Source organism: Octopus sinensis, linkage group LG4 (genome assembly GCF_006345805.1).
Source record: "Octopus sinensis linkage group LG4, ASM634580v1, whole genome shotgun sequence".
Lineage (NCBI taxonomy): Eukaryota > Metazoa > Mollusca > Cephalopoda > Octopoda > Octopodidae > Octopus > Octopus sinensis.
In genome coordinates, this window is record NC_043000.1 from 71,483,554 (window position 1) to 71,555,642 (window position 72,089).

The 72,089-nt window shown below is 37.7% G+C and overlaps 1 protein-coding gene and 1 long non-coding RNA gene across 2 annotated transcripts in view; both read right to left on the reverse strand.

Moving 5' to 3' along the window:
• Positions 1-12,833: 12,833 nt before the first annotated feature.
• On the reverse strand, positions 12,834-41,523 carry LOC115211038 (kelch-like protein 5). The gene is made up of 4 exons (XM_036502129.1): positions 41,503-41,523; positions 33,451-33,591; positions 14,885-15,077; positions 12,834-13,661 (listed from the first exon to the last, which is right to left on the reverse strand). The coding sequence occupies exons 3-4, from the start codon at positions 15,052-15,054 to the stop codon at positions 13,439-13,441; spliced, it is 393 nt and encodes a 130-aa protein (XP_036358022.1). The 5' UTR covers positions 15,055-15,077; positions 33,451-33,591; positions 41,503-41,523; the 3' UTR covers positions 12,834-13,438.
• Positions 41,524-60,677: 19,154 nt separating this feature from the next.
• LOC118763245 overlaps positions 60,678-72,089 on the reverse strand; it is a 12,166-nt gene continuing 754 nt past the window's right edge. The window contains exons 2-3 of the long non-coding RNA XR_004998995.1: positions 67,234-67,240; positions 60,678-60,687 (exon numbers count right to left, since the gene is read on the reverse strand). This is a non-coding gene — a long non-coding RNA (uncharacterized LOC118763245). The remainder of the gene's footprint in view (positions 60,688-67,233; positions 67,241-72,089) is intronic.

Here is a 72,089-nt window from a genome sequence, read left to right on the forward strand (position 1 = left end):
TATTTATATATTTTCGTAAAATAAACATTTGGGCACCTTACCAATTGTCACAGCAACCACTTGTGATTCAAGTGAATACAAGATATCAGGAAGTTCCAATAGCTATTCTAGTGCTACAATAAATATCAGACATATTGAAGAGAATAGTTTACACATTAAAAGGATTAATTGATCTGTTGCAAGAACCTTCAGTGATTGTGTACCAGAAAACTTACAGATCATAGTTGCTTTGGAAACATTCCTAGGGATTTCACTTTGCCTAATTTTATCTTCTCCATTCCATTTGATATAAAATATCATGTATACCTTCATTTCTCACAAGTGCTGTAAAGCAGTGGAAAGACAGAAAGATAACACAATACAAAATGTCTGTTTTATGGCTTTTAGCTACATTTTGAGTCTGAATCCCACCGAATTTCACTGTTTTCTTTATCCTCCCCAAGACAATAAAATCAATGAGATCAATTGAATTGACTATAAGCTTTTTTTTTATAAATTCATGGTTTTGTTACAGATCAATTTAAAGGGACATATCCTTAATGATTAATAAAAGTTTAACTATGGCTGTTCAGCAATATGAAAATCAATGTGACAACCAGAGCAAGTAGTGTTCATTTTACTAACCAGTTTGCTTCTGATGGTAACCAGGGCTGATATGGGTAAATAAACTTGATCAGTGTGTAAGTGGCATTGAGAATAATTATCTTCTTCATGGTGATAATCAACAGAAACAAAACATGACAGTGACTGCAAGAATATTGGACAAAAATTATTTTTGACAATGGTACTGATAATGAATTTAGTTATGGATGATGATGGAGATGAAAGAGGTGTGTGAAAGCTGAGAAGAATATACAATTATTTCTAGACTAGAAATAGTCTGTGATTTGATACACTTACATAAGTTCATGAATATTTGACAATTGGTTATAATGTACAAACTCATTGTGTTTTTCTCAATTTGTTGATGGTTATTTTATGTCTGAGCATGATAGTTTTATATTTTGATGTAAACATGGATTCATTAAATATACTCTTTCTTCAACCTATAGATATTTCTTTATAGCTATATAGATTAATGGTATGCCCTCAGTTAAACGTCAGAAGTTTAAATTTCTACAAATGACTTAGTCTAATTCCATTAAGTATTTAGGTTACATATTATAAAAGGAAATGTTCTTATTGTTACTACTTTTGATATATTTATAATAAACAACTCATTTTTCTGAAAACCAATTGAGCAACTGAAACTCATATGTCTTAATGAAAAGATATTTTTAGCTTACAGTTTTCATTCAAAGAAAATATTTTCAGTGCTAAGTTTGTCAATATTATAATTCCTCAGCATTTCATTCACAAAGCTAAGAAAATGATCAGAAAGTTTTGCATAATATAAGTATGTTTCTTGTTTAGACATCTCACAAGTGATTCCTTCACCACCTCCGTATAGCTGTCATATAAAACATACTTTTCATTTTGAAATCAAACTGACAGCGTCATGCAATTTTATGACAAAATTAGGGATACATTTGATTTGCTTGTTGTTTTCCTTTTATCACAACTGATATAGTTAGGAAAGAAGTAAAGCTTAGAAGTATAAATGTATTCTTCAAATATGAGATTTCCCATCACTAACAATTCTCTTATAAGGGAACTAATATCCAATCTTCAAGCACTCAAAGGGCAAATGGATGAAAGTATCTTTCACATGGAAACTGCAATGTTCATAAGGTGTCAAAGCATAATTTATAAGTATCAATTTGGTAACCTTTCCAATCAGTCACCTATCATTAATTCCTTTATGTTATCAAGTTAATTTCATAAGCAATTCCTCTTCAGAAGCAAATACCCTCACAAAGTGTATCTGAGACAAGTCTGCTTGATAAAACCCAACCCTCTTCAAGCCATCTTTTATTTTTTACTTGTTTAAGTCATTAAACTGCATCCATGCCAAGGCACAGTCTCAAGGAATTTTAGTCAATCTAATCCATTCCAGTACTTATTTTTTTAAAACCTAGTACTTATTCTATTGATTTTTTTTGCCAAACTGCTAAGTTACATGGATGTGAACACATGAACACCTGTTGTCAAGCAGTGGTGGACAAACACAGACAAAAAAGCACATAGGATACATATGACAGTCTTCTTTTAGTTTCCATCTACCAAATCCACTCAAAAGGCTTCAGGTGACCCGAGATTATAGAAGACACACTTGCCCAAAGTGCCTTGCAGTGGGAATGAACCTGGAACCATGTGGTTGGGAAACTCCTTACTACACAGCCACATTTTGATATTTGAGATTTAAGTGTCTTGTTTAGAGATAAGATGTAGTTCCATTGACAAAATACAGACTGCAGATTTCTAAACTGGTTGTTAACCTAATGACTCAATTTATTTCAGGAAGGAGTCAATGAAGGGTCTCTGTGTAATTTTTCAACTTGCTAAAAATAACAGACAAACTTTCCTCAAATCACACACTGTCATCTTGAAACTGGAAATATACATTAAATAAAATAGTCCCATATACACTACCTGAAATAAAATGCAAAAAGGTCAGCTCATTCAGGCCTCACCTAGCACAAAACAACATTAGCATCACTGACATATTTAATAGGATGTCTACCATTGCATGTGTTACAAATCCAAGTCATAAAACACCAGCCAATCTGTTATATAGTGCCTGTGTTACCTACTGTACATCTAAAGCAAGATTGATTGTGTCATTTCATCATCATCATTTAATGTCTTTGTTCCACACTGGCACGGCTTGGACAGTTTGATAAGATCATATGAGCTGGAGGACTGTGCTGAGCTCCAATGTCTGCTTTAGTATGGTTTCTATAGCTAGATGTCCTTAGAATACACTGGGTGCTTTTTTTTGTGACACTGGCACTAGTGAGATCAAGAAACTAGCAAGACAAGGCTCCTCAGCTGAGTGAGAGAGCAGGTGGTTTTGTGTCAGGTATTCAGAGGCTAAAGTGTGAGAGAGAATAGGAACAGGTATCTTGCTGTAGAGGAGATACATGGTTAGAACAGCTGAAAAGGGAGAAAGGATGATGGAGATAAGGAGTCAGGGCATACTCTTAATGTACAAGACAGTAAATATAAGATAAAATAAGGACAAAAAAGAAAATGAAGATGGTTGGAGGGTAGGTTTGCGAGGTAGAAGATAGTTAGAGATGGGGACAGAGCTGAGTGTACTGAATGGTGAACACAGGTGGAGAAATGGTCAACGGTGAATCTCATTTGGATGGGGGGTGTCAGGGAGGAGAAAGTAATAAGTAGCAGTACATAGGGGTAGGTGAGGGCAGTGGAAAACAACAGTATAATAAAACCATAGATGAAAAATATGGAGATGATGTGAAGTGGTGGGGAGAGAGAGAGAAGGATGCAGTGGCAGAGGTTAGAGGTACATAGGGATTGATATAGCAAGTGACAAATGAGTGGTTGGGATTGGAGATAAATATAAAAGGGCATTTAATGAAAAATAAAGTGGTAAGAGATGATATAGGGAATACAGGATGGGTAACAAGAAAAATGGTTCCAAGTGGAAAGAGAACTGGTTGCACAAAAGATGGGAATGAAATATGTGCAGTTCTGCTCTCATGTAAATAGTGCCATTGCTGGAAGTGAACTGGAGAGATGGGTGTGATGGAGATGGGTTGTGAAGAAAGCTTGACAAGTACACATTGGCTGTAGGGCCATAAACATTTATGATATGCATTTAGGACCTCATTTTTGTTGAGGTGGACAGATCTTTCACATTTCCAATGACAACATATAAACTATAGTCACCAAGGTGGCATTTTATCAATTTATCCTGTAGCAACTTTCACAACAGATGAAATGAAAGATTAGACAACTGAAAAGAACATAACTTTTTTGATACTTAAAACATGGAACACGTTGTGAGAAAAATAGTGACTTAAGTCTGAAAGTAGTGATTGTGGACCTCAGAATTATCTTTTGACAATATGATAAAAAAGAAACATCTTAAAAATCAGTTGTTTCAAATGGTGTATGTGCAAACATACCACAGAAAAACTAAAGCAAATATTGCTGTTCCTTGCTAAAGACGCAATATTTTAACTGGTATAATGGAACTGCATTCTATCTCCAATGAAACATTTATAAGATTTATTGGTTGTATATTCTTTGAACGATATTAATACTTGCTTATTCATGATCCAAGAACGCTGGCAGAAGGTAAAAAAAAAGGTCGTTGTACTGTGTGTATTAAAGATATATACATAGCTTAATGCTACTTCCCTCTGATTAAAACTGATTATGATTAATCTTTAATCTTCCCATTTTGGACTCTAGAGTTCCAAGAGTATCACATATGAAAAATTTTTAATAATTAATCATTTTTTTATAAACTCATTTTTAGATAATAGGGTATTTTAGGGCAAAATAATGTCAAATTACTCTGTGGAAGAAACCAGAGACAGATGTTCACACAATTTCTACAGTAGTTTGAAGAAGATTGTTTGATATTTTGAATGCAATATATGTCTTGGGATCAAATATGAGAGAGCATATACAGTTATTTTTTATATTTCCATTTTAAAAACATTTTTGTTTTACCTTTGTAATATACATTGACCCATGGAGTTGCCATACATAGAACAATAATTAACTAATGTTTATTTTGTTTATGCACACACACACACACTTTTATTGTCCTCACTTATTTTAAGCCTCTTTCTTTGAAACATAATACTGAAATCAGAAATATTAAGGGAAACACACAGTGACCAGTACTTTACCTGTTCATAATTTCAAGCTTGACATTTAAGAAACTATAGCAAAATATTACATAGAAAATACATGATAACTGCCAACAAGAAAAAGCATCCTGAGTGTACCATTCTAACTGCTAACTACATCAGAAAATCGATTTTTCGAGCAGTGTACTAAAGGGATCTGCACCCTTGCCTATTCTTTTAATTTATACCTACATGACTTATACTTGCATCTCCACACACTAACAGCCTCATATGCAGATAGCATTACTTTCACATCCTCTTATTATTCCACATACATTTCTGCACAACTATTTCAACACTATTTAAATCAAGAAACTCAGTGCCACAACAACAGACTTAAAGTAGCACCAACTACACCCATTGTCTTGTTTTTTTACCAGCAGCACCAGAGGAGAAATACAACCAACCATCATACTCAAGAACAGAAACATACCACACACACACACACAGAAAACAGAACTACTAGGAGTTACAGACATCTCCTTCACTACATTCACAACACATAGAATACATAACAAAGAAAGCAAAACAATGTACAAACATAGGGCAATCACAAGTATCACATTTAGTCAATAGAAAGAAACAGCAATGGAGTATACATAATATAAATAATACAATTATTCATCATGAACAAAGCTAGTTTTGCCTGGGCCTCAGTCATTTTACAATAAACTACAAACAATACAAAACAGCACACTTCACACAATAATAGGTTTTATACACACACATATAAATAATAGCAACATCTATGGTCTCACTGACCCTAAACTATGCCAGGATGCTCATCACCAACAATACATACAGAGGAGTTTGCTTTCAATGTAACTACTACTAGAATTTATGGTGTAAAGATATAAACTGACTGGTGAAGACATTATGTCTATATCATATTTCTCTCTATCCAATTTATCACATGCAATAGTATGTTGTATAGTCCTCAGTTAGATAAAGACATAGTATAACCAGACTTGTGGGTTGCATTCTGTCATTCAGTTGATTACCCGCACAGCATAGGACCGCTCAATCAAGGATGGCCAGGGACAACAACAACTAGAGATAATTTCAATATTTATGTATGTTTTAAAGAGTAAAGAACAAGTAAACTCTTAATGTGAAGCATCTATGGTTGAGCTCTTACTCAGACCCAATCCTTTCACTCATATTAACACCCATGAAAGTGATGAATGTCATATTGCATTTGTGTAAGCTAAGGTAGCTAAGTGGATAAAGTACAGGACTTTATCTGCTTAAAGAACCTGGGTTCAAATTTCCTACAGGTTTTTGGTTGTTTCTTAGCAAAACACATTCGTCGCTGTTTCATTGCATTTAGCTTTTATCTTTCTTTCACTCATTAGACTGTGGCCATGTTGGGCAATACTTTGAAGAATTTTAGTCAAATGAATTGACCCCAGTACTTATTTTTTTAAGCCTAATATTTTTGGTTGCTTTTGCCAAGCTGCTGCATTATGGGTACATATACACACCAATACCAGTTGTCCAGCAGTGTTTGGGGACAAACACAGACACACACACAATATATATATATATATATATATATAACAATAATATTTTCACACTGAAAGGTAGGTCTGGCGAGATAGTTGAGATGCTTGAACGGAGACGTGTGGATATATGTTGCATGCAAGAAGTAAGGTGGAGAGGAGGTTCTGCTAGGTTCCTCACAGGCAAGGAACACAGGTACAAGATTTTCTGGGCAGGGAACACTGACGGGGTTGGAGGCGTGGGTATACTTATCGCTGAGAAATGGGTAGATAAAGTAATTGAGGTAATCAGAGTATGCGACAGAATACTTAAGATTAGATTAGCGCTTCATCATAGTATAGCAACCATTATATCAGCCTATGCTCCTCAGTCGGGGCTACCTGATGGACAGAAAGACCGATTCTATGACACTCTACTGCAGACTACCTCGTTGACGAACGACAGAGACCTTCTCTTTGTGGCTGGTGACTTCAATGGTCACGTTGGACGACATGGTGGGGGCTTCCACGGCGTACATGGAGGCTATGGCTCTGGTTCCCGCAACGAGGAGGGAACCAGGCTGCTGGAGTTCTGTGATGCAAATAATCTTATGATTTGCAACACTAACTTCAGGAAACCTACCAGCCACCTAGTCACCTACCGATCGGGCCAACATACCAGCCAAATTGACTACATCCTTGCCAGGCAAAGGGAGAGATGGCTACTTATAAATGCCAAAACCTTCCCAGGTGAAGAATGCACCCCACAACATAGACTGGTAGTTAGTGACTTTAGGATCAGGAGTAGGAGGACAACCAGAAGACGACCAACATGGAGAAGAAGGATCTGGAAGCTTAAGGATCCTGTGAATGGACAGAGATTTAGAGACATGTTACTTGAAGCCTTTGACAAAGTAGAAGGGGATAGAGTATCACATGGGGTAGAGGACAACTGGACGTTTCTAAGGGACAACCTGCTGAGAGCCACTGACCAGATCTGTGGCTGGTGCAAAGTCCCCTCTCGTCCCAAGGTAACGTGGTGGTGGAACAGTGTCGTAGACAGGGCTATTAGAGAAAAGAGACAGACTTGGAAGCACTGGAAGAATGGTGGTAGCAGGGAATTGTATCAGACTGCTAAAAGGGAAGCTAGGAGACAGGTCTATCTAGCCAGAGGGGAAGCAGATAAGAAAAAATTTGCCAATGTTCTGCGCCGTGAGGACCAAAGACTGGAGGTGTTTCGCGTTGCAAGACAGTGTGTGAGAGAGAATTGTGATGTGGTGGGAGAGAAGTGTGTTCGCATGGAAGATGGTTCACTTGCGCTAAACGAGGATGCAAAGAGAGAGGCTTGGAGACGCCACTATGAAAGGTTGCTGAATAAAGAAAATGAATGGGATAAAGAGAGTCTGCCGAACGTTGACCCAACAGAGGGACCAGCTATCAGGGTTGATAGTTCCTTAGTAGCTAAGGCAATTAGAAGCATGAAGACAGGGAAAGCCCCAGGCCCATCAGGTATCACCGCAGAGATGCTCAAAATATCTGGTAGTGTCGGCTATAGCCTAGTCACCTGTATAGTTAATCAGGTGATACATGAAGGAGTCATACCCAATGACTGGTGTAGCAGCATAATAGTCAACTGCTACAAAGGTAAAGGTGATGCCCTAGATACAAATAATTACAGAGGTATCAAGCTGTTGGATCAGGTGATGAAGGTTACAGAGAGGGTCATAAGCCAACTAATTAGAGAGAGAGTTAGTTTAGATGAAATGCAGTTTGGTTTCGTGCCAGGGAAAAGTACCACTGATGCTATATTCCAGGTAAGGCAGCTGCAGGAGTAATACCTAGCCAAAGATAAGCCCCTGTACCTGGCTTTTGTTGACATGGAGAAAGCCTTCGACAGGGTCCCCCGATCCCTCATATGGTGGTCAATGAGGAAACTAGGAATAGATGAATGGTTAGTGAGAGCTGTGCAAGCCATGTACAGGGACGCTGCTAGTAAGGTGAGGGTTGGCAATGAGTACAGTGAAGAATTCCGGGTAGAGGTAGGGGTCCACCAAGGCTCAGTCCTCAGCCCCCTCCTATTTATCATAGTCCTCCAGGCAATAACGGAGGAATTCAAGACAGGATGCCCCTGGGAGCTCCTCTATGCTGATGACCTTGCTCTAATTGCTGAGTCATTATCAGAACTGGAGAAGAAGTTTCAGGTGTGGAAGCATGGTTTAGAATCGAAGGGCCTTAGAGTCCACCTAGCTAAAACCAAAGTCCTAATAAGTAGGAAGGTAGACAAATCACAAACGCCTTCAGGTAGATGGCCCTGCTCGATCTGTAGAAAAGGTGTAGGTAGAAACTCTATAAGATGCACCAAGTGTAAGCTATGGACACATAAGAGGTGCAGCAATGTCATAGGAAGGCTAACTAGGAAGATGGTTTTTGTATGTGGCAGATGCTCGGGAGCATTAACCTCTGAAAATCTGCAGAAAACAACTTCCGTCACTTTCCAGGGGGAAAAACTAGAAGTAGTTGATAGCTTCCGTTATCTTGGTGACCAAGTCAGTAGTGGGGGTGGGTGTGCTGAAAGTGTAACGGCTAGAGTAAGAATAGCCTGGGCAAAGTTTAAGGAGCTCTTACCTCTGTTGGTGACTAAAGGCCTCTCGCTCAGAGTAAAAGGCAGACTGTATGATGCATGTGTACGAACAGCCATGCTACATGGCAGTGAAACATGGGCCGTGACTGCTGAGGACATGCGTAAGCTCGCGAGAAATGAAGCTAGTATGCTCCGTTGGATGTGTAATGTCAGTGTTCATAGTCTAGAGTGTAAGTACCTTGAGAGAAAAGTTGGACCTAAGAGGAATCAGATGTTGTGTGCAAGAGAGACGATTGCGCTGGTATGGTCATGTGGCGAGAATGGATGAAGATAGGTGTGTGAAAAAGTGCCACACCCTGGCAGTTGAGGGGACCTGTGGAAGAGGTAGACCCAGGAAAACCTGGGTCGAGGTGGTGAAGCACGACCTTCGAACTCTAGGTCTCACCAAGGAAATGACCAGAGACCGAGACCTATGGAAGTATGCTGTGAGTGAGAAGACCCGGCAAAACCAGTGAGAACAATCAAAATCAAATCATATATCAGAAAGCAGGGGTTAAGTGACCCATCCGTTCGTGTCCGCTGTCAGCCTCGTCTGGCACCCGTGCCGGTGATACGTAAAAGCACCATTCGCTCGTGGCCGTTTGCCAGCTCTGTCTGGCCCCGTGTGGGTGGCACGTAAAAGCATCATCCGTTCGTGTTCGTTGCCAGCCTCGCCTGGCCCCGTGCCGGTGACACGTAAAAGCACCGTCCGTTCGTGGCCGTTTGCCAGCTCTGTCTGGCCCCGTGTCGGTGGCACGTAAAAGCACCATCCGTTCGTGTCCGTTGCCAGCCTCGGCTGGCCCCCGTGCCGGTGACACGTAAAAGCACCTTCCGCTCGTGGCCGTTGCCAGCCTCGGCTGGCCCCCGTGCCGGTGACACGTAAAAGCACCGTCTGTTCGTGGCCGTTGCCAGCATCGCCAGCCCCGTGCCGGTGACACGTAAAAGCACCATCCGTTCGTGGCCGTTCACCAGCTCTGTCTGGCACCTGTGCAGGTGGCATGTAAAAAACACCCACTACACTCGCGGAGTGGTTGGCGTTAGGAAGGGCATCCAGCTGTAGAAACACTGCCAGATCTGACTGGGCCTGACGAAGCCTTCCAGCTTCACAGACCCCAGTTGACCCGTCCAACCCATGCTAGCATGGAAAGCGGACGCTAAACGATGATGATGATGATGATGAATATAATAAATAAATAAAATATATGCATATATACATACACATATGTACATACTTACATCTATATGTATATATACATGCATATATATATATATGAGTACAGGACACCACAAATAAACGTAGAACACGAGAAACAAAAACATAAAATCAAACAAGGAAACGGACTTTTTTTAACAACGAAAAAACAGAGTACAGGACAAACAATACAAGGAAAATTCCCCTTCATCAGCTGCCTCTGGTTCGACTCAATGCGTGTTTCGAAGGTAAGGGCAGAACACGGCCAGGCCGAAGCAGTCCTTCCTGCAAAAGGAATTAAATAAAATTCTTTTGCACAAGTGACAAGAACAGAACGTAAAAGCAATACAAATGAAGAAAAAACAGTAGAAAAAACAGTACAAATAAAGAATAACAGGACAGGGAACCAACAATAAGGGCTTTTTTAGGCCTAGACGGTGGAAAAAATAGTTAGAACGCATGTGAAAAATCAGCCTGCGAAAGACAGGGAAGTCAATGTATGCTTGTTGAAAGCACGGAGCTGAAAGAAAGTTTTAGTAGCACTCCGGTCAACGGCCAGAGAGAGGAGGAGGAGGAGGAGAGAGAGGGGGGAAAAGAAACCAGAAAGGGTGAAAAATAAGAAGGAGAGAGACAAGTAGAGAGGAAGACAGACAGGCAGGGAGAAAAAGTCAAGTAAAAAGTAAGAGTGCGCGTCATGATTATTCAAATAAAAACTTACTTGGAGAAGAGAAACAACGTGTGCGTTTGGTCATATATACAGTCTGTTGGGAATATTACCAAATACTTGGAAATATAACCTCCAGTAGACTGGTATCTTTTGCACAGAGAGAGAAAGATTTATCTTTCATTCATTAGCATTTTGAAGCATGCATTAATGCTACAAAAATGTTAATAAGAATTGGCTCTTCAGTTTTATGTCTCCTATACATATTCTTCTATAGACCATCATCGTTTTAATGTTTAATTTTCCATGCTTGCATAGGTCAGATGGGACTACATTGGGATAGAGGTTTCAATGGCCAAATACTCTTCTTGATGCCAACCTTCACTTGCTTTCAAGCAAGATAATAATACTCCAATCAATTGAACAATGAACAACCTGGACACAGGCACACATAGAATTCAAAACAAATAACACCATTTGAATGAGTTTTTCCTTTCCAAAGATCATGCAATATGTCAAGAAGCTCCAATTTGCTTTTGCAGTGAACTGCAAACAAACAACAGTGTGTGAACCCTGAGGCTTTTGTTTACAATCAGTGAAGACACACATTGAAATATATGGAACTGAAATAATCACAAAAAACAAATTATTGATATTCTAAGATCTTCATTTTGATTGTTTCAATGATTTTATTAAAATCATATATTTTTCAAAACCATTTCATCACACATAGTTTCCAAAATATTTTGAAAATGTTTTCTGATGAAATGGTTTTGTATAATTTTCAAAAAATAACCAAAATGATCATAATAAAGGGCATGAAATATCGATAATTTATTTTCTGTGATTATTTCAATTTACTGAGGCTCTTCTACATTATAGCCAAATTCCAAATACAAATGAACCGATTTACTGCTTGAGAAGACTCATCAAGTCAAGTGAAACCATAGTTGTGGTCAGTGCCATTGACGCATAAAAGTACCAGTGCTGCTGACACAAAGAGCACCCACTCTCCCTTGGAATGGTTGGTGTTAGGAAGGGCATCCAGTTGTATAAACCGAGCTAAAGTCAGACTGGATCCTGGTGCAGCTCACTGGCTTGCCAGTTCTAATGAAACTGTCTAACCCATGCCAGCATATAAAGTGGACATTAAATGAAGATATGATGATGCAGCTTTATATACTGTTAAATGTGCAATAGTGGAGTATGGGAGCTAAATGTGATTTGAATATTGAGCCCAAATTCTTAAGGTAATGTGTTGTATATTAAAGCACATCATCAAGCATGTCTGCATGCATGGCATACATACATATGTATCACTCACAAGGTATTAGTCAACTTTCAACTATAGTACAGGACACTAGAGAATAACCACCACACACAGACTAAAACTTCAACAGTAGTATAGATCATTTGACCCTGGTTCTGTGACCCTCCTGTCATATTACCCTAAAATTTAACAGTGAAACAACCCAATCACTTCCATTTACTTATTCTATATGAATTACTATAAATGATGTATTTTTAGCTTCTGAACATCATTAATATTCAGAAATTAGGAGAGATCTGAAAATGGAATCATGTTATGTAAAGAGTTTATGGGAAAAAATGAAATACAGGAAAATGAAAACAAATTTTTAAAATTCAATAGAATAATTGATGTCATATCATACAGGGCGAAACATATTAGTTTTACATGTTGTAACAAGTTATACTAGAAAACATAATTTAATGTAGCACATGATAATGAACGAGGTACATAGATATGACGTCATGGGCTGGAATACTCTACATTATTAAAATAACATGCAATGCAGTAAATGACATAAAATGCTGCATGAGACAATGTGACATATGTAATATGGTGCATGAGATATTCAAATGATTTTGATGATAGAAGGTAGTAAATGATGCTGATGCAATGTGATACATGATATAAATTATCAAAAGTGGTGATATATATTTTGATGTAGTGTGATGAATAAAATGAAAAGTAGTACAAAGTATGATAAGGTATATGATAAAATGGGATGTATTGAATAAATTTGGCATGTGAAGTAATGTTGCATGTAACATGGCAGTGAATATAAAGTCTTTTGAAACAGAGTTCTCTTTTTTTCTTTTGGGGCTTTATTAAGAATACTATAGAAAAAGCTAACATGAAGAGTTTACAGCATGAAAGAGCTTTTCCAGTCTAATACAGTTTTCAGAAGGGAATTACTAGTTATAAAAATAAAAGAACATACAGATGTATTGATATAAACATAATACAAAGAATTAATATTTTTAGCAACAAGCTGACAAAAGCAGGCACAAAATTAGCATGAATTAAACCTTTAATAAATTTATTAATAAAAAAAAATTCAAGAAAAGACAAATTTTGCTTTGAAAGACTGCTGGTGGGTGAATTTTTAAACACAGCAACTATATCATTGAAAATAATATGAAATGTTATACCAAAGTTCAGGAATAAATGGAGTTTCCTTTTCTTTGCATGATATGTTGAAGTGCTAAGATTGTTCCATTTCAAAAAGAAAAAGAATTTCATGTTTTTTTTTTTTTTTTCACTAATGAAAGGCTTTTATTTATACAACTGCAGACCTACATTCTGCTCCAAGTCACTTTTCTCCATGATTCAACCAACAGAAAATTTTAATTTATACAACTGACCATTGCCATATGTCCAAATGTGGTTGAAATGGATCTTTTTATTTATACAACAGCAGCACTGCACCCAGCACGAGGAATAATCATGCTGCTAATATATGTCCATTGATCTGTGTCAGGATCATACATCTCAGCAGTTCGTAGGCGACAAGATCCATCAAAACCTCCTAATACATATATTCGTCCATCAAATACTGTGACCCCAGGCCAAGCTCTTGACGTATTCATTGATGCAATGTTGTTCCACTGTCGAGTAACGGTATTGTATCTTCAAAAATAAAATAACAAATGAATAAAACTGTGAAGGATATTTTAATTGAATTTTAATATATGGGAAACAGAATACAGGCATATTGGGAAACTTAACAACTTTGAAAATCTATTCTGCAGTCATATAAATATTAGTTTTTTTGTATAGATTAAAAATTCTTTCTTCTCATAGTTTTTTGCAGTAGAGTTTATGATATATGAAAGATACAGGCTAATTTTATGACTACATTATAATGTGTTACTTGATGTTACTGGCAGATGAGTCACTATCTAAATACGTTTCATGATAAATGAATTAAAAATTACAGACCATTTTTTTACAACTAACTCTACTTACTTTCTTGGATCTCCTAGCAAAATCGTTCATCTGCAGTCTAAGTCCTTTTCTTTCACTTGGAAGTTCCTTGTTAGACTGCTCTGTTGCAATGTGTGAGGTACAATACTCAAGTAAAAAATGAGCAGAAACGGTAAAAGCTGATCTCAAAAGGCTGCACCTCACAAAAGATGACAAAGGACTGACTGCAATAAGCAGAGAGATGCCATATGCTGGAGAAGACCAGCCAAGCTACGCAAGCATTGAAAAAATGTAAAATAACAATGATGATGATGAACCAGAAAACAATTTAAATATAATGCCAGTGGAATTGATAGGATATCAGTTGTGGGTTTTTCATGAACAGAAGGCAGATGGAAATCATACTTCATGTAAATATATAGCTAAATCAAGGTGAAATAACATTAGCAGATAGCTGCAGATGTTACTTTTACCTTTTTATGTGTCACAGCCCAAAGGCTGAGGCCATGTTGGGGCACCACAATTATTAAATTTTTTTTTTTACTCATCTTATGGTTCGAGTAAACAGTTACTTATATTGACAGAAATGTAAGTAGAATATGACAGACAGATTGACTGACTGACTGATTGATTGATTGATTGATTGATTGCCCCTTCAATACCAACTTGTGGATTTTTACATCTGAAGAATCAAATGTTTCAGAAAAATATGCAATTTCATCATACAATTTTAAAAATAACTGTAGAATGTCCATGGGTGCAGCTAGTAGTAATTAACAGCATAACAGAAAATACCCACTAATATAGATATTCTTCATTAAGCTTCCAATATAACTTCAAGTAAAAATCCTACACCTCACTTTTTGGAGATACGTAGAAAATTCTTTAAGCTTAAACTTTGTTAAAAAACCTGTAAAATACCATACCTTTCAACAATATCAAAATAACGATCTGTATGCCGACAGCGTCCCCCAAAAGCATAAATATAATGGTCTATTGCCATGAGCACTAGTCCTGAACGTGGTTTCTCCATTTCTGCAACTAATGTCCATTCTTCGGTTTCAGGATCAAAACATTCAACACTTGCCCTATCCATGTGCAAAGATTTGTCATAACCTCCTGTAAACAGAAAACAAGAAATCTCAATGGCAGTATTAGTAAAAAATTCATCTTTTAACCCTTTACCATTCAGATTATTCTGTCAAATATAATGCATATTTATTCACTGGCACAAAATTCAGAGAGATCCTACCCCTGCTGGCAACAAAGGGCATCTCTCACAGAGTGAGAGGCAGATTGTTTGATACTTGTGTGCAAACAGCTATGCTGCATGGCAGTGAAACATGGGCTGTGACAGCTGAAGACATGCATAGGCTTATAAGAAATGAAGCCAGGATGCTCCTCTGGATATGCAATGTCAGTGTGCATGTACAACAGAGTGTAAGCATCTTGAGAGAAAAGTAGGGTATAAAAGGCATCAGATGTGTGCAAGAGACAACTTTGTTGGTACAGTCATGTGACGCGTATGGTTGAGGAGAGCTGTGTAAAGAAGTGCTGATCTCTAAATGTGGAGGGAACTTGTGGTAGATGTAGATCCAGGAAGACATGGAATGAGGTGGTGAAGCATGATCTTCGAACTTTGAGCCTCACAGAAGCAATGACTAATGACCAAAACCTTTGGCAATGTGCTGTGCTTGAGAGAAGCCATCAAGCCAAGTGCACCGGTGCTGGTGGCATGTAAAGAACACCTTTCAAGCGTTGGGCTTCACAGAGGCAAAGTAGTTGAGTTCCTTTCGAGTGTTGAGTCTTACAGAGGCAATGACCGAGACCTTTGGCATTATGTTGTGCTTGAGAAGACCCATCAAGCCGAGCAAAATCACAGCCGTGGCAGATACCAGTGTCACACATTTTGGCACCTAAAAGCACCCTGGTGTCACATAAATGGCACCTAAAATCACCCTGGTGTCACACAAATGGCACCTGTGCCAGTAGCATTACACTCTTGGAGTGGTTGGCATTAGGAAGGACATCCAGCTGTAGATAACCATGCCAAATCAGACCGGAGTCTGGTGCAGCCTTCCAGCATGCCAGCCCAGTCAAACTGTTCAACCCATGCCAGCATGGACAACGGACATTAAATGATGATGGTTTTGAAATCATCATACCTTACCTCATACTTTAGAAATTTCAAAGATGTCATTCACTATTTTTAGAATGATGTTGTAGGGTAGGTGTGAGAGGCCAGATCTGGCTGGTTTGAACATAAAACAGGTAGAAAATTTGGGCCAGATATGGCCAGCTTAAATGCTAAAGGGTTAAATCTACCACATTAACCAGTTAGATTAAAAAGTAGTCATGATATAAAAGCTAAGAACTATTATTCAACTTTACATAAAAATCAAAGAGCAATGAAAAGAAAATATAAAGCTGGAGAAAAAGAAAACAGTTATTTTTTGAGATATTCTACCTGTCATTAATTTAAAAAAAATATATTTTGATGTTTTTCCAACATGAGTGGGATTTCAGCAATTGGTTTTAACACTGGATGCTCATCCTACAACTCATTTGTGAAGCAAGGACTGGGAAATCATTTTTTGCCTGTCAATCGAACTTAAGGAACAACATGATTGTATTAAGTAATTAGATTTGACATAAAAACCATGTAAGTGATAGACTAGTACAGATCACAAATGGTTTTCTGAATGGTTAAGTGTAGCCTTCAGAAAGAAGTCCAACATGTGAGAAAAACAATATATTGGAATATAAATTTAAAGCTTATCATTTCAACTAACTTAAATTTTAGAAATACCGATTTATATTTCTTTAACCGCACATGTATTTAAAGTAACTGGAATTGTGTTTAAAACAGAAATCCAAAGACATTTTTATGCAAAAATGAAATTTTCTTTAATATTACAGTGGGAATGCCCATTCTGAAACTTTGGTTTTCACAATTTAAGTTTTTATGAATAATTATATTTTATAAAATATTAAGTTTAGCAAATAAAAATGTTTAAGCACATGGTTCCAGGTTCAGTCCCACTGCATGGCACCTTTAGTGTCTTCTCAGGCTGAGCAAAGACTTGAGTGGATTTGGTAGATGAAAACTGAAAAAAGCTTGTTGTGTATATACATATGTGTGTGTGTGTGTGTGAATCTTTGTGTCTGTTTGTCCCCCAAATGGTGTTGGTTTGTTTACATCCCTGCAACTTAGTGGTTTGACAAAAGAAACTAACAGAATAAGTACCAGACTTTAAAAAAACTACTGAGTTGATTCATTCAACTAAGAACTCTTTGAGGCAGTGCCCCAATATGGCCACAGTCTAATGGCTGAAACAAGTTAAAAATACGAACCCTTTCTCAGCCTTCATTCTTTCTGGTTTCCTTTTCTTCTACCTTACTGTCTCTCCCTCTCTCTCTCTCATTCTTCATTCTTTCTGGTTTCCTCACAACCATTCCTTTTTTTTCTCTCCCTTTCTCTTGCTCTTCCTCCTCCCTCCCGTCGTTGACCCACAACGAGAGCTCTGCTACTGTTTTTTTGACCTGGCTTCCTTGAAGTGTTGACGGCATTTTCTGTTGTTCCTTCGCCGTTCTCAAAAATAGCGTTCGTAATACTTTATCTCGTTCGGCTTAACAGCCCTTCTTATCTTGTTATTCTCCTTGTCCTGTCTTTTACTGTTTATATTTTGTACTGTCGTTACTGTCCTGTTTTTGTTACCATTTTTACCCCTCCGCAAAAAGATCTCAAATTTTATTTAATTTGCTTTTCGCGGGAAGGAAAGTTTCTATCGAAGATGCGTATCGCCTTCACCTTCGAAACGCAGAGTAGATGAAACCATGGCGACTGAAGAAGGGGAATTTTCCTTGTGTTATTTGTCCTGTACTCTATTTTTTCGTTGTTTAAGAAAAATGTCCAGTTCCTTGGTTTTGTGTTTATGTTTTCGTTTCTCGTTGTATTTGACGTTTTTTTGGTGTCCTGTACCCATATATGCATGTACATATACATGCAGAGGTAGGTACGTACATATATGTATGTATATATGCATGTGTTTTATTTATTAATTTATATATATATATATATATATATATATTTATATATTTATATATACATACATAAATATAAGAGAGAGAGAGAGAATTAAGGTAAGGTAACTGCTATGCTAATGACATCTGTTGAAATATAAATACATATCCATAAGTGTCCTCTTGCTTCCAAACAGACTGTCTTTTTCTTAATAACAAGTCAATTTTGGAGAATTCTTAAGATTACCGCCCCTTCTCATTTGGAGCTGTACCCAACTGCCACCAACTGATTGTTCTACCTTCCCTGAGATTGGAGATAATGTCAATAAATCAAGAAACCATTTGATTTTCAGGTGAGGAAGTTAGTTGATACCACTGACCCCAATACTATATTTAATTACCCCAAAAAAGTGAAACAGTAAAGCTATCATCATTATCATCATTTACTGTCCATTTTCCATTCTGGCATGGATTGGATGGTTTGATAGGAGCTGGTAAGACCAGGTTGCATTGTTTCTTTTGGCATAGTTTCTACAGCATGGTTTCCTAAAGCCAACCACTTCAGAGTGTGCTGGCTGTTTTTTACATGGCACCAACACCAATAGGGCTGCCAAATATCTTGCAAGTCAAAAAAAAAAAAAAGCTAAAAACACCTCAACTGGGAGTGGGGGTAAATATTGGCAGGGTGGCTTTGTGCTAGTTGAGGGATTAAAGGTATAAAGGGTCAAAGATAGCTGTCTTGCTGTAGATACATAGATTATCCAATTGGAAGGGAAAGCAAAGTGAGTTAGAGAGTAAGATACAAAAACGATAGCAATAGTGAGAGAGACATGCCAAATATATGTTGGAACATACCCTCAAGGGACTTTGTGGGTTGTGAAAATAAGTGAAGTGACACTGAAGTTTGGACTAGGCGAGTGGGCAGGATAGAAGTGATTATAGTAAATGATGGAGAGAAACTTAGGAGAGACTTGGGGACAGGGGTCACAGTAGATATGTAAGGGCATTGTAGGTGACAGTGGATAAGGGAGGTGTTAATGTTGGAGAACAGCACAGCAGGGAAAAGTCACAGAAAGGAGGTGTAGTGATGCTACTGTGTAGGGTTCAGCGCGCATGCGCAGAATGGGACTACTTCCGGGTGGCTACCGGAAGTCTTCCCCATGCGCATGTGCGGGAAACGATCCCTTAGGCCCGCTAAACTCAATTCTCTCTCTCTGGCAGACAGCCAACGCGAACAGACGTGCATTTCGTAGACTCTGATAACCTCACCGACTTAGCCGCGAACGACATCGAACCACTTCAACAAACGAACAAGAAGCTGTGCATCAGAGGCTGTCGTTCTCCCATCAGATATATGTACGCCATCGCAATTAATAAACAAACTGCTGTCTTTCACCTATAACCTGACTTCGTCTGTTATGTCTTACTAAATTGTATGTGACGGGATCGGATTGACACCCTTTCAGTGATACCGATACAGATCCTGTTACAGAGGCAACTGGTGGAGACAGTAGACAGGGGAAGATAATGGGAAATGGAAGTGATTTGGAGTGGGGAAGAAAGGTAACTGAGAAAGCAGGGTATGTAGTATGTATCCATTCTGCTCTCAGGTGATAGAGAAGTGATAGGTGTTAGGGTATGAAATGTGTGTGTGTGGGAGGTTGACAGGGGAGAGCTCTTTATGGAAAAGCATTACCAGGGTGGTTTTAGGATGTGGTGGTGGGGTCTTCTTGAATACAGCAAGGTGCCAGATATCTTGATCCTTTGTCATCTTCGTAAAGCTCAGATCAGCCTTCAATATTTTGTCCCATGTCTTCCAGAAGTTCCATCTGCTTTAAGCGATCGGCACTTCTTTAACCAACTGTCCTCATTCATATGCATCACATGGCCAAACCAGCACAGGCTTCTCTCTTACCACTGCATCTAATTTCTATAATCCTTAAATTTTCTCTCAATACAATAGCACTGTTGCATGTGTACACTGATATTGCACATTCAGCAGAGCATACTAGCTTCATTCCTCTCCATTCTGCACTTGTCCTCTACATTCAGGGCCCATGTGACATTGCTGTTCATATACATGTATCATACAACTTTCCTTTCACCTAGAAAGGTTTTTGGTTGACAGTAGGAGTAAAAGCTCTCTGAACTTTCTCCATCCTGTTCTTATTCTAGCAATTAGACTTTCAGTACATTCTCCTTCTCTGATAATTAGGTCACCTAAGTAGCAGAAATTTTCCACTACCTCTAAAGAGCCTCCAGAGCATTTGAGAAAATCAATTTTCTATGTATCTGTAGACTTTATGGCTCCTGGGCATCTTCCTCATACAAACACTACTTTCTCTGTAAACCTTCCTATTATTATACTGCACCTCTTCTGTGTCCATGGCTTGCTCTGAATTTCTGCCTATACCTTTCCTACATATTCAGCAGGGACATTTAACTGAAAGGGTTAGGATCCTGTCTGTTTTCTAGCTTACTAGAATCTTGGTCTTAGCTAAGTTAATTTTGAGGCTCTTTGATTCCAGATTTTGCTTCCACACCTGGAATTTCTTTTCTAGTTCCAGTACGGATTCTGTTATGAGAGCAAGATCATCAGGTTATAATAGTTTCCATGGGCAGCTGGTCTTAAATCATTTTGTTAGGCCTGGAGGACGATGATGAACAGGACAGGGTTGAAGAATGAACCTTTGTGAACACTTACCTCTAAACTAGATCCATCACTGGATTCATGGCTAACTCTTACCTTACTAACTGCACCACTGTGCATGGTCTGTATTGCTTTCATAAGCCATTTGTCTACACCTAGCTTCCTCAGATACCATCATATCACAGAGCTAGGCACAAGGACTTGATGGCAGTGAGTCCTTGTGCAGAGTGAAAGCAGGTATGGGTGGTGGTGTAGTGACATCATCTTCACAGTCTTCAGTGTGCGAGTGCGGAGTTGGAATCTTCTAGAAGGTTTGCGAAGGTTCCCTCATGCACATGCGCTAAAAGACTGACGGAAAAAGTTCTGTCGCATTCCTTGCTTGTGTTGGAGACTCGGGACACGGCCGTTGAACACTGTAGACGTGCTTTTGATTAACTCCAGATTTGCTGTGTAGTTGCTGACTGACCAAAATGTACATTTCACAATATACCCGAATAAAGAGTTGTATATATTGTTCGGATGCCTTTCTCGTTTCCTTACGTATACATTTTTTAAAACAAAGAGGAAGAAATCCTACAAGTGGTGACCCCGAAAACAAGAACACTAGGCCAATTCCAGCGACCGAGCTATGTTCCTGTCACAGTTCCAGTGATCCAGCTACATTCCTGCTCCAGTCAACGACGCCGCCAACATACCCCAGCAACTCAGGACGTGTTCCACTACCGTTGCTTTCATCTCGATGACGCCTTTCTCCGCCGTCGCCATCTTCACACTGACGCGACCATCAACACCGACATCTTAGTTTATTGTCGCCTGTACTCACCAACACGACCAATTTTACTCACGCTGTTAGAGTGAGAATCTTTCAGAGAGGAAAACAGTTGTAGTCTACCTATCTATATCAAGAGACTCGGCACAGCATGATAGCCACAACTTCTACACAGGTAGTAACCGTCTCTGCCACGTGACCCACAACATCTTGTTATAGAACTCTTAATATTGTGTACCTCAAGAACTGGTAAACTAACTCCACCTTTAACTCTAAGCTGAGACATTCTTTCTATGCTCTGTATTTTGTCTTACATGCATACACCTTGTTTGGTCTTTTGTACACACTTACATGAACATGTAGACACAAACACTTGTTGCATGCACTCACACACTCAACTCTGATAGGACTCACACACAAACATTTGTTGGTCCAATTGCTGGTTTTCTTCTTTTTTAATTTCAATTTATTTTTGTTCCATTTCCTCTTTCATCAGTTTCTACTTTCATTCGTTTTTTCCCTTCCTTTGACAGGATCATCTGTTAAATTAAAAACAAAATGTCCTTTGCATCATTACCTGTTTTTACTGGAGATGCAACACTTTGGTTTGCGCAATTAGAGGCACATTTTTCGGCTCATAGTATTTCTTCTGAGCAACAATTGCAACTTAACTTGCAATTACTGCTAGAGATCTCATTAGAGATCCTAGTCTAGATGCTACTTATGCGTCTGTGAAGGCAGAGATTTTACGTAGGAATACCAAAAGTGAGGAAAGTAGGTTTAATGAGTTAATGGCAGACGAAGAGTTGGGGGATAGAACGCCGTCACAATTTTTGCACCATTTGAGAGAGTTAAGCAGTAAATCCACTGACGATCCCCTACTTCGGAAGATTTTTTTTCAAGATTACCTTCCAATATACAAACAATTTTGGCCACAGCACTTGAATCAAATACTGTGGACCAAACATCCACCATGGCTGACAAAATTGTTGAATTCTCCGTGCAGCCATCATCATGTGCTGCTTGCGTCTGCTCCGAGGTATCTTCTGCAGACTCAATTGATGGCCTTTCTAAAAAATTGACATTCTTACCAAAAGGATGGACACGATGTGTCGCTATGGCAAGCGTTTCTCAAGATCGCATAGTCGTAGTCATTCTGCATCTCGTTCCTCACAGTCAAAGTCCGGACTGTGTTGGTACCACTCCAAATTTGGAGAGAAAGCACACAAGTGCATACAGCCATGCACCTTTAAACATTTAAACTAGCTTTGGAGGAGTTGCGCATGTCAACTTCCTCCTCTTCGTTCTCTGGTTATTGTGCATTTTTTGTAAAAGATCTAGTGTCGAAGAAATTCTTCATGGTAGACACTGGTTCTTGTTGTAGCATTTGGCCTCTGCGTCTTACTAACGACAGGCCAAAACGCTCTAATGTTACTCTGCACACTATTGACTCGTCACCAATAGCCACATTCGGGCAGGTTTCGTTACGCCTTGACATAAATCTTCGTCGAGATTTTCAATGGGGTTTTGTCATTGCTGACATTCCGCATCCTATTTTAGGTGTGGATTTTCTAAATCATTTTGATCTATTGGTAGATGTCAGGCGTCAGAGGCTAGTCGACAATTCGACTACACTCTCCACGCCGACTAGAGGATCTACCAATTCAGCTCTTAGCCCAACATTTTTTGTCGCTACATCTGGAGATGTTTTTCATTCTCTTTTGGCTTCTTTTCCAGAGCTAGTCGATATTACTTTTAAAATGGCAAAACCCATACACTCGACATTCCATTTCATTACAACTACTGGGCTGCCTGTTTTTTCGTGCCCACGGCGTCTTGCACCTGACCGTCTTAAAACGGCTAGGGCTGAGTTTGAGCATATGCTCCAGCTTGGTCTGATACACCCCTCCACCAGCCCATGGGCATCACCCCTTCATTTAGTTCAAAAAGGGGATACAGATTTTCGCCTGGTGGGAGATTATCGGTATCTAAATTCTGTGATGATTCCTGATAGATATCCAATAAGAATTCTTCAGGATTTTTCAGCGAATCTTCATGGCTGTACAATTTTTTCTAAGGTTGACCTCATATGTGCTTATCATCAAATACCAGTCAACCGAGCCGATGTTCCTAAAACGGCAATTACCACTCCTTTTGGTTGTTTCAAATTTTTATACATGAGTTTTGGTTTGCGGAACGCCACTAGTACATTCCAACGTTTTATAGATGAAGTTGTTCGTGGACTTGATTTTTTCGCGTATGTCGATGATATCTTCATTGCAAGTGATACGCATGAAAATCATCTCCAGCACTTGTCTCAGCTATTTCAAGGTCTTTGCGAATATGGTGTTCGCATTAATCCAGACAAGTGTGTTTTCAGGCAATCTTCTCTTGACTTTCTCGGTCATTGTATTAATTCGAGTGGAATCAAACCTCTCTCGTTTAAAGTCGATGCCATTCAGCGCATCGCATCTCCTTCTTCTTTACGTCAACTTTGCCATTTTTTGGGTATAGTTAATTTCTATCGACGCTTCATAAACCGGTGTGCGGACAAGCTGCTTCCTTTAACGCAGCTGCTAAAGGGCAATTCTAAAAAAAGACGCCCATCTTACTCTTTCAGCTGAAGCATTGTCTGCCTTTGAATTGGTAAAAAAGGAACTAGCTTCAGTTCCTGTTCTAGCACATTCGGCTCCTGATGCTCCACTTTCTTTATCTGTGGATGCATCAGATTCTGCAGTTGGTGCTGTTTTGCAGCACACCGTAGATGGTGAAACAAAACCTTTGGCTTTCTTTTCTTGCCAACTGCAGCCTGCCGAACGCAGATATAGTACTTTTGATTGGGAGTTACTAATGATCTATCTGTCGGTTCGGCATTTTCAGTACCAGCTCAAGGGACGGGAGTTTGTTATTTATACTGATCACAAGCCCCTTACGTTTGCCCTATCTTCCAAAACGGACAAACTCTCCCCTCGTGCTTTCCGTCACTTGGACTATATTTCTCAGTGTACAAGACACATTCAACATGTGCCAGGGAAGGAGAACGTCCCAGCTGATGCTCTCTCTAGGCTCCCTGTCAATTCCATTTCCTCTCCTGCAGCAATTGACTTAACTGCTATTTCGCAAGATCAACCACCTTTAGTGGAGTTGGATTTAACTTCGTCCAAGTTTATCAATTGTAAGTTTGCCTACCTTCCGCACCCTTCAGCTGAAGGCTCTATTCTTTGTGACATCTCCACCGGTTCTCCTAGGCCGTTAGTACCTGAGAACCATCAACGTTCTGTTTTTGATGCCCTTCATTCATTGTCACATCCGGGCATCTCTGCCACAGTAAAGCTTGTTACTGCTCGTTTTTTATGGCCCAATATGCGGCGATCGATTACCTCTTGGGCACGCTTTTGCTTGAAGTGCCAGAGGGCTAAAGTCCATAGACACGTTCTTGCTCCACTTGGACAGTTTTCTTCTCCTGAGACCCGTTTTCGCCATGTCCACCTTGATTTGGTTGGACCATGGCCTGTGAGTTGCGGTTTCTCATATATTTTAACTTGTATTGATCGTTTCTCATGTTGGCCGGAAGCCATTCCTATAGCAGACATTTCTGCTGAAACTGTTGCGAAAGCCTTCATGTCTATCTGGATTTCTAGGTTCGGTGTACTGTCCAGTTTAACCACAGATCGTGGTCGACAATTCGAAGCTGTTTTATTTCATGAGTTATCATGAATCCTGGGGGTGCATCATATACGCACCACTAGTTACCATCCCGCTTCTAATGGGATGGTGGAGCGTTTCCACAGGCAACTTAAGGCCGCATTGCGTGCCTCGCCGAATCCACAGTCGTGGACTGAATTTCTTCCTATCATCCAGCTTGGATGTCGGACTGTGGTTAAAGCAGACCTTGGCCTTTCTTCTGCAGAGAAATAGGTGGATAAGGTCATAGAGATAGTGAGGGTGTGCAACAGAGTACTTTTAAATTCAGGCTAGTCTTACAGAATGGAATAGCTACAATTCTCTCTATGCCTCACATGTAGGCCTACCAATTGAACAGAAGGATCACTTTTATTATATTCTTCTGCAGCTATCTCAAAGATGAATGACAATGATCTCATCTTTGTGGCTGGAGATTTTAATGGGTATATCAGACAGCAACATGGTATCTTCCATGGTGTACATGTGGGCCATGGAGTCGAGACAAGAAATGAAAGAGGAACAAGGTTCCTGGAGTTCTGTGGTACAAATAACCTGTTGATCTGCAACACCAACTTCAGGAAGCCAGTCAGCCACCTGATAACCTATCAATCAGGTGACTCTGCTAGCCAGATTGCTTTCATTCTCACCAGACAGTGGGAAGCACGGTTGCTCTTACATACAAAGACCCACCCTGGTGAAGAATGTACCCCACCCCATAAGCTAGTTATTGGTGACTTTAGACTCGGGGCCAGAAGGATGCCAAAAAGCAAACCAATCTGGAAAAGAAGGACTTGGAAGCTTAAGAACCCTTCACATGGTCAGAAGTTTAGGGATATCCTTACTGAGAAATTTGATGATAGGGAGGAGGAGTTACAGTCCTGTGACACAGAAGGCAGCTGGGAACTCCTGCAAGACAGCTTGCTGAGCATCACAGACCAAATCTGTGGATGGTGCAAAGTCCCTGCCAGACCTAGGGTAACATGGTGGTGGAACAATACTGTAGACAGGGCCATTAGAGCAAAGAAACAGGCCTGGAAGAGTGGGAGTAGCAGGAGACTATATCAGATAGGCAAAAGGGAAGCTAGGAGACAGGTATATATAGCCAAGGGAGTAGCAAAAAAGAATTTTGCCTATGTTCAGCAACATGAGGACCAAAGAACTGAAGAATTTTGGATTGCAAGACAGTATTTAAAAGAAAACTGTGATGTTATAAGAGAAAAATGTGTCCACATGGATGATGGTGCCCTTGTGTTTAATAATTCTGCAAAGAAAGAAGCTTGGAGATGCCATTATGAAAGACTGCTGAATGTGGAGAATGAAAGGGAGGAGTAGAGTCTGGCGAAGGTTGACTCAATTGAGGGACCAGCTATTCCAATCGACAGTACCCTGATAGATAAAGCAAGACAGGGGAAGTACCTGGCACATCAGGAAACACCACTGAGATGCTTAAAATATTGGGTGGTGTGGGTTATTGTCTTGTCACCCACATGGTAAATCAGGTAGTTCATGAAGGAGTCATGCCCAATGACTGGTGCAGCAGCACCATAGTTAACTGCTATAAAAGTAGAAGCTTTAGATAGAAAAAACTACAGAGACATCAATTACTGGATCAAGTGATGAAAGTTACAGAGAGGGTCATAGCCCAACTAATTATGTAGAGAGTTCGCCTAGATGAGGTGCAGTTTGGTTTTGTGCCAGGCAGAAGCACCACTGATGCTATATTTCTGGTAAGGCAACTGCAGGAGAAATATCTAGCCAAAGACAAACCTCTGTACTTGGCTTTTGTTGACTTTATCTGGTGGTCAATGCAGACACTGGGGATAGATAAGTGGCTGGTAAGAGCTGTACCATCCCTGTACAGGGACACTGTCAGTAAGGCGAAGGTTGGCAACTAGTATAGTGAAGAATTCCATGTAGAAGTAGTGGTTAACCAGGGATCAGTCCTCAACCCCCTCTTATTTATTTTAGTCCTCCAGGCAATAACAGAGGAATTCAAGACAGGTTGCTCCTGGGGGCTCCTGTATGCTGATGATCTTGCTCTAATAGACGAGTCACTGCCAGAACTAGAGATGAAGTTTAGGGTATGGAAGCACCCTAAATCAAAGGGCCTTAGGGTTAACCTAGCAAAAACCAAAGTCTTAGTAAGTAGGAAGGCTGACAAATCACAAACCCTTTTAGGTAGATGGCCCTGCTTGATTTGTAGAAAAGGCATGGGTAGAAATTCCATGTGATGTACCTGGTGTAAGCTATGGGCACATAAAAGGTGCAGCAATATCTAAGGAAGTTTAACCGGGAAGATAGTTTTAGTGTGTGGCAGATGCGCAGGGGCAATAAACACGGAAGATGTAAGGGAAGCCTACATATTTTGAACTCAGTACATAAAAAGCTAGAAGCACTACAAGCCACTTTTCCAAAAACTTAATGATTCTGCCACATTGATACACACACATACATGCATCACAACCATATGTGCATAGTATGGTGATCTCATATCAAGATAAACAGTACATGACCTTGCAGGTGGGGCCCAGTTAGAATACTCTTCAGGTTGAGTCGCCTATCTCACTCAAAAGGTCCTTGAATAAGGGTTGTTTAAGGATGTTGAACGAAATACCCATGTTTCCAGAGATGCATTATACAAACCCCAAAGAATTCCTCTCAACACATGGCTACGACGCTCCCCAACTACTTCTGTTTGTGATCAGAGATGCACATATTGTCAGCCACCAAAGGACATGCTCAACTGTTTAAGGTCAGGCAAATGACAAGCAAATCTGTGGCATTGAACAGAATATTTGCTGTAGCTCATCTTTTTTATCAAAACAAAACATGTACATGATAACACTTCCAATCAGTTAAGATCAGAAGCCATGAAATCCAGTGCCTGATATTGCATCAGGGCAATCATTATTATTATTATTATTATTATTATTAAGGCGGTGAGTGGGCAGAATCGTTAACACACTGGGCAAAATGCTTAGCAGTATTTTGTCTGTCGCTTTGCTTTGAGTTTGAATTCCGCTGAAGTCAACTTTGCCTTTCATCCTTTCGTGGTTGATAAATTAAGTACCAGTGAAACACTGGGGTTGATGTAATCAACTAATCCCCTCTCCTCATAGTTCAGGCCTTGCGCCTTAAGTAGAAAGGATTATTATTATTAAGGCAGTGAGCTAGCAAAATTGTTAGCATGTCAGGCAGAATGCTTAGTGGCATTTCTTCTGTCTTTACGGTCTGAGTTCAAATTCTTTTTACTCACCTGCCAGGAAAGGCAACAACCCTAGCAATTCTAACATGAATGATGGTAGGTTAAAAGCAAGAACAACTATTACGATGTCTGTTACCAAATGATCACTGGAACCTTCTTTTGAGATGCTGAAAAGCATCTCTCCTTCCTGTGTTACCTCCCATATCTCTTTCCCAGTTTTCAGAGTTGGAACTGTAAATGTAGACACATTGAAAGGTAGGTCTAGTATGCCTACACAACCTACTCCATCATTGTTACCTTCCCAGAAGATTTTATACCTATGTGTCTTGCCTGTGAGGAACCTGGCTGAATTCCTCTCCACCTTACCTTTTGAATGCAACATTCATCAACACACCTCTGTTCAAGCATCTTAACTATCAAATAACATAATCTATATTGCAGGTTATGTAATAACCAATAAAAACCAAGGATCAATATGTTTATACTTGATAATTTCAGAATCAAAGTGTTAAAAGAGTGTCATTACAAACAATCCAAGACATGGTAACAGAACAAAAAATGTGACTGATTCATCTCAACCTACAACAGATATCTCATCAATATAAAGAACAACAATGAGATGGATATCAACAAGAGGAAGAATAAGACAGAGAAGACATAGAACATAAGATGCATGAGATGGACATCAATTCTGTTTTAATATCTACTTTCCTTTGCTTGCATCGGTCAGAGGGAATTTGTTGAGACAGACTTTCTATGGCCAGATACCCTCCCTACTGTCAACCCACATGTTTCCAAGTAAGATAATATTTCACCATTGCCAGATATGTTTTCATTTGATGTGATTTATGCCTGCTGGAAAAATATTATATTTTATTCCAGGACAATAAGTCTTTAAATCAAAGATGCAAACTCTTGAATTCCTGCAGACACGCAACTAAATTTAAAATGTTGGCTAACAATATACCATATGGATGGTATATATTTTTTTATTCTTGGACTAGTTTTTAATCACACTGTTGGATTTGTTCCTTATAATACATGATTTATCTCGCATCGCAAAGATATTGTATATATTCCAACATATTTCTTAAGAAAAACCTTTGACTGTTATATGCATATATTATTTTCTTGTTTAAGATTCTACTTTTATTTAATTTAATTTCATTTTATTGTATATTATAAACCCATTTTAATCGTTTAATTCATAGATAATTTGATATAGGGTGTTCTATTTTGCATATCTTTTATCCGAATGTTGTTTGTATATATACATCAGGACCAAGATATGTTTTTATGTGGATGTTTGTATTGTTGGCATGCATATGTATTCGTATGTGTGCGTCTATGTATATGTGTAAGTAAGCGTGTATGTTTTTACTTGTGCACATACATACATGGATGTATATGTATGCATGTATTCACTTATATTTGTGTGGATGTGTATTTACATACATATTTCCATATATTTATATATGTGATCTTATATGTGTATTTATGCTGATATACACTTTTGTATACACATTTATAGGTTATTTTATTTTGTGTACATTCATTACACATATTCCACCACGTATCTTTCTTTCTTTTTCTTTCCTTATGGAAAGTATCCTTTCTCTCCCTATTCGTTACTTGTATAGCATCTTTTAACAAAGCGTTCCTCTTCTCTCCTCTTTCCCTCACTGTTACATTTAAGATCCTTCATTTTGTTTTTCTTTCCCCCTCCCTACATTTGAAAATTTACTTCTCATCTAGCTTGTCTGTTATAACTTCTATATATATACACCAAGTGATTTTTGCATGCGAGCATGATTGCGTACATATGTATACATGTGTATATGTGTGTGTATTTACATCTTACATATATATGTCTGTATATGTATGCAGTGTGTGTGCATCGATCTGTGTATTTTGATGTATATATGTATATTGATGGTTTAGTAAGCATATATACTGTTGTAAAATATTTACGTAATATAGCATGAAAATTTTAATTTTAATGTATTGAATTATATTTCGTATATAATTATTTACAATATGTATTTCTGAATCCGCTCTTTGATTTAAGGTTTTCCTTGATTTATATAGTAGGATGAATATAGTAGGATATATTGAATTCATTTTATTTTGTTTATTTTGTTCATTGTATGCTTAAAACCGTTAACTGAAATGACCAATGAAACAAATCCATTTTTAAAGGTGTATCCTTTAACCCTTTCGATACCAAACCGCCCAAAACCGCCCCCAAAAATTTTTGGTTAATGTGACCAAACCGCCCGAATTTACCTATTCATATTTAAATGACAATATTAGAGCAAATCTCTTTAGTACATTCGTGAAAACACGTATTATACTTCGTAAACAGTTCAACTACAGTTTTGTACAAAAATCGAAGTGTAATTTTAATTCCGTGAATTTTGGGAGATTTTTTTCCGAAATTTGTTCCTATTGTGTTTTCAAAATTTGTAATTCTGACAAAAAATGGATACAAATTTCATTATATCAAGCAGCGAGTCAGAATTCGAAGGATTTTCTACTGAAGACCTTCATAAATCTAACTCTATGACTGAAAAAAAAAAGCATGTGATATTTGATAATGAATCTGAGGTTTCATTTTCCGAAAGTGAAAACAGTGAATCCGAGAGCTCCGACAGCGATAAAGAAAATGAATTGGCACCTGAATGGAGTGAAAATTTAAAAACTGTTTCTTTCGGTGATTTTTCTGAAGAAACTGGACCAAGCCACAGACTTTCCCAGAAGAGTAAAGCCTTAGACTATTTCTTTTTACTTTTTCGAGTGAGCCTATTTGAAATCATTACGGCGGAAACGAACCGTTACTCTAAATGTAAACAAAATGAAAGAAAGGATACTTTGTGGTTTCCCACAACCTTAAATGAAATTAAGGCTTATTTTGCCATAAATATTATTATGGGTATCAGAAAGTTACCCAGAATAACAAATTCTATAGTAAAATTTTGTTGTATACCCAATTGAATATTAGCTAATAACCCATTTTCTATAGCGATGTTTGAACAAAATTTTAATAATTTTATATTTTGTTGAATTTACCTGTATCTACCTGCAATTAGAGTCACTTTGTGACAAAAATTATAGTATGGAATTGGTTGAGAACATTTCATTAAATTATCTTCCAAAATTCACGTTAATATATTGATAAATAAAAAAGTTATAGTTGTTTAATGAAACCAGACTAAATTTATGATTATGTTAGAAATTAATTGAAACACATAAAGGGTGTATTTTGGTCAGAAATATAGTAACGAAAGGGTTAACTAGTTTTGATCATATCATTATTTCTGTTCTATTTTAACAAAACTGTCCGACGAGTAGGAACGTGAAACTCTGAGTAACAGCTTTTGTTATATTTCTTCTGCTTTTAAATAAAGTATATATATATATATATATATATATATATATATATAGTCACAAGGTATGAGAGTTGAATATATCTATTTAATAACTTGTCATTCTTAGGATTATAGCCATTTCACAGGCTTCTTCATGATAATTTCATTATCATCATCATTATTTAACGTCCACTTTCCATGCTGGCATGTATTGGATGGTTCAACTGAGGACTGGCAAGCTACAAGGCTGCACCAGGCTTCAATCTGATCTGGCAAAGTTTCTACAGCTGGATGTCCTTCTCAACGCCAACCACTCTGAGAGTAGTGGGTGCTTTTTATGTGCCACCAGGATGGGGGCCAGTTAGGCGGCACTGGCATTGACCATGCTTGAAAGGTGCTTTTTACATGCCACCGGCATGGGTGCCAGCCAGGCGCAATGGCATCGGCCATGACAACGATTTCATTTTACTCAACAGATCTTCTCAAGTATGTGTGCATTAATATGCATGCTTGACATTATACAATACAATTGTATATTCACAAATCAATACAAATAAAGAAAGCTAGCCCATCCGATCATTGTGGTTACATCAAAAATTCAATACTAATTGTGTATGTGTGTGTATATATATATATATATATACACGCACATACACACAGACACTTACACATACAACTGATACTTCATAAGGACTCTTCTATTAATTTATATAGGTGTGTTGCGAGTGAGATGTATAAAAAGCAAAAGAAATCCAATAAACACAATTAAACTGAAAGTGATTGCCCTGCCTTCTGCTGACAATAAAAGTAAACATTATCTTTAAGTCCAGTTGTATTTTCTGTTATCACTCTGATAGCTGGTAACCAAAAAATATTGAATAGCAAAATATGCCTTGTTAAACTTGAGTCTTAAAAATTTTAACCTTGTACCAGCTGTAATGTTTTAGTCCCCAGGACTTCTTTCTACTATCATCTTCTCTATATATAAACGGCAGTTTGTCTGTCTGTGTGTCTGTCAGGTTCTACCCTCACCCTGACCACGGCTTTCAACCGATTCTGATGAAACCTGACACACACATAGCCCTATGTCATAATTCAAAACTAACGCACCGAAAATTTTGAAAAGTCCCCCCAGTTCTGAAAAAAAATCGATAAATTCGACATGGGTCGAGAATCTAAGCCTTTTATATGCAACACATTTTCTACAGACTGTCTAGGGGACGCAACTCGACCTTTTTAACTCTCGGAACACGTGGGGTAAGTATCCCAAAATATATAAAAATGTACAAAAACGGCAAAAAAGCGGGCAGCAATGTGAGTGACAACAACGAAAAAGTCAAAAGTGACCAAACTGAACAAACGAATGGAAAAGGGTTTTTTGGTGCACACGACAAAAGCGGTTTATAATAAACCAAGAGCTTGCAAGTAGCGTCCGAGGACCCTTAGGGTACGTCAAAAATTTAAGGTAAAACGTTTGGGGTGGTAGTTATAAAGAAAGTGTAAACAAAAAAAGTATTTGAATAACTTGCGGCTGTTACTTGGGGGTAAAGTCTCGAATGTAAATTCTTCCTGGTAGGAATTGGTTGGGTTGAATTATCGATAGCTGTTTGATAGTTATTTGGGAGTGAAGAGAAGACATTGCAACCTACACATGCGCCTTCGTTCCCTAGAGGGAAAGGACTAGATTGGGATTAGTCGTTGCCTACTAGGGGCTCTTACATACCCGGGCAACGCCGGGCTATGCTGCTAGTATAAGACTAAAATAAACTGAATAATTAAAAAATGAAGCTCACCAGCAACAAATATCTTTCCATCACATTCAGTTACTCCAGCACCTGCCCGTCTACGTTTTAAGCTTGGAGCAAATGTCCACTGATCTTTTCGGGGATTATATTTCTCTACTATGTTGTAACTACATGATCGGTCTTCTCCACCTAGCAAAAATAAAAGTATATAAAAAATAAATTAACAGTAAAAAAAATCAAATGAAATATTACAACAATGAATAAAAGTATTTAACTCAGATGCTCTTTTTATATCTAATTGAAGAATGAAATTTAATAATTCTTTTCATATTTTAGAAATTTATAGACATTGTTTGAAAGTGTAAATATGCATTTAAAGAAATGACTTCTGCTTCTTGACATGATTTTTGGTATGCTACTTTAAACAAGCTTAAAATAATTATATTTTTGAGAATTGATGATAGTCAAGAATAGAAGACATGGCAGCACTGTATAAATATTAGACATATAAATGAAAGAAAAATAAGCATGCCATTATGCTCAGATACTGAATACTTGAATTAAATTAATTAAAGAGAATAACTGTTCAAATAAAAACATAATAATTTCATAACAAAATGCTGAGAATAAGAATGAGGAATTTTAGGCACACGTTGAATAAAATAGAATGATCTAAATTAAAAACAAAAAATAAGCAAGAGAATAGGTAAAACACAAAAATCTTGTATAAAGTTGCATTAGGAAAGGAGTTTTTACTGTACAAGATATTTGAAATTAAATAAGGTATTCTAATAGAACTTTCAAAATTGGGATGATTATATGCATTGAATAGTGACAGGCTGGCAAGGGTGTAATTAGGGTGGGGCAGATACAGCAATACCCTAGGTGCCAAATTTTGGAGGGCACCACTTTACAAATTAAATACTAATTTTTAATTAAACTACAATCTTTTGGAAATGTACTAATATCATACTTCTTTATTTTATAAACTATGCACATACATTTTCTAAAACTAGTACTGAAATAGCAACTTTAGAAAAAAGGGCTAACACCAATGCCACAAATGACAAAACCAGCATAAATTTTGTTCTATACTATCACAAGCACTTCATAAAGTTACAAATTTCTTTCAGTAAACCATACTACAAATAAATCTAAATAGGAAATGTTTTTGATATGTATATATCATCATAAGGCTGGCAGAATCATTAGAATGCTAGGCAAAATGCTCAGTGGCATTTCATCAGTGTTGACATTCTGAGTTCAAATTCTGCTGAGGGAGACTCTGCCTTTCACCTTTTCAGGGCCGATAAAATGAGTACCAATTGAATACTGGGGTCAACATAATTGACTTACCCTCCACCCCCAAAATTACTGACTTTGTGTCAAAACTTGAAATTCATATTTATATCATCATTATCATCATATAATGTCCATTTTCCATGTTGGCAACAGTTGGACAATATAATAAACTCAAATTATAAAATCTAATTAAATAACCAGATAATACACATTCAAGCTGCCAATTTGTACAAGGAAACAATATCAAATAAGGAAAGTAAAACACATTCCTATCCACTTTTCCATGCTCACATGGCAAATGACCAGATATGCTTTCACTGAAGATTGGAAACAAAAGGCACTGCTTGTATGATGGTGCTGCCTCTTTACAACTTTCACACAATGTAATAAGGAAACAAATGCACACACAGATATATATATATACACAACAGGCTTCTTTCAGTTTCCACTTACCAAATCCACTGACAAGGCTTTGGTCAGCCCAGAAATGTTGTAGAAGACACTTATTATGCAGTGGTACTGAACCCAAACCTGAAGCCATGTGGTTGGGAAGTAAACTCCTTAATCACACAGCTATGCTTGTAGTTATATATATAATATATTAAGTATACACACACATTATCATCATCATTTGATAGGCCAGGTATTGAGTGGGTAAAGTATGATATAAGGGCAGGAATAGGTATCTTGCTGCAGAGGAGATACAAGGCAAGCCCAGTTGGAAAAAGAGAGAGGATGGTGGTAATGAAGTGTCAGGGTGTGTCCTCAAGGTACAAGAAGGCAGTTATATGAGAGAATAGGGACGGAGAATTGGGAAGGGTGAGTAAGTTGGTGAGGGTGAAAGGGGAGTGACAGATGGTTAGAAGGAGATATAGGGTATTACTGTAAATAGTCAATGCATGGTCAATGATGAACATCAGTTTGGGAGAGAAGGTGAAAGAAATAGAAGTGTGTCAGAGAGGTGATAAGTAGCAGTACAAAAAAAGGTGGGGTACAGAGCAACATTATAATGAAACTATAAATAGATGAGAAATAGGGAGGAAATTTGCAGTGTGGGTAGTCTGAAAAGGTGAGGCACCGAAACAATTAAGGTCAGAATTATGTGGGGGTAAACATAGTGACAAAACAAGATGGAGGATCAATGGTAGACATGAGAGGGTATTCAGAAAAGAGTAGTAAGAATGTGGAATGGGTGAACAGGAAGTGATTCTAAAGATATAGTGATAGCACAAAAGGAGCATGAAAAAGTGCAGTAGTTAGAAGAGCAATGGAGGGATAAGTGTATTGTGAGGAGGCTGAACAGGGACAGACTGGGTGTAAGGGCAAAAACATAAATGATATGCTTTTAGGACCTCATTTTTTTGCTGAGAAGGACAGATCTTCTAGTGATTCTAGAGAACAGTGAATCACCAATCATCTTGGACCTTTGTCATCTCCTCTGGGAGGCTCACCATCCTGAGGTTGGTCTTCACTAGAGTTATCACACAGCTGATATTACATCGATGCTGTCGTTAGTGAATACTAAAGATTAAAAACAAAAACAAAAACATTAATTTATTGATATTTCTTAAATGTAGGCCCTCTGCATACTAGTGAGTTTACAAGGAAAGTGTAATTATTGTAATAAGAATAAATTTATTGGACCTTACAAAACCTTTCAATAGAGGAGATAAATATATTTTTTTATTCTTTTACTTGTTTCAGTCATTTGACTGTGGCCATGCTGGAGCACTGCCTTTAGTTGGGCAAATCGGCCCCAAGACTTATTCTTTGTAGTATTTATTCTATCGGTCTCTTTTGCCGAACTGCTAAGTCACAGGGACATAAACACACCAGCATCAGTTGTCAAGCGATGACAAACACAGACACATAAACACACATATATATATATACATATATACGATGGGATTCTTTCAGTTTCTCTCTACCAAATCCACTCACAAGGCTTTGGTCGGCCCGAGGCTATAGTAAAAGACACTTGCCCAAGGTGCCACGTTGTGGGACTGAACCTGGAACCATGTGGTTGGTAGGCAAGCTACTTACCACACAGTCACTCTTTGCATGAGAATTGTGTAGCTTCCACATCAGAGAGAGTAAATGAAGCACAAATTCAACTTTCGAGCAGGAAATTGATGCCCAGAAGTTGATAACTCATAAATATATATGAAAACACCTACACGAAACCAACTTACCTGCATTCAACCTAAGTGAAAGTGAAATGACAACAGATACAAACAACATTCATAGTGTACTACAACTATCATTACATCCTATCAGCAAATTTCATCCAAATTCAAACTCTAGTTATATTTTTATGATTTTTTAATACTGGATTGGCTGCATTTCAGCAGAGTCTCTAGTTTTTAATTGAGAGATTTATATTGAGGACTTTTAAGAGTTAAATGATTCAAGTAGTATTTTCAAAAAAAATATTAGTATTACATCCTGGCTTTCTCTACTGAAAGTTGGACAATAAATGTAACTTTTGATCATGCTACTCTGAATATGCTGAGACAGTTGACTGGTAAAACTATTTGTGTATAGAATGTGCATCTCTAAAATTTAGATGTGAAAATAAGGAAAAATGTATATATTATACAAGTATAGCAATGATGTGTTGTTTGTATGCTTTGTAGTAGGTCTTGGATCATGGGAGTACTGTTACAACTTACTTCTTACCAGATTTAAAAATTAAGATCTGGTAGATTTTATAATTAATTTTGTGTGTGTACATATATACACACACACACATCTGTAGCATTGTTACTGTTTTATATATATATATATATATATGTATATATATATATATTTATTGTAAGTCACGTATGAATGTAACTGGTAGAATGGTTATTAACCATACTACTTAGAAGTTGAATCCATGTGATGATTTTTAATTTGTATTTCATTATTAATAAGAATTTCAGTAATTCCTTCTCTTCTTTATTTTCTGGACAATTCTATACAAAATTGTAGTCCAGTCAACTGATGATTTTTATCAGTTTTATGTACAAGTTGCAATATTACTCTCAGTTTTATGTACAAATTGCTATATTACTCTCAAATAAGAGTCGGTGCTGCTGAGAGACATTCTAGACATTCTACACCACATCCAGAAAAGAGCCACTATAAAGTCAGTCACAGACATAATCCAGTCTCTGGCCCACAAACATTCTATCTCCTTTCTCAACCTTTTCTATCATTATTATACTGACCTCTGCTCTTTAGAGCTTACTAGGTACATGCTTCATTTTACTCAGGTAACCAGACTTACTGCTCTCTCCTCCTCTCATCACTATTATACTGTCCAATGCTCCAGAGCCACTACATTAACCACTACACCCAGTCCTTCCATCAAATCCCTTTTTATTAATATCTTTAGGTGTTGTCTTACAGTTTAAGAGAAAAAGAAATGATATCAATCTCATAGGTCGAGGAGGAATTGCAAGGGCCATGGACACTGATAATCCCTTCAGATCCAGCAAGGTAAAAAAAAAAAAAGAGAATATATTAATGTATACATACATATTTTCACACACACATACAAAAACAAATATACACAGTAGCAAAAGCTACCTAGGGAGCCTCCTGGGCATTTGAGAAAATCTAGTTACTGTGTGTCCTGAGTGTTTATTGTTTCTGTGCACCTTTCACAAACAACTTTCTGTTAACCTACCTGTGATTCCATTGCACCTTTTATGTGACCATAGCTTGCACTGAGTGCATCAGATGGAATTTTTTCCAACACTTTTCCTACATAATGAGCAGGGCCATTTACTTGATGGGAAAAATAGTCTTAACTGCTTTCTTGCTAACAACTTTGGTCTTCACTTGGTTAAATTTAAGGCCCACTTTTTTTAATTCTGTTGCAGATTTTGCTAGAAGAGTGAGGTTATCAACATATAATAGCATCCATGGGCAACCAGTCTTAAATTCCTGTTATGGCCTGGAGGACTATGATGAATAAGAGGGAACCAAGAACAGAGCCTTGGTGAACTAGTTATACACTTAATTCATCACTGTACTCATGGCTGACTCTTCCCTATTGACCTTTTATTTAGCTTGTTTGACTCTAACAAATCATTTCTCTACTCCTAACTTTGTTAGAGGCCACCAGATAACAGAATCAGTGACTCTATTGAAGGTTTTCCCCAGGTTGATGAATGTAAAGTACAATGATATACTTTTAGCTAGGAAGATGGCATCTATAGTACTTCTCCTTGGCACAAAATCAAACTGCATTTCATCTAGTCTAACCAATTAGACTATAACTCTGTAACTTTCACAGCCTGATCTAGTAGTTTGATACATTTGTAATTGTTTCTAAAGTATCACCTTTACTCTTGTAGCAGCTAACTATAATGTTGCTACACTAGTCATTGGATATAGAACACCTGATTGACTATAAGAGTGACTAGGGCATATCCTACGCCATCATATATTTTAAGCATTTCAGTAGGGATTCTTGATAACACACACATGCACATTTATACACCCTCACACACACAGAAATCTTAACTATTTCATGAAAATTCTAATCATCCAAAATCTATAACAGGTAATCTTGTAAAGAATATCTCTTATAATTTCCATTCTAACCTTTAACAGAAATATCTAATAATCACTCTGAATATAATAATGAGACTCTGTTGAAAAGTGGGTTTGAGGATAAGATCCAATTTATTACAACGCCTGATTAACACAACTTTAAATTTAGCATACATTCAATGCAAAACATTAATAACCCCATGACCCCTTAATTCAACCTTCCAAATGTCAGAAAAATTTATTAAAACAAACAAAATGAATCTAAAGTATGCAACTTTATTAAAATAAAATGTATAAAAAATTTAATAATAAGGTTGAATTAAAAAGTTACAACACACTTAACACAACTATCAAAAATTCTAAGAAGGTAGGATAAAAATAACATATTCCATTAGGACCAAGATACCTGGTACCTTGCTGTACTCAAGAAGACCTGTCTTACACTGCATCCCCTGGTGAAGAGGATTGTGCTAGTACAACATAAAGCGCTCATGCTGGTGACACATTGAAAGCACCCATCACACACTGTAAAGTGGTTGACATTAGGAAGGGCGTCCAGCTGGAGAAACCAAGCTAAATCAGACTGGAATCTGGTGCAGCTTCCCAGTTCTAGTCAAATCGTCCAACCCATGCCAGCATGGGAAACAGACAGATGATGTTGATGAATACTCACACAGCATACCTTCAAATAGACCCATTAAAGAACTATAATATACCTCCCATAAAAAGTACTATTACACAAGGTATAAAATAGAAATATTAAAATGTGAAAGAGGAATTCAAATTAATTTAATGAATTTTACACAAAAAAGTTACAACAAATATACCTAAAGTTTTCTTTATCATATTAAGAGCAAAAGTGCAAGTGTGTTGAGAAAAAAGTTAGGCATATGAGAAATCAGATATAACATGCAAGAAAAAGACTACTTTGGTTTGGTCATGTGAAACATGAATGAAAACCACTGTATAAAAAAGTGCCAATCATTGAGAGTGGATGGTACCTGAGAAAGAAGGAGACCCAGGAAGATATGGGATGATGTAGTGAGGACCACACTCAGGATATTGGGGCTCACAGAGGAGATGACAATGGACTGAGATGTCTGACAATATGCAGTTCTTGAGAAGACATGAGTTCCACCCACATGTAACAATAAAACTTCTTCCACACCCTACTTCAACAAACAGAACTACATCTCTCCTCTTCCTAGAAATTCCTCTTAATGTACTATGCTTATTTCATGCTCCCCAGTCCTGCCCTCGTTGCCTTGCTCACTGTATCATTACTATCTTATTGTCCTCCACCTACTCTATATGCTGAGGTTTTACCAGTTACTGCAACCCCATCCTGACACACTTTGCATTCATATGAAATTTATACTCCTTACTTATGCACCTTAGCAATAACTTACCATTTATATTCTGACCCAGTATCTTGAGGGCATGCCCTTCCACTTTGCTGCCACTTAAGTCCCCTTGTCTCTTCTCTGACATTCCATTTATATTCTGATCCCTGTTCCTTGTGAGCATTCCCTGAGGCATCGCCACCATCTCTCTCCTAATCTCTTTCTCTTGTGCTATCCTTTGAACTGGTTAACCATCAGCAACACACCCTTTACTGACCTTAATCTTGATCACTCCTTTCTTTCTCTGACCAGGTAACCATGTATCTTCTCTACAACAGGATACCGGTTTCTGTCTCTCTGTCACATTCTAGCCTTTCATCATCTGGCACAAGATCACCTCCAATGCCACAACCCCTCTCAAAGTCTACACTGTAAAGTGGTTGGCATTTGGAAGGGCATCTAACTGAAAAACCATGCCAGAACTGACCTCGCCTGTGCTGGTGTCATGTAAAAAGCACTCAGTACACTCTGCGGAGTGGTTGGTGTTACGAAGGGCATCTAGCTATAAAAACCATGCCAAAACAGACAGAAAAGCATGGTGCAGTCTTCTGCCTAGCCAGCTCCTGTCAAATCGCCCAACCCATGCCAGCATGGAAAGTGGATGTTAAATGATGATGACGATAGTGATTAAGCAGGAACTTTTCTCCGAAACACAAGTATCAATTTATTTTTAATAAGCACACTGTTAAATTCTCTTACTGTATCACACCATAATCTTGTGGAGATTACAGAATAGTACAGTAAATAGTCTTTCATTTGACTCAGCAAGATATAATTCTATAGAAACTTTTCAAATAGCATTTATATAAAATTATTTTTATCCTCACTACATAAAAAATTATACTTATACCTGTGAATTTCTTTATCGTTATTGTATCATATTATTATTGATTGGAAACAGGCATCCTGCTTCTGAAAATATATTACATAGAAAAATGCAAGCAAGGGAAATAGTATTCTTGAGATTATAAACCTAGAAAATTACAGGACAAGTTATTACACTTGGAAAAGTTCAGGACAACTTTATTACATCTGGTAAAGTACAAAACAAGAAATTTTTTACTTAAAATATTGCAGCTAAGGATAAAATTTCAAATAGAACATTTAGATTTAGAAAATATTAGCTTTTATTAAAACTAAAAATTCTATTACAAGTTATTATTTCTATTTGTTATAACTTGTTACTTTTATTAAAAATAAAAAATAAGTCAAAATATTTTTTGCAATTTTTTTTTTAATTATTAATTAGAAATTTGAAAATAGGTTATAAAAAATAATAGTAGTACATAACTATTTAGAACAATAAATAAAATAATACAAAAATTAGTTAGAATAGGCGCAGGAGTGGCTGTGTGGTAAGTAGCTTACTTACCAACCGCCATGGTTCCAGGTTCAGTCCCACTGCATGGCACCTTGGGCAAGTGTCTTCTACTATAGCCTCGGGTCAACCAAAGCCTTGTGAGTGGATTTGGTAGCCAGAAATTGAAAGAAGCTCGTCATATATATATATATATGTATGTATATATATGTTTGTGTGCCTGTGTTTGTCCCCCCAACATCGCTTAACAACCGATGCTGGTGTGTTTACATGCCCGTAGCTTAGCGGTTCGGCAAAAGAGACTAATAGAATGAGTACTAGGCTTACAAAGACTAAGTCCTGGAGTTGATTTGTTCAACTAAAGGTGGTGACACAAGTAAAAGAATAAAAGATTTACAGTAAAATCTACCTATAACAACAAATTCACAGTAAAATTTGCTCGAGTTATTGCCAAGTTTCCACATTTTTAATCTTGACCCAATGCCTATTTTTTACATAATGAATTTGCCTGCCATATATACTATTCTACTTTGCATAGAACTTCAGTTATATTGGTACTTCTGGCTCTCATTTGTTAAGTATACTAGTGTGTCAATATTTTAATAAAATGATGGTACCTTTTTTTATTATAATGTTACTTTGTAAATTAAAATCAAATAATTTTTAATATTCAAGTTTTATCCTTAGCTGCAATATTTTAAGTAAAAATTTTCTGTACTTTACTAGATGTAATAAGTTGTTCCAAACTTTTCCAAGTGTAATAACTTGTCCTGTGATTTTCCAGGTTTATAATCTTTAGAATATTATTTTTCTTGCTCACATTTTTCCATGTAATCCATGTTTTTTCCAGGCTATGCTATTATGCTAATTAATAATGTATTAAATGTGTTAATTAGCGGTGTCGTTGATAACCATGTGTTCACTAACATGCTCCCACCTTTTGGAGGGTTCAGAATTCCACTTTAAACAAGGTGAAATATTTAAGATCAAATCAAATTTCACCTGTGCCTCGGAAAAATCTAATCTATGCCATTACATGCTTAGGGTGTGGTAACAATTATATTGGCCAAACAGGAATATCACTCCGTCGAAGAACCACTCTTCACAAAGAACAAATCCACCACCCACAATACAGACAGGTTAGTGAACAAATAGAAAGGTGTGTTAGGAATCTTAATCCTAATTTCCAAATTTTTCCCCTTCTATCAATGTTCACAGAACACCTCAGTGCAACAAAGAATGAATAAAGAGGCAACTTTCATCAATAAATATCTTCCCCAACTCAATATGAACACACAACATAATACAGAACACTACTAACCTTTCAATTAATACCACTAGCCCCTATACATCCCATACACCATTCACATTACAGATCTATATCTACTCTAATTGCACCAAATCCAGAACAACTTACCTCCCTTACACATAATCTTTTCTTTCAGGGACTAATAGACCTGACACCTCTCATTAATCAGTATGCATTCAAAGCAATGATTAGTAATTTACAAAAGCGGTATGCTTTTAAATCTCTTTAACAATTCACAATAATGACTTTTATTCCAACCTCAGTTCATCTAATTGTATATATCTATCGTTACTTTTCATAAAAAGCCTTTACTTTTTTTATTTCCAATGTGCATTTTCGCTTAATTTTCTTCTTACCCCCCCCCCATATATATATATATATATATATAGACACCTACACACATATTTTTCTATAAACAAAACCAATATATGAGTATATATACTCATATTGATATGTATATATAAATACATATCAATTTGAAATACATGAATTAATGACCAAAGCATTTAATTTTATTTCATCCTTTCATTACTATATTTCTCAAAGTACATCCCTTGTGTGTTTCAATTAAATTCTATTATGAATTTAGATTGGGTTCATAAAACAACTCTTTTTTTATTTATCAATATACCAATGTGATTTTTGGTACAATTTAACAAAAGGTTCTTAACCAAATCTATTCCATATTTAAAAAAAAACTTTTCACAATTAAATACAGGTAAATTCAACAAAATATAAAATTATTAAGCATAGAAAATTAGCTAATATTCAATGAGTATAAAACAAAATTTTAATACAGAGGAATTGTGCAAATTACTGGATTATCTACCAGTCCAAATTAATGCAAATATGACAGGTGTATCATAAAGGTAAAACACAATGACAATGATGTACCATAAAGGAAAAATAGAACAAAATACTAGACTTTGTCTTTGAAGAAAACTAGGAAATGAAATGCATGCTATCAACTAAATGAAATAAACTCACACATATACATAAATACACAGAAACATATAATAATGATTCCCAATCCAAATTAATCAAACTCTGTTGTGCATCTTACAGATAAATAAAAAATAAAAATGAGGTAAATTAAAAAAAATATTCACAAATTAAATTTTTACACACACACAATATTCTAAAATTGCTTGGATTTCTAACTTTCTTCTAAGTACATGGAAAACCTCAAACTATTTGTTTAACTCTTTGAAACAATTCATCTTCGCAGTAATCACTCCAAAGGAATAAAATTTAAAAAAATAATCCAACAGTTTTGTTTCCCGAGAAAGACTGTGGCTAAGTCTAATATCTTCCTAAAAATAAGAAAAACAGTTTTTAAATCCTTGCTATAATCAGGTACAAATTCATTTTTTCTCATCACTATTGGAACTGTTGTCAGAATCATTTAACTTTCAGAAAAAGTAATATCCAATTCATAATTACATACATGGTCTTTGTTTGCCATATATTTTCTTACACTTTTCTATGTCTCCTTTCAAAAATACTTAAAATTTAAACTCACTGCATGGCAACATGAAACTGGTATCCATCTTTCATCCATAGTGAAACATTTCAAAAAATCTAAAAATTCAACTCAACTGTTTACATAGTGAAACTGCATATTTTCACAAATGTACTGAGATTAGCACTGAAATTCTCATTAAAATATGAATAGGTCTTTTGGCTGGTTTAGTAATATTAAACATTTTTTTTCAGGCAGTTTAGTAACAAAAGGGTTAAACTATAGATATATAAGAACAAGGTCATCAGCCTAGAGAAGCTCCCATGGGCAACCAGTTTTAAATTCCTGTTATGTCTTGGAGGATTATGAGAAACAAGAAGAGACTGAGAACTGAGCCTTGATGAACTCCTACCTAAACATTGAATTCACCATGATACTTATTGCAAACTTTTGCCATACTAACAGTATCACTGTACAAGGGTTGGACAGCTCTCACCAGCCACTCATCTACCTCAAGCTTCAGCAAGTGAGGAAGCAAGGGACCCTATCAAAGGCATCCTCCATGTTGACAAATGCCAAGTACAGCAGCTTATATTTGGCTAAATGCTTCTCTTGCAGTTTCCTTACTATGAAGATAGCATGTATTGAAAAAGGAACACAGAAAACAGTCAGTATTAATACAGTTCTATATTTAAGAGATGAGGAATTATGTACATTATTTACATTTGACAGATATTTGACCTCATCTCGTTTGTTGTTAACACAACGTTTCAGCTAATATGCCCTCCAGCAATGGTGGGGGAGAGGACACACAAACACAGACACATAAACAGTAACAATAATAATAATAACAACAACATCAAAAAATACTTTAGGAATGTGAAACCAGGTTCGAAATTTCCCCCAAGACACCTGAAGAAGGCTGGAGGGTATATCAGCTGAAACATTGTATTAACAACAAACAAGATGAAGACAAATATCCGTCGAATGTATATATAGTCAGTATTAATGCTTTTTCACATGTTTCATGAGATCGGCAGACAGCAACTATGTGAACATAAAACTCACTTACTGCCACTCATCGTCATCATCATCATTAGTTGGTGTGTGTATATATGTATATATTTTTTTTTTCTGTGTCCCTTTCTGTAGAAGAGCGTAGGCTCGAAACGTAAAAGACTTTTTCTATTCCTGAGTGTTATACTAATACATCTGTTTGTTTTGTACACCACCTGTCTTCATCTTTTGTTTTTTTCATAAACTCTCCCTATATATATATATATATATATATATATATATATATATATATATATATATATATGTAGGTCCCGGGTTGATTCGGGGTTAACCACAGTAAATAAGGTACTCAATACATAGCAGAGTAAAATTAATTTATTATATAGAAGGAGCTTCTACAGGACTAGAACTGTTTCATTCAAGAGAAATCGATGATTTCTCTTGAATGAAACAGTTCTAGTCCTGTAGAAGCTCCTTCTATATAATAAATATATATATATATATATACACACACACACACACACATACGGGGTGTGATGCGTAAATTGTTGCCATTTTATATTTTTAATTTCACACATGCCCATTGTTTGCTTTTGATCTTGTTGACTACACAGTATAGTAGGGTCCGTTGGGCACCATCTGTGAGAAAAACAGCACCATGACACAATTCACTCTGCCAGAAATTTGGAAACAACATTTCAGGGTGTTTGGGTGTCAATCTGAGGACAGGGCAGGATTCAGAAAGAGCTGGATGAGTCTAATGGTGATTATGAAGGTATGGCAGCTTGGGAAACTCACTCTGATCATTCTGATAAGAAAAGAACTCCCAAATTTGTTAGTAAGATCCAGGCCATGATTGACAATGATTTTTCCAAGTCAATCAGGACCATTGCCAAAGACATGGTAGTGTCTGAGTTTCTTATCAGGCAAGTAGTGCATGAAGACATTTGGTATTACTCATACAAAATGAGAAAGGACCAATTTTGATCCCAAACCATCAAGAACAATAGGAGAGATCGTGCTACAAATCATTTTAACAAAATGAAGCATCCCCTCCAACAGAACAGAGGAATCTTGGTAACACTGGCCCTGCAAGTACTGGTTTACACCCCACCTTTGGCTTTTTCTTCTTTCCCTTCTTCTTCTACTTCCTTTCCTTCTACTTCTTCAGTTTCTTCTCTTTTGCCTTCCTCCCTCCTATTCTTATACATATTCACCCTCTTCATTCCCCCATTACAACATAATTTCTTCCCCAGCCCATCCTGCATACACACTTTTTAATTTTTTCCTTTTTAGCTCCTCTGGATACTTTCAGAACAACGTCTGATAGACGCACAATGTAATAGCATGACTTTGATACAAGTCTGAGGATGTGCCTTTCCAATGCCTAAAACCCACATATATTACGTAAATTTTTCTTTTAGAAGTTTCACGTTAGCTGTCGTTGCAAATGGAGATGCTACAGAAACATATGAAACTTATTATGAAAGAAAGATGTGCTAAAGAATTTTCTTTGTCTTTTTCATTGGTACACACACACACATATATATATATATATACACATGCAAACCTTTGCCTGTTTATTTCTATGTTCCTTTCTGTCGAAGAGTGCAGGCTCGAAATGTAAAAGACTTTCTCACTTCCCAAGCGTTAAACTAATACATCTGTTTGTTGTTTACACACCCGTATTCGTCTTTTGTTTTTCTGTAAATTCTCACTATATATATATATATATATGAAGTTAATCCAAACAAGAAAACAAAAAGACAACAACGCGAGGATGTGGAACAAATAAAGTATTATTGGACGCTCAGGAAAGAAGGGAAGAAGGAGGGTATGACGTTTCAAGCAGAGCTCTTCATCGGAAACATAGGAGAAAGAAAGATCCCGAGACAGGAGGCAGAGGAAAAAAAAATTGCAGGTAGTCTTCACGAGGTCACATACTAAAAAGACGGAAGTGGTAAAAAAGGAGGAAAATGTTTTTAAAAACAGGAGAGCTGAATCAAAGAAGGAATGGTAAAATGGCTAGTAGCAGGCAGTAGTAGAATTAAAGGAGTGATGTGGGGGTACCCTAGCAAGTCAGAAAGGCAGGTCAGAAACAGGGAGGTATGTGTGTGTGCGTGTATATGTATTGTGCGTGTTTTGTTGTAGTATGTGTGTGTGTACGTGTGCGTTTTTTTGTGTGTATGGCGAGTAACTGTGCTTAACTAAGTGTGTGTGTGCTTGTACGTGTGTATATGTATAATTGTGTGCGTGTATGTATGGTTGTGTGCCATATGGGATGTATGTGTGGGTTCATGTGTGTGCGTTTGTATGTGTGTGTGTGTAAGCGTAAATGGATGTATATGCGTGTATCTGTGGGGTGTGAGTTTCTTGTTGCGCGTGTGCATGCGTATGTGTGCACATGTTTTGGCGTGCGTATGTATGTGTGTGTCTGTGTATGTGTGCGTGCGTGTGGAGGTATATGTTGTGTGTATGTATTTGTGTCGGTGTGTATGTGAATTAGTGTGCGTGTGTATGTGTGTGTGCGTGTATTGTATATATATGTAAATGTGGGTGTGTACGTGCGTGGGAGTGAATGTATGTATGTATGTGCGTCTGTGTACAAATTAAGGGGTTTATATGTGTGTTTATATGTTTATATGTATGTATATATATGCATGCAAGGACACACTTCGCAACTGAAAGACTGATGGAAAAGACTCTTGCGGTGAAGGGCGCATGCGAATCCCCAGACGTACGCCTGAAATAAAGCCAGACCCCACAGGCATGCGTGCATGCATGTATGTATATGTGCGTGCGCACACGCATGCGTGTGTGTGCGTGTGCATGCGAGTGTGTATGTACGTATGTGTGTGTGTATGTATGTATGTATGTGTGAGTGTGTGTCTGTGTGGGTATATGTGTATGTGCGTGTATGTATGTGTGTATGTATGTAAGTATGTGTGTGTGTATATGTGTGTGTATATGTGTGTGTGTGTATGTATGTATGGAAGTGTGTGTGTGTATGTATGTATGTATGTGTGTATGTATGTATGTGTGCATGCGTGTATGTGTATGTATGTATGTGTGTGTGTATGTATGTGTGAGTGTATAGGTGTATGTCTGTATGTATGTCTTGTGTATGTATGTGTGTGTGTGTGTGTATGTGTGTAGGTATGTATGTGTGTGCGTGTAGGTATGTATGTGTGCGTGCGTGCATGCATGCATGTATGTGTGTATACACACACACACACAACACACAACGCACGCATATGGGGCCAGCTGCACCCCAGGCGCGCACCCGCGGACTCACAATCACCCACACCAAAAAAACCGAACTCCATCAATCCCTCAACTAAAAAGCGTGCGCCTGGATACAAATACGAGGGACGTTCAATAAGTAATGCCCCTGACCCACTTGCAGTTGTTTGATCTAGCTGAAAGTTTGCATGTGCAATTATTTATATCTCTATAGAGTAAGTGGCAAATTACAGCTCTGAACTAATTGATGTTTCTGATCTACAGGTGTTTGAATTGAGTCAAGTGTGAAATGGAGCCTGTTGAGTGTCGAGCGGTTATCCGGTTTTTGTATTTGAAAGGACGCACACCACGGGAGGATTTTGATGAAATGAAAGTAACTTATGGTGATGATGCCCCATCATATGACCTTGTAAAACGCTGGCATCGTGAATTCAAACATGGTCGGAACTCTGTGGAAATAGCTCCCAGATCTGGTCGCCGCCCCCTTCTGCCATTGATGAGGCATCTGTCCGTCAAGTTGAGGCTGCCATTTTGGAAGATCGATGCATAACTATTCGCCAAATAGCCCATGAGGTCAAGATTAGTACCGGGTCTGTGGAAACTATCATTCATGACCATTTGCATATGCAAAACATGTCTGCCAGATGGATTCCCAGGTTGCTCACACCTTTCCAGAAGCAAGAACGCATCGAGTGCTCGAAGATGAATTTGGAGATGTGCCAAGAAGATGAGTCAAAATTTTTCAAAAGTCTGATTACACAGGAGGAAACCTGGGTCCATCACTATGATCCAGAGACCAAAGCCCAGTCAATGCAGTGGAAGCACCGTGACTCACCTCCTCCAAAGAAGGCAAGGGTGCAGCCCTCCGCTGGCAAGGTCATGCTCACAGTCTTCTGGGACCAGGACAGAGTAGTGATGACAGATTTCCTTGAAAGGGTACCACAATTACAGGAGCCTATTATGCTTCACTTTTGAGGAAATTAAGAGAAGCTATCAAAGTCAAGAGGCAGAGCAAGATCAGCAAAGGCATCCTCCTCCTGCAGGACAATGCTCTGGTCCACAACTCGTGTGTCGCCAGATCAGAAGCACAGGCATGCAGCTATGAATTCCTCCCCCATCCCCCCTACTCTCCTGACCTTGCACCCTCTGATTTTCACCTATTCCCAGCCATGAAGTTGTTTTTGAAAGGAAAGCGTTTCCTAGATGATGCAGCCTTGATTTCTGAAGTCACGTCGTGGTTGGAGGACCAAGCTGGGGTCTTCTACAAAAATGGTCTCCAGAGCTGCATCAAACGATGGGAGAAATGCGTAACTCTGGGGTGTTCCTATGTACAAAAAGACTAATAACTGTGCCAAGTTTCGTTGCTCTACTTCTATGGGAAGTGGGTCAGGGGCATTACTTATTGAACGCCCCTCGTATATGTATGTGTGTGTGCATGTGTGTAAACATGTGTGTGTGTATGCATGTGTGTGTGCATGCATGCATGTGTGTGTGTATGTATGTACGTATGTATGTGTTTATGTATATGTGTATGTGCGTATGTATGTATATGTGTGTATGTATGAATGTATGTATGTGTATGTATGTATGTGTGTGTGTATGTGTGTATGTATGTATGTATGTGTATGTTTGTTTGTGTGTGTATGTGATTAAATGTGTGAATGTATGTATGTATGTGTGTGTACGTATGTATGTGTGTGTGTGTGAATGTATGCGTGTGTGCGTGGGGTTTCCTCTGGGGTTGTGTGGGCGTAATGTACATGCGCGTGACGTGCGTGTATGTTTCTGTATAAGGATTAAAAAAAAAAAAAGGAGAGGGAGGGAGAAAGAGAGGTGGAGCGCAGACACTAAGAGGAGGGGGCTATGTTGAGTCCGTGTGGGGTATTGATTTGTAGAGTGAAGATGAAGCGTTGCTCCAAGTGGAGCCTGGATTGTGGAAGACCATTGTGTGGGGCGAGACCAAACACTGAGATGTCATCGGGGGGAATGGCTGGCCGAGCGGAGCCACACAGAGAGGCTGTCACACACAAACATGTGTGTGTATCTCTTATTATAAAAGGCAAATTTTATCTGCCTCCCTTTGTCTCTTATAGAAATCTACAATATAGGATTTCTTCAATTACAATTTACGTAGCATTTTTAAGAGTAGAATACATCGGGTCGTGCCAGGTCCAGTTTTTAAAATTTCAACCCCAATTAAGCAAAATTTTGAGAAAACTCACATTGTGGTGTGTAAGTGAAGTGCTTTTCTTAGTGTGGGCTACAGCACACACACACACACACACACACAAACGGAGCGAACTGCTTCACTGATGCTATCACCCTAATTTCTCCTCCTTTCTCTTTGCAAGTGTGCAACCATTAAAGTGAAAGTATTTATATAAAACGAGAGAAGTGTACCTTAAACCACTACTCAAAAAAAAACAACACAGCAAACAGAAACAAATAAATACATAACGATTTACTCCTCACACAATTTCTTCAATTAGAGTTTACCTATGATTTTTCAAAGTACTTCCATTCGGTCATGGCATACAAAATTTCTTTCAATTTCACCCCCATTTCAGAAAAAATTCGAGAAAACTAAATATTTTACCATTTCACACTTTCACTCTACATTCCCACTTCCTCTTTACACACATGGACACGCAAATATATAAATAAAATTGTAAGCTAACGTGTGTGTGCGTGTGTGTGTGAGTGTGTGCGTGTGTGTGTGTGTGTGCGTGACAGGAAAGTTTTTTAGGACGAATATAAGATCTAAAGTATATCCAAGTAGCAGAAACATCGCCCAAAAGTGTATATAGATATTTAAATGTATTTATATATTCATCTATACACAGATGTATGTATAATGTGTGTGTATATATTTCTATAGAGGTAACCTTTCACTCCATACAAAGTTTTTTAGGACGAATATAAGATCTAAAGTATATCCAAGTAGCAGAAAGATCGCCCAAAAGTGTATATAGATATTTAAATGTATTTATATATTCATCTATACACACATGTATGTATAATGTGCGTGTATATATTTCCATAGAGGTAACCATTCAATCCATACAAAGTTTTTTAGGACGAAAATATTTATATATAAAAGAAAGGTTGTGTGTCTGTCTACTCCGATTTAGATTCCTAACTACTCCCACATTTTGCGATGCAGTTTAACCAAAACTGGGTATCTTATAGTCGTGATTCATATCGAGCCCTTCTGGGTATTAGCGCGCGTCTACGATGAGTCTACGATTTTACAAATAATTTACCATCATTTTTTTCCATTTTAATGCATATTTCTTTAAATAAAAGGAAGTAACTCTCAAACTTCACACCAATATGCGTGCTCATATGCGACGTAATATCACATCAGCAGCATTTCCTCAAACTCTCCTTGCACTTGGCGAAGGCAAAATACCAGGGGATGAAAATAGTAATATTGCCATCGATTCCATTTGTACCATTGTTAAGACGCCTTCTGATCTCAGAGATGCAGTGTTCCCAGATCTACAAGCTAATTATCAGAATATGGATTGGATTGGCAAAAAGGCTATACTGCCCCCCCCCTCCTCAGGAATAAAACTGTTCACCATATTAATGATGAAATGCTAAAAATCATTCCTGGGGAAGTCTATGTATATCAGTCTATCGATACAACTCCTGACCCAGAAGACGTCATCAACTATCCAATAGAGGTACTACCACCACACTTTCTCAAACTTAAAGTTGGTGCCCCTATAATGCTCATCAGAAATTTGGTTCCCCCAAAACAATGCAATGGCACACGTTTGATCGTTAAGTCCTTATCTCCCAGCGTAAACTTATATCAATATTTGCCTGAATAATCATCATAATTCAGTGCAATCATTAACAGTACTTTCAAGCAATTCAGCCCCGAGCAACGCCGGGCAATTCTGCTAGTATATATATATATATATATATATATATACATAGACACACACAAACACATATAGACATATATAAACACACAAACACACCCACACACATACAAATATTTACACACATGTATACACCCACACATACATACATACAAACACATACAAATATTTACACATGTATATATACATACATATGCACACAGTCCTACACACTGACCAGGTAGTTTGGAACAGCAGCAGCTGATATATATATATATATATATATATATATACATACATACATATATATATACACACACACACAAACACATGTATATATATGGATCTAGTTTTTTCCATTTGCAAAATATGCATTTTTTAAAAGACAGTAAAAAATATGAAAATCGGCTACAATAATGTGTAGTCTTCCAATCTCATTGCTTTGAAGGTATGATGTGAAGAAAAATTTTTGAGAAAAAAGTTACAGAGGTTTAAATATCAAAGAAAAAACTATATTTTTAGACAAATTTTTTGCGTTTTGTGGACTGGTGTCAACTTTCAGGTTGTACCCTGTGAAATTTAGAGTTTAGCATCTGACCTGTTCATTGTAGGTTTCTAAATAAACAGAAATAATAAAATCATGTATCATCTTACTGTTTCTTTTGTCTCTTCATTGATTGTATGGTTTTATCATTTTTTTAAAATTTGTAATATTAATATATTTGTCTGCATGTGTTTATGAGTATTTCAGTATTATGTATACCTGTCATGTATTTGTGTACATCATTAATATATAAGTGCATGTGGACATGTGTATTCATACATAAGTTTATACGTACATTTATGCTTTCATGTGTGTGTCTATCTCCAAAACTCCGAAGTTGAGTAACGTTTTCATGCTTGGATTTGTAAATTATGATAAGAATAACACAGGTCAACTAAAAATTTGTCCCAAAGAAAACAATGTCTGTATCATACATTTTTGTATGCAGAATTCAAAAATAATGTCAAATTATCTGTAAAACCTACAGTTTCTCTGTTTCACAATATCCATCTCAGTTCTTGTTCGTGGGCTAAATTTCAGTTAAGCTGCTGAAATTTGAAGATAACGGTTTAAGAAATACTCCTAATTAAAATTTCTATGACCAGAATTAAACTAGAGAAATCAAAAATCCAGTTATCTGAGCCAAAGAGTCCCAAAAATACATGAAATAAAAAATATGTAAAAATAGTAACACACAGAAAAATATGTAATATACTAACACACAGAGAAATTAAAACAAAACACGCAGGTGAAAAGAATCTTGTGGTGTGAAGAATTAAGTGTTAAAAATCAACAGGCAACAGTGAACCACAACACAGTGTGTGGTTGTCATGGTAACAAGCTGCTAATGCCACGCTGTGTGTTGATTGGCTAAAATTACCCAACTTTAATGCCAAATAACATCAGATTCTTACATTTATGAGATAAAGTAATTGGTTGATCGTAGTTAAAATTCAGAGTTACATCAAGACACCAAAATTGAAAGCAATCAGAGCAAAATTAAGGGGGGGCTTATTTTGCAAATGAGAATGACTAGATCCCATATATACGTGTGTGTGTGTGTGTGTGTGTGTGTGTGTATGTATGTATGTATGTATGTATGTATATACACATACATACGTACATATAGAGATGTATATAAATAGTTATATATAGTCATATTTAGTGACAATTATGGTTTTCTTTTTTGGTAAACATTGGAAATCATTGTCTATATGTATACACACACACACATATATATATATATAAAAAGAGAGAGAAAGAGAAAGAGTGAGTATAAAAGGGTCTTTAACCTACATGGATTTACACAGGATTCCACCTAAGGACTTACAGACTTAGTTTTACATGATTGGAAAACTGAACTGTGAACTTGAGATGTTTGTCTTGCCTTAACGTTTGTTGTCCTCTTTAACAATATATATATATATATATATATATATATATATATACTAGCAGAGATACCCAGCATTGCTCAGGATTAAAATGGCATAGTTTGTATATATATATATTACAGTTATATTGAAATAAGTGATACAAGAAAGTGCAGCATTGACAACAAAACATTTGTGAAGTAAATTTTAAAGCTTTGCAGGAACAACAATTTGAGTTTAGCACACCAATTTGGAAAGAATTATAATTTTTATAAGAATGGGATGGATCATATCTGAAAGCAACTCCAGGTGTTGTGAAGAGTGAATTTATTTGTTGTCTGTTTCTGAGAGCTATTCTATCAGGCCTCTGTGTAATCTTGCATGCTAAACATTGTTTTAATGATTCAGCATTAAATGCTGCAACATGCCTTTAATGATCTTGGGAAAGTCTCATCTCCCTTGAGACTCCATCCAACATGCTGCAGCATGCCCTTGCTGATCATGGGAAAGTCTCATCTCCCTCCTCTCTTGAGACTCCATCTGGTGTGCTACAGCATGCCTTCACTGATCTTGAGAAAGTCTCATGTCCCTTATCTCTTGAGACTCTCACCTTCAGCTTTCTGCAATCCTCTTTGCTTGATAGGTGTTTCTGAAGAGATTAGGTTATTTTCTTTGGTGGCATATTTTTTTCAATATTGTAATCAAAAAGTTATGAACATAGAAAAAATATACATTAATCTCTATTTTTGTAAGCAGTTGAATGTATGTAGTATGTCTGTATTTTTTTTTTTTGCAGTGTAAATTAACCAAGTATAAGCAAATAGAAAATACCTTGCAACTGCTGTGCTAATTATGAACTGGTAATTCAAAGGTAGATATGTATTTTTATATACCTTGGATGTGCCACCTTATTGTTTTTAGCCAAGAGTTTCACCTCCAGCCGTTCTCATCACATATGTATATGTAGAGGTGTGTGTGTGTTTAATAACATACATAACAAATGAGCAATCATACACCCACTCAGAGACACACATTCATATACAAAATGTGACAATACATACACATACAGACATACATTCATGCATATCAGTCATCACATATATATATTATGTTAAGATGTGTGTGTGTGTGTGCATATAATAACGTATCTAACATGGAAACACACACAGTCACAGAGTCATACACACTCACATACAAAATGTGATGTCATGTTGGTGGGAGTATAAAATGTCCTTTACTATCTCATATGTATCAAATTCACAAATACACTCATATAAAATGTCCTGTACTATAGTTGAGTATACAAAGATTATGTGTATGAAATGTTATATTGTTTTAATGGAAATGAAAAAAAATTACATATTGACAGTCATGGGGTGTAATACTATATAAAAAAAGAGACACACACAGACATACATTCATGCAAGCCAGATGTCACATATGTATGTGTACATGCGTGCATGCATGTGTGTGAGTTGAATAATGGGTCGAACTAGAGCATTTGACCTGAGCAAAAAAAAATTTTTAATTAGTGTAATAGGTGTAAAACAACTTGCTGTAAACAAATATGAAAAAAAATGTGTGCTCACGAATGGGGGTGGGGGAGAGGACTTGGAAAATTCACATCATAAATGTTCCGAGTTGTCTAACCAAAGCCAAAAGGAGAAAATATAGTGCAATAGGTGTAAAACAACTTGCTGTAAATCAATATGAAAAAGAGTGCGCGCTCGTGAACAGGGGTGGGTGGGGGAGAGGACTCAGAAAATTCACATCGTCAGACCATGACCTTTAAACTCCAGTGTTTGACCCAAGCAAAAAAAAATTAAAAACCCGTCTAATAGGTGTAAAACAACTTGCTGTAAATGAATATGGAAAAAAAATGCGTGCTCGCAAACAGGGAGTGAGGGAGAGGACTCGGGAAATTCACATTGTCAGACCATGACCTTCAAACTCTAGTGTTTGACCTTAGCAAAAAAAAAAAAAAATAAAAACTAGTGTAATAGGTGTACAACAATTTGGTGTAAACAAATATGAAAAAAATATGCGTGCTTGCAAATGGGATGGGCAGAGGACTCAGAAAATTCACATCGTCAGACCATAACTCTAGTGTTTGACCTGAGCAAAAAAAAATAATTAAAATTAGTGCAATAAGCGTAAAACAACTTGTAAATGAATATAAAAAAAAATGCACGCTCATGAATGGGGGGTGGGGGAGAGGACTTGGAAAGTTCACATCGTGAACGTTCCGAGCCAAAAAAAAGTGTAACAGGTGTAAAACAATTTGCTGTAAACGAATATGAAAATAAATGCATGCTCGCGAACGGGGGTGGGGGAGAGGACTCAGAAAATTCACATCGTCAGACATTGACCTTTAAACTTTAGTTTCACCTGAGCAAAAAGATAAAAATTAGTGTAATAGGTGTAAAACAACTTTCTGTAAAACGAATATGACAAAAAAAATACGCGCTTGCAAATGCAGGGTTGGGGAGAGGACTCGGAAAATTCACATTGTCATACCATAACTCTAGTGTTTGACCCGAGCAAAAAAAATAATTAAAATTAGTGTAATAGGTGTAAGACAACTTGCTGTAAATGAATATGAAATTAAAAAAATGCATGCTCGCGAATGGGGGGGGGGAGGATTAAGAAAATTCACATCGTCAGACCTTGACCATTAAACTCCAGTGTTTGACCTGAACAAAAAAAAAACTTAGAAAATAGCGTCATAGGTGCACAACAAACAAGGCATTTGACTATTGTGAATACTGACTTTGCCAATTCTTTCTTTTCGATTACAGTGGGTGGTCCCACTCATGCTTCATCATTAGCGACACAGACAAATGCAGGCACTACAAAATAATCATTCCTGGGGCGACTCCCACTGTCCCACCAAGGGAACATATGAACCACTTATTTTGTCAATCTGGTATTAATGTCATATTTTATGATTTATTTACTCCTAGTCATCATTCAGGGATCCTGCTGCAAGATCCCCATGCTGAGAGCTAATTTCTCAGTATATTTTATGTGTGTAGCATAGCCATCCTGCTGAGTAGTCATTGGAATGACCTGTCTTTAATACCCAAGGCATCTAGAGCACTGCACTCGCAGGCTGGTGCCAGGCACTACAGGCACCAACTGGGAATCCATGCACTTCTACCAGCTGATCAAACTCTTGCAAAAGCAATGGTATGAGCAGTCGATACTTTCTCAAGAGATACCTCTCTCAAGGCATCTCCTTGCTCCAACTGGACAGTCACGTTGACTACTACTACTTTCTCAGGATGGCTAAAGACTAAGTCGGGTAGCAGCCTGGAGCCTCCCACAATGTACAAAGGCTCCACACTGATACTCCAGCCACAGGCAACAGCTTCTTTCACAACCAGATTACAGATTTTGTTGTGTCTGGCAAGACATGGCCTTTTAAGAGCATCACAAACTCTACAGATGTGAGATATCGTCTCCACCACTACTCTACACATTGGACACAAGGAGTCCCCTCATCCACTACGTGTCAAGGTCTCTCGAGTGGGAAATATGTAGGGGTGCATCTTTAGTAACCCCAAGAAGCACTTCTCCGTAATCCTACCTGGTCTACTTATCCAACTATTGCCAATCGCATCCCCATGAAATGCCGCCGCACACCAGCTGAGCTGCCCATTTATGGGAGTGCACCATCTATGTCATGGTCATATTCAGTAGCATTAGCAGGGAGCAACGGAAAGTTGAAGGAAGCTACTAATTGCTGATTCTGTTCGGCTAATCTTGCAGAATCAGCAATCTTTTTCATGGTGTATCCCGACGTCAGAAGGCGAAGATTATGGCAGATGACACATTTGGGGATCAGCCTCACCATCTGGTGAAGATTTAACCCACCATCATGCCGGCTGCTATATAGAAAGGAAGAAGTGGTATCCAGGAGATGAAGAATCCATCTAGTTCCCACATGAATGACCATGTCAAGTCTCTTGAGAATTCCTCTTGACGGCAGCACCTGTGTGAGACTATAAAATAGTCTCTGCAAATAGTTCTGCTGTAACAAGAGGAATTTCTGTTGGGGTTTCAGTGGAGCCCTGCAAATCTTAGCGATATCCAGGGACACCTGTTCCACTGAATCTAAAGAAAATTCCCAACTTGAGCTCAAAGTCCATGTAAGAACGGTTCTACCTTTTTCATTGCGATACCATGGAGACTCAGTGGAGAGCTATTGTTGACAAGAAAATCTTGCCCCAGCCATGAATGGAGAACCACGCACATTTACCGATGTTGATTTACCGGCTGTGCGATCAAACTCCAGGCATCTATCCACAAGAGTCTGGAGACCATCACACGACCCAGCAACTAGGAACAAATCATCAGTGTATGTGAGTTCTACCATTCTGATACCCTCAACACTGAGACCTCTGCTGTCCGACAGAACATCTAACAATGGGTCGGTCGCAATGTTAAAGAGGATTAGCGAGAGTGCGTCCCCTTGTCTAACATCTTGCCGAATCTCGATGGGCTCACTAAGTTGCCCACTGACTGAGAATCTGGTAATGCTACTTTCATAGATCCCCTCCACGAACGCTATAATGTGCTCATGGAAGCCAAGCCTGGCAGGACCCATTCCTGTAGAGAATGGTGTCAAGCAGGATGACATCCTCACCCCAACTCCCTTTTCTTTGTACTTTGCTGCTGCTGTTACTCATGTTTTTGCTAAGGTTAGCTCTCTGGGGATATCTGGACAAGGGCATCATTTATGAGGCACCCATTCAGGCAGGTATGAAGAATATTTGCCAGAATCTTGCCAGCAGCTGACAGTAGAGCAATGCTTCTATAGTTACCACACATTGTTCTGGCTCTTTTTCCTTTATAGAGTGGAAGAATAATTGCTTCCTTTCAGTCCTTAGGTATTGCAACATCCCTCCACACTGCACTAAAAAGTTCATGAAGAGACTGTATGATGTAATCACCACCAAATCGCAAGACCTCAGCACAAATTTCATCCTTTCCAGGTGCCCTACCAAGATTCAAATTACTTATTGATGTCATTACTTCATCTATTGAGGGTACGGAATTTAAGGAGCCAATGATAGGTCTTTGTTGCATAGTATCCATCACTGTTTCATGGTTTAGGAGTTCAGAGAAGCGTTCAATCAAGCGACCTGCGATTTCTGTTGATTTAGTAAATAGAGTGGAAGACTCCTTGGAAAGCAAAGGAGCTGATGTGGAGCTCTTAGGCTCATAACCATTCTTGGTAAAGATTCTTACTGTCATTTGAATCAGCAGCAGCCTGAACATCACGAGCATGATCCTCCTACCAAGTTTTCTGCATCTTTCTGAGAGATCGCTGCAGTAGTGATTTTACGTTGCACAACAGAAAGTCCTCTGTGCAGAAATACATTGTGGGCATGGCGCTTTACAGCCAATAGTTGATGAACTTCAGCATCATTTTCATCAAACCAGTCTCAGTGTCTGGCAGTGACATATCCCAGTGTTTCAGCAATATTTTGAAGAACCTGGTCTTGAAAATCTTCCCATGCTGCAGTATGCGAGTCAGAAGCTCTTTCCTCAACACAGCATCATATATCTTGTGGACATTCAGACGCCGAGGAATGCTGACTGGCCCTCTTCTCTTTTTCACTTTAATCATCATCTGGAAGTTTGCTCATACCAGACTGTGGTATGTCCAGCATTCTGATCCATGAAAGGACTTGACATTACAATTGTCATAGATGACATGTTTGCAGATGATGATATAATCCAGTAAGTGCCAAACTTTAGACCTTGGATGCATCCATGTTGTCATGTGATCACCTTTGTGTATAATATGAGTGCTTGCGATGTAAAGTCAATGTTCATCGCAAAGCTCAAGCAGCATGAGGCCTTTACTATTCATTTTCCCTACTGGAAAATGTCTTAGAGAGTTCCATGTTTGCCAGTCAGTTCCAACCCTGGCATTGAAATCCCCCAGTAGAATGACCTTATCAGAATTAGGGATTTTTCAGAAGTATGGCTCTCAACTGGGTATAAAAATACTTGTATCTTCATCACAGCTAGTCAAAGTAGGTGCATAGGCACCTATTAGAGTAACAAACCGCCCACCTTTCAAGTGAAATCGTAGAGTCATTAGACATTCATTTATAGGAACAGGAAGCCCCTCCAACTCTTTAAGGATATCAGATCGAACTGCAAAGCCAACACCAGCTTTTCTTCACTCCTGCTTCTGCCTCCATTTCCCAGAAAAGATGTATCCACCTCCAACTTCCTCAAGCTGACCATCACCTATATGAATCTCTGAAAGTGCAACAACGTCAATGTTATAAAGGTTCAGCCCGTGAGCAACAAGTGCAGTGCGTCTTTCACACCGGCAATCACTCTTGTTATCCAACAGAGTGTGCACATTTCAACATGAAATGTTCAAGTTCCATCCAGATTTTGTAAATAAAAGTCTCTTTGTTTTTCAAGTGCAGGGTGGACATCCATCAGTTGTGCTAAACTGACCAGATATAGAAAGACAGGCAATTTTTGGTACACCTTTTCTAGAACATCTTCCAGCCTCTGGATGAGCAGTGCTCTCTCCAAATGGAGCTGCTCAGACACCCATGCAGCAACTGAATCCTATTGCTGTCTTGGGCGACTTTATATGTAGCATGGACCACCTACGTGCAGGTCGCTGACTACATGCTTCACCACCTTCCCATTGCCACAGGACTTCCAAATAAAAAGAAATGTACTAAAAATAAAAATATATATATACTAAAAATACAATAAATATATATAGGGAAGAAAAATAAAACAAAAAATGCACATATCGCGCAGAGGTCAGCAATGCCTGTGCAGAGTTTTAGGTTCAATAAGGCTAACACAACACCTCACAGACCCTCTCCACTTTATTGACATTATCCAGAGACAAGCCGGAGCAAGATGTTTGGTGTCAATATGAGTTGCCATGATCTCTAGCACAAACCAAAGATCCCCAAAATGTCCAATGTCATTCCCTGCATATCTGCTTTTATATCAAAGTGACCTTCTCCTAGAGACATGCTTCAACAAAAGCTGAGGAGTGCCACAATCCCAGTGGTCTTTCAGCATGCTGGACACCATTCTGGAATTTGTGCATACCCATGCTATTACTAGATAGCCATTGAGCCTACTCAAGGTTCATCCGACCATTCAACAGGTCTTGTTTTTAATCCTGCTGGGTTTCTAGCAACCCTCCTCACAAAACTATCTGATGAACGGGAACATGAAACTCTGAGTAAAAGGTTTTGTGATATTTTTGCTGCTTTTTAATAAAGCATATTACTCTACCTCGTGTCTCTCTCACAACTGTCTAATGGTGGATGGATACGTCTTAGATACATGCAAATATAAACCTCCCTATACATATGTACAAGTACACACAATCATATAAACACGTATGCACACTCACATCATCATCATCATTTAACGTCTGCTTTCCATGCTAGCATGGGTTGGACGATTTGACTGAGGTCTGGCGAACCAGACTCCTATCTGATCTGGCAGAGTTTCTACAGCTGGATACCCTTCCAAACGCCAACCACTCCGAGAGTGTAGTGGGTGCTTTTACGTACCAGTTTGGTGGTACTGGCAATGACCACGCCCAAATGGTGCTGCACACATATATACGTATAATCTTAAACTATATACATATATACATTTATCCATCTACATATATGTCACTATTTTCGCAGACAACGGTTAAAACTGAAAAATTTTTTAAACATATACATACATACATATGGCTTTTGTTGACATGGAGAAAGCCTTCGACAGGGTCCCCCGATCCCTCATCTGGTGGTCAATGAGGAAACTAGGAATAGATGAATGGTTAGTGAGAGCTGTGCAAGCCATGTACAGGGACGCTGCTAGTAAGGTGAGGGTTGGCAACGAGTACAGTGAAGAATTCCGGGTAGAGGTAGGGGTCCACCAAGGCTCAGTCCTCAGCCCCCTCCTATTTATCATAGTCCTCCAGGCAATAACGGAGGAATTCAAGACAGGATGCCCCTGGGAGCTCCTCTATGCTGATGACCTTGCTCTAATTGCTGAGTCACTATCAGAACTGGAGAAGAAGTTTCAGGTGTGGAAGCAAGGTTTAGAATCGAAGGGCCTTAGAGTCAACCTAGCTAAAACCAAAGTCGTAATAAGTAGGAAGGTAGACAAATCACAAACGCCTTCAGGTAGATGGCCCTGCTCGATCTGTAGAAAAGGTGTAGGTAGAAACTCTATAAGATGCACCAAGTGTAAGCTATGGACACATAAGAGGTGCAGCAATGTCATAGGAAGGCTAACTAGGAAGATGGTTTTTGTATGTGGCAGATGCTCGGGAGAATTAACCTCTGAAAATCTGCAGAAAACAACTTCCGTCACTTTCCAGGGGGGAAAACTAGAAGTAGTTGATAGCTTCCGTTATCTTGGTGACCAAGTCAGTAGTGGGGGTGGGTGTGCTGAAAGTGTAATGGCTAGAGTAAGAATAGCCTGGGCAAAGTTTAGGGAGCTCTTACCTCTGTTGGTGACTAAAGGCCTCTCGCTCAGAGTAAAAGGCAGACTGTATGATGCATGTGTACGAACAGCCATGCTACATGGCAGTGAAACATGGGCCATGACTGCTGAGGACATGCGTAAGCTCGCGAGAAATGAAGCTAGTATGCTCCGTTGGATGTGTAATGTCAGTGTTCATAGTCGACAGAGTGTAAGTACCTTGAGAGAAAAGTTGGACATCAGATGTTGTGTGCAAGAGAGACGATTGCGCTGGTATGGTCATGTGGCAAGAATGGATGAAGACAGGTGTGTGAAAAAGTGCCACACCCTGGCAGTTGATGAGACATGTGGAAGAGGTAGACCCAGGAAAACCTGGGTTGAGGTGGTAAAGCACGACCTTCGAACTCTGGGTCTCACCAAGGAAATGACCAGAGACCGAGACCTATGGAAGTATGCTGTGCGTCAGAAGACCCGGCAAGACCAGTGAGAACAATCAAAATCAAATCATATATCAGAAAGCAGGGGTTAAGTGACCCATCCGTTCGTGTCCGCTGCCAGCCTCGTCTGGCACCCGTGTCGGTGTTACGTAAAAGCACCATTCGCTCGTGGCCGTTTGCCAGCTCTGTCTGGCCCCCGTGTCGGTGGCACGTAAAAGCACCATCCGTTCATGTTTGTTGCCAGCCTCGCCTGGCCCCGTGCCAGTGACACGTAAAAGCACCGTCCGTTCGTGGCCGTTTGCCAGCTCTGTCTGGCCCCGTGTCGGTGGCACGTAAAAGCACCATCTGTTCATGTTCGTTGCCAGCCTCGGCTGGCCCCCGTGCCGGTGACACGTAAAAGCACTGTCCGTTTGTGGCCGTTTGCCAGCTCTGTCTGGCCCCGTGTCGGTGGCACGTAAAAGCACCATCCGTTCGTGTCCGTTGCCAGCATCGCCTGGCCCCGTGCCGGTGACACGTAAAAGCACCATCCGTTCGGTTTGCCAGCTCTGTCTGGTTCCTGTGCAGGTGGCACGTAAAAAACACCCACTACACTCGCGGAGTGGTTGGCGTTAGGAAGGGCATCCAGCCGTAGAAACACTGCCAGATCTGACTGGGCCTGACGAAGCCTTCCAGCTTCACAGACCACAGTTGACCCGTCCAACCCATGCTAGCATGGAAAGCGGACGCTAAATGATGATGATATATATAATACTCATACATGCATGTATGTACCCACTCATACACATACACATGTTAAAATACACATACATCTTGTAACTGGCTGTATGTGATATGCCATATCAATTCGATACTAAATGTAGCGTATAGATGTAACACTTCAAGGTTCATAGTAACCAGCGAACATCGAAGAATTAACACCAAGAAGGAAGAAATATTAATTACATATATTCATTCGTTTACCCAACAGGTTGTTAAAGAGACAGTAACAGTTCTAGTGATAGTGACGACAAAGATGACTTGCTGGTTAGTAGCCGATATGGTTGTCTGTCAGTAGAGAGTGAAAGAGTAAGGTAGTCATGCTGCTGACTAGAAAGGAAGAAAGGCAGCAGCATCTTTCTTACGGCTGAAAGCCTCTCTTAGCATGCTGAGCAAAGGGTGAAGGGAAGTGCTGCTCTTGGTTAAGGCTGATGCAAAACATAATTTCTGTAATTCATTGTGGTAGTACACATTTTTCTTTGAGAATGTTTTCTGACACACAGTTTCTGTTTTATTGTTACTTATATTTCACTGCTTCATCCTTTAATGGGAGAAAAATACTGAAGAAATATATATATATAAGGACTTGCTTATACCCAAGAAATGGACAATGCACAGGTAAAAATTATTTCTATAATGCCATTCTCTATTAGTAAATTTTGTTTCTCATAACAATTTAAAGAAATGTTAGACAATTTATTTTAATAACATAAACTGTCTGCATAAAGAATCAAATATAAAAATAATTAAAAACTGGAAAGTTTTGTAATTAGGGGCAGGGTAAGGTTGAATATTTAAAATAATTTGCAGCGTGTAAGATATTTGTAAGCAACTCCTGAACAACAAAAACTGTTACTTTGACTGCAACATATAAATTTCATTTGTGTCTAAATATTTTTGTTCTCTGAAACCACAGCAAAACCCTGACAAAAATTCATGTTACACCTGTTTTGTCAGTGAACAAGTCTCGGTTTCAAAGCGACAAAAATATTGAGATTGAAATGAGATTTAAATGTTGCAGTGAAACCAAATTTTTTTTGTGTGCGTGTGTGTGTGTGCATATGTTCATGAATAGCTTACAAACATCCACACTGCAATTGTTTTTGTTAATACCATTATATAGAAGACAGAATCGAAAACATTTTGTGTGCTAATTTTTGTTTTCATTGTTTATAGCATAGATAATTTTTTCCGTCTGAAATGCCATGTTCGGCCTCCAGGACGCATTGCTCAGCCCGAGGCAATAGTTGAAACCACTTACTCGCGAACGGTGGGGTAGTAGAGGACCAGGAGAATTCACATGATTCGATTTTTTTCCCTAAAGAAAATGGATATTCTTCCCAACCACATGGTTCCAGGTACAGTCCCATTGCATGGCACCTTGGGCAAACACTAGAGTTAAAAGGTCTTGTTGTAGACCTATTGCACAATTTTTTTTTTTGGTTTGGGTCTAACATTGGAGTTTAAAAGTCAAGGTCTGAGAATGTTAATTTTCCAAGTCCTCTTCCTCACTACCACCCCGTTCGTGAGCGCGCATTTTTTTTCATATTCGTTTACTACATGTTGTTGTATACTTATTACACCATTTTTTTTTGGCTGTGGTGAGACAACTTGGAACATTCACAATGTGAACTTTCCGAGTCCTCTCCCCCACCCATTCGCAAGCACGCATTTTTTTTCATATTTGTTTACAGTAAGTTGTTTTACACCTATTACACTAATTTTTAATTAATTTTTTGCTTGGGTCAAACACTAGAGTTTAAAGGTCATTGTCTGACGATGTGAACTTTCCGAGTCCTCTCCCCACCCCATTTGCGAATGCACATTCTTTTTTCATATTTGTTTACTACATGTTATTGTACACCTATTACATTAATTTTTAATTATTTTTTTGCTTGGGTCAAACACTAGAGTTTAAAGGTCATGGTCTGACAATGTGAATTTTCTGAGTCCTCTACCCCACCCCCTGTTGGCGAGTGCACATTTTTTTTCATATTCGTTCACAGCAAGTTGTTTTACACCTATTACACTATTTTTCTTTGTCTTTTGGCTGTGGTGAGACAACTCGGAACATTCACAATGTGAACTTTCTGAGTCCTCTCCCCCACCCCGCCATTCGCAAGCGCACATTTATTCATATTCGTATACTACATATTGTTGTACACCTATTACACTAATTTTTAATTTCTTTTTTGCTTGGGCCAAACACTTTGGTTTGACCGAATAATGTCCCTAATGCAGAAACACTCATACACTCACAGACACATAAACACACATATACAAAATGTGACGTTGTCGTCAAATGTGGAAACACACACATCGACAGACATGTACACATGCATACACTCACACACATACACACTCATATACAAAATGTGATGCTGTTGTCGTCATGGTATAAAATGTCCTGTACTAACTATATTTGAGTATAGAAAGATTATCTCTATAAAATGTTATATTGTTTTTAATCAAAATATTAAAAAAAAATAGCAATATGACCCATCATTGCCGATTCATAGAGCTAGTGCATGTATATATGTGTATATATATATGTGTACATATTACATGTACATCTATATATATACATCTGCACATAAAATACAAAATATCCGGGATGTCCTACGTCCCAGATATAAAGGTAAAAATAAAATATTTCCACTTTGCAAGGTTTGAGTTGAGTACTCCCTTGCACGCTCCGTTGACTCGAACCTTGCTTCTATTGTGGTGAATTTACCGCCTTTGGTTAGATATCTTTCATAGTCGCACCAAGACACTTTTCAATGGTGCTTTCCTCCAGATGTTCAAATCTTTTTTTTCTTTACATTGTAAACTTTATAGACAATAGTCTTTTCTTTAATTTAATTTTTTATTTCGTTTGGTAGTGTTATCCTAGATTCACCGTCTTTGTCGGTGACCAATCCAAAATAGGTTTGTATTTCTTCCCTTTTAATTTTAATGAGTTCGCGCCCGCCGACGGCTGCAGCGAAATTCATTTTTGGACTTTCTTCTATCGAAGGCATTCTAACAAAAATGCTTCCGTATAAACGGTGAAAATATTGTCAATTTCCCCAAACAGGGACACAATTCAATTTTCAAACAATAGCCAAAGCTCCTTCTCCCAAAGGGGGAGGGTTACGGTTTACAATTATTTAACAAATGCAACACAACAACGCTTCCCTTACGAGGAACCAACAAACGTGATAACAATAGTTAAACAGTAATAATAACAACAAACCATACGGTGAATCAAAAAGCAGTACGCAGTTGAAGCTATAGTCCTTTATGTATAAGAAATAAACCAACAGCAGTACTCAGTAGAAGTGGCTGTTTGAGAAAACAGACATTACATACAACCAAACTTCATATAGATACTTAATGCTAGCTAATTAGCAGATAATCTAATGTAAATGCTGTGGTAAACGGTATGTGCACAGCTCCATCTGGACTATTCCATTCCTGCATGCTAATTTTATTTTTCATTTATTCCCATTCATGCGAAACCACTTATTCAAGTTCAAGTCATTGATGCAATTTTATACCAATTGCTATTTTTACTATTGTTATGTTACGATTACATTATACTTTAGTTTGATTTTAATTATTACTTACTACATATAATTCAATTGTTATTATTATCTCAAATTGTTATTGTTAAAGTGAAAGTATCTGACATAAAATAGAGAAATGTTTTTGTTTCACTTTTAACACGTAATACTGAAATAGTGGAGAAGATACGATATCGCTCTGGGCTCGCCCTAGGCAAGAAGTTGAACATTTTTTTGCCCATGAAACTACATGGACCCTAAGTAAGGCATGTGTAAAATTTGAATGAAATTGGTTGTGTAGTTCTCAAGTTTTAGGGAAACACACAGACAGACAGACATTCTCAGTTTTATATATGTAGAGATTATGGTGACACTGGTGGGGTGTGATACTATTACCTTGTAAAATTTTATTTGATGGAGCCGTTCGATATATGTATATATGTGTATGTGTATATATATATATATATATATTAATAAATGAAATAAAACATATGCATATATATAAACATATATGTACGTACCTACCTCTACATGTACATACACACGTTTATATGAGTACAGGACACCAAAGGGACGTCGAACACAAAGAGAAATGAAAATATAGACACAAACCAAAGGAACTGGACATTTTTTTAAAAACAACAAAAAATGGAGTACAGGACAATTAACACAAAGAAAAAAAACCCTTCTTCAGTCACTATGGTTTCATCTACTCTACGTTTCGAAGGATAAAAACAAGATGTATCTTCGACAAGAAAATTTCCTTCCTGCGAAAAGCAAATCAATTAAAATTCTGAGATCTTTTCGCAGAGGGGTAAAAAAATGGTAAAAAAACAGGACAGTAACGACAGTACAAAAATATAAACAGTAAAAGACAGGGAAAAACAAGATAAGAAGGGCTGTTGACGCTGAACGAAAAAAGTATTGCAAACGCAGAATTTTTTGTGAACGACAGGGGAGCAGGAAGAAGGTCGTCCAGTTACCTTGAAAGGCCAGGCCAGAAAGACAGTCAGAGCGGAAGTATCGTCGCGGGTGGACGATGGGAAGGGGGGAGGAGGAGCAAGAGGAAGGGAGAGAAGAAGGGGAATGGCTGCGAGGAAACCATGAAGAATGGTAAGGGGGAGAGAGAGGAAGAGACAAGTTAAGTAGAGGAAAAAGAAAATCAAAGAATAGGGATGGGACAGAAAGGTGAAGAGTGCGCATCAGAGTTAATATCAAGACCAAAACTTGATATACAGAACAATCTTACTTAAGGGGGTGCGTGCGTGTTGTCATATAATATATTAACCCTTTTGTTACTATATTTCTGACCAAAATACACCCCTTATGTGTTTCAATTAATTTCTAACGTAATCATAAATTTAGTCTGGTTTCATTAAACAACTATAACTTTTTTATTTATCAATATATTAATCTGATTTTTGGAAGATAATTTAATGAAATATTCTCAACCAATTCTATACTATAATTTTTGTCACAAAGTGACTCTAATTGCAGGTAGATACAAGTAAATTCAACAAAATATAAAATTAAAATTTTGTTCAAACATCGCTATAGAAAATGGGTTATTAGCTAATATTCAATTGGGTATACAACAAAATTTTATGATAGAATTTGTTATTCTGGGTAACTTTCTGATACCCATAATAATATTTACGGCAAAATAGTCTTAATTTCATTTAAGGTTATGGGAAACCACAAACTATCGTTTCTTTCGCTTTGTTTATGTTTAGTGTAACGGTTCGTTTCCGCCGTAATGATTTCAAATAGGCTCATTCGAAAAAGTAAAAAGAAATAGTTTAAGGCTTTACTCTTCTGGGAAAGTCTGTGGCTTGGTCCAGTTTCTTCAGAAAAATCACCGAAAGAAACAGTTTTTAAATTTTCACTCCATTCAGGTGCCAATTCGTTTTCTTTATCGCTGTCGGAGCTCTCGAATTCACTGTTTTCACTTTCGGAAAATGAAACATCAGATTCATTATCAAATACCATGTGCTTTTTTTTTTTCAGTCATAGAGTTAGATTTATGAAGGTCTTCAGTAGAAAATCCTTCGAATTCTGACTCGCTGCTTGATATAATGAAATTCGTATCCATTTTTTGTCAGAATTACAAATTTTGAAAACACAATAGGAACAAATTTCGGAAAAAAATCTCTCAAAATTCACGTAATTAAAATTACACTTCGATTATTGTACAAAACTGTAGTTGAACTGTTTATGAAGTATAATACATGTTTTCACGAATGTACTAAAGAGATTTGCTCTGATATTCTCATTTAAATATGAATAGGTAAATTCGGGCGGCTTTGGGCGGTTTGGTCACATTAACCAAAATTTTTTTCGGGCGGCTTTGGGCGGTTTGGTAATGAAAGGGTTAATAAATGAAATAAAACATATGCATATATATAAACATATATGTACGTACCTACCTCTACATGTACATATACACGCATATATGAGTACAGGACACCAAAGGGACGTCGAACACAAAGAGAAACGAAAACATAGACACAAACCAAAGGAACTGGACATTATATATATATATATATATATTAACCAAATAGAAGCACATGTACAAACTGCTGATTTAACGGTAAATGCCACAATTATTATTATAGATAAATTTCTTAATATATATATATATATATAAGCACATGTATTAAATGTTAATTTAAGGGTTAATATGTAACTGTAAATGCGTTGCAACCTTGCAACAGCTGCGATAATTATCAAATTATAATTGAACAGTAAATGTTTATTTTTTCTATACCTTGGACTTAGAATTAAAAGTGAAAGAATATTCCCTTTTGACATGTAATATCAAACCAATCTAAAATATTGCTCTTGGCCCACATTAGGCAAGAAGTTGAACATTTTTTTGGCCCATGACATTCCATGGACCTTAAGTAATGAATGTGTAAAATTTGAATGAAATTGGTTGGATAGTTCTTGAGTCTTAGGGATTCACACATACAGACACATTCTCAGTTTTATACATATATATATATATCTATATATATATAAAACTCAACTTGTGTGTCTGTGTGTGTATCTGTGTGTTTAACTTCCCGGCACATCTCCTAGCCAACAAATCGTAGAAGGACCAAAAATGGGTCACTTAAAGTTTAGGCGAATGAAAATTGAACTGCGCTATTTCTGTTCCGAAATTCATCTCACAAGTGCAAAAATCGATAATGTGTTTGTTTAGGCCTTATCCCATGCATTGAATAGTGAACTTTACTCAGTCAGCTGTTTGACGAGAACTGTGTTCACCACGTGTGCAAGCATGCGTAAATTGCATGAAAAATAAAAAATCAAGATATAAAAACGAATCGCCGTAAACATTGTAGAAATGTGGCAAAGTAATGAATTTTCGGGATGTAGCGTGGAGGGTTTTTTCGTATTAATCATTTGGACTTTGTGAACACATACCAATTGTTTTCATAATATTTTTAACAGTTTGAATTAAATGTGACCATTTTGCATTGAGTCTGCAGTTTGAATCACTTTAACCAAATTTTAGCAGGCCGGATTTTTGATCATCACGATACATTGCCAGAAACTCTCCCCTGAAATCTCCATCGAGAAATCTATATATATAAAACTCAACTTGTGTGTCTGTGTGTGTATCTGTGTGTTTAACTTTTGGATCTACCAACTTTCATTATTAAGGATGGAAAGTAGTGTGTAGCAAATCTATATATATAAAGCTGAAGTTGTCTGTGTGTGGCAGGTTTGGTAGTCTTCAACTAACACTATCTCCTTCGAGACCCTGCAGCGCAAGTTGACCAAAATTGAGAGTATGATAGAAGAAGGCTTGCTCTTCATTCTGTAGAAGATAAAATTCAAATCAGACCATGTTAACACCAAAAATTATTTACATCAAAAAGGTGCTTTTTTTCTATGAAAATCCCTATTTTTTACGATGTTTGACTGCTGTGTCACCATTTTTCGGTATATTTCAACTGGAAAAATGTTCACTTGAAGAGAATAACAAGTTGCATAATGTAGAATTTTTACTTTTCAAAAATTCTAATTCTAAAGGGTTGAAACAAACCCAAGCAACACCGGGTGATACTG

What these genes read in the sequence shown, in the direction of transcription:
- LOC115211038 (XM_036502129.1), bottom strand. Translation starts at nt 15,054, where the DNA reads ATGGATAGGGCAAGTGTTGAATGTTTTGATCCTGAAACCGAAGAATGG. An exon ending in TATTTTGATATTGTTGAAAG is followed by an intron (nt 13,662 to 14,884) that starts GTATGGTATTTT and finishes TTATTTTTGAAG; the next exon opens with ATACAATACCGTTACTCGAC.